The 72,089-nt window shown below is 34.8% G+C and overlaps 1 protein-coding gene and 1 pseudogene across 3 annotated transcripts; one reads left to right on the top strand and one right to left on the bottom strand.

The window, feature by feature from the left end:
• The first annotated feature begins 30,088 nt into the window (after positions 1-30,088).
• On the top strand, positions 30,089-64,102 carry LOC18422962 (Methyltransferase family protein). Of its 3 annotated transcripts, none has more exons than XM_020671141.2 (7): positions 30,089-30,494; positions 30,768-30,877; positions 43,012-43,220; positions 43,346-43,437; positions 61,299-61,401; positions 62,174-62,316; positions 63,065-64,102. In XM_020671141.2, the coding sequence occupies exons 1-7, from the start codon at positions 30,267-30,269 to the stop codon at positions 63,152-63,154; spliced, it is 975 nt and encodes a 324-aa protein (XP_020526800.1). In that variant the 5' UTR covers positions 30,089-30,266; the 3' UTR covers positions 63,155-64,102. The 3 variants fall into 3 exon arrangements, with proteins under 3 accessions (XP_020526800.1, XP_006827518.1, XP_088728835.1); XM_006827455.4 differs by having other exon boundaries at positions 62,616-63,673; XM_088872709.1 differs by lacking the exons at positions 61,299-61,401; positions 62,174-62,316; positions 63,065-64,102 and adding an exon at positions 47,861-47,963.
• On the bottom strand, positions 50,230-55,162 carry LOC148781403 (zinc finger BED domain-containing protein RICESLEEPER 2-like; annotated as a pseudogene).
• Positions 64,103-72,089: the final 7,987 nt, after the last annotated feature.

Below are 72,089 nucleotides of genomic sequence, written 5' to 3'. Positions count from 1 at the left end.
TAAAGTATTTTCCACATAAATGATGATGTTTGACCATTTATAAGGCCTTCTGTCCATTAAGCCTATGCGTATTCTAATGATTGTTCGATCGGATCTCAAAGCTAATCTCATCCCTTCATTTTATGCATTCCATCTTGATTCAGAATGTCCAAAAATCACCCCTAATGGATAAACTCTTGCACCACTGAAGTAATTGTAGGTATTCATTTTCCATTCGAGAATGTTGTTTGTTGTTGGTGAGCCTAAGACCTTTGCCAAGATCTTTTATAAACTACGTAGCTTATTGAACCATGCAATTATTAATTCGACTCTCTCCTTGTTAGGCCCCAAAGAAATGAGAGGCATTCAGCTATGTTGATCCTTCCCCCATTCATGGAACTCTTCAAACATTATGTCTCTAATTCATTTAGCTCCTAGAATTTTTGAAAAAATGCAAAAAGATAAGTCATGAGGTCTAAAAGCCTTTTCTACCCCTACATTCACTGACACTTACTTGATTTCCTCCTAGTGAAATGGCCTCTCTAGCTAAGTTGCTCATATTGAAGGGAGCTTGAAGAAGGAACATGCTTAACATTTGCTTTCATGTAGAGTTTTGCATAGAAGGCCAATATAAAGTGCTTAACTATAGCCTCCGCTATTGCCATAGAGTAATTTTAAGGCCATAGACATTGTTTGATCGCCTTTCTAAATGTTGTTTATGAAATGAAAAATTTTAGAATATCCTCCTTTATCTATATCCCCTTCTTTCCACCACCTTAGTTAGACTACTACAACCAAAACATTTCCTCTAAGCTAAGGCTATCTTGAATTGATGCCTCAGCTCATCTCTTCTGTTTTCTTCTTCATACTATTTATATGTTATTCAGATTATACAAATCATTTGATAGTTTCACAATCCTCTTTGGCAATAGAACAAAGCTTTCATTCTTCCAACATTTTAATTTACTTTGAATAACCTATTGGTCCTTACAAAGTTGAAGCCTTGCCAACCCTCTACTTGTTTGGGTCCACCTACTCTTAATGAGGCCTCTAATGCTTTTGTATAGAAGCACATGATTTTCAATTATATGTTGTAGGACCAAAAAGGGGGGACTTTGTGTTTAATAACAATGGCACATGGTCTAAAGACCAATCAGGGAGATCGTATTTGCTCCATCAAATTGATTCTCCAACTCGGGATCAAAATCTTTGTAATTTTGACATAATGGGTCTCAAAGAACTGTGGTTGGGCCAAATAAGCATGGTCTCACCCATCAAAACTTCTAAGTGTTCATTTTGAGTAAGGAAGGTTTCAGAGGTCCTCATAGATGTTGTTCTCTCACCTCTTGTATCTTGTAACATTGAAGCCTCCCACTGTGTACTAAGGTAGAGTAGTTCTTTAGACACCTTTTTTTTTTTTTTTTTCTTTTTTATTGTTTTATGTTAATGGTGGGAATAGAAGATCAGACATCATGTTGAGGCATCGACTCCTTAATAGCTATTCCAACCCCATTCCCACTTTCCCTACACACCATTTGCAATTCATCCCAAAATAGATTATGCTCTGACACTATGTAGAACATAATAAAATGTAATATGTGGCTCCATAAAATTACGGAAAGAGAATAATCTTTTTTTTATCAAAAACCGAACACCATGTAACTCAAGTTCATCATGAGGTCCCAACCAAGTCTAAGCCCCTCCATTATGCTTCAATTTTACCAGGATAGGACTGGTGACCGAGCCTTTGAAGGCACCGACTTAGTTGGACTGGTCAAATCATATCGGTTCATCAGTTGGATCAGTTTAAGAAATTAAATAATTAATAAAATGGTAAACTAATAAAAATATTTAATTTTTTTTAAAAAAAATGGAAAATAGTAAATATCTAAAATATATATATGTATATATATATTAGAAAACAAAATTCAAAAAATATCACAAAAATTCAAAAATAACTCATCAAAGTTCCAGACATAAAAAGATAAAGTGAAAAATAGAAAATTCAACAAAAAGGAACAACAGAAAAATTCAAAACAAAAATTCTTTTTATTTTTTTTCTTTTTTATTTTATTTTTCTTGTTATTTAGATTTTCTCCATACCAAAAATGGAAAAAATAAAAGTATAAAAACAAAAAAAATGGCCCAAACATATTCTATTATTTTTTTGCTTTTTTTTTTTGGGTTTGAATTTCAATGAAACTAAAAGGAAGGCTTTCTATACTTCTGATACTTATAGAAGTTATATATTTTCACTATTCAGCCATGAATGGATGGCTGAGATATACCCAATCACAACGTCATGCCTTTACATTGTCTTATTTTTAATTTTTTTATAGAATATTTTGATACCAAATTTTAGGCGTACACTCCTCTATTAAACTCGCACCTACAAACAATATAAAAAATATTTTTAATAAAATAAAATAACCAAAATACACCTAAAAGTTTTAGGGGTATTATAGTTAGTTTGTTTTCAAGGGTATTTTGATCATTCTATTTTATGAAAAATATTTTTTTAATATTTTTTAGGTGTACCCCATTGAGATGATGACACATACCAAATTTATATTCATATTATTTGTAGAAAAAAAAGAAAAATAAAATACTTTGACATATCGGATCTAGATCAAATGGTCAATAGCTCACTTGATCTAAATTGGATGGCTGAATTTTTATGCAGTAAGAGAAATATAGAAACTTTCTCTAAACTAAGAGCTCTTGCAACTTGCAAGTTGAGCACCACTTTATTTATTTATTTTTTTTTTAATTTAGGATTCACCTTTAAGGGATTTTATAACTTTTAATTGCAAAATCCCCTACAAATTATGACATTAGAAGGTAAAACTATTTACGTAAAACACAAAAAAACCAAAAATATTACAGTTTTCCTTTTTTATATAGTTTTGGGTAATATTTTGAGGGCTTTTATAATTTTGAGGGGATTTTACAAATTTTAAAAGCCCTTCAAATAAACTTTAAACTGAAAAAATAAATAAAAAATACAATACATAATTATAACACCCTAATTATTAATTTTCTAAGGACCTAAACCAAACATGGAAACATAATTTTTCATTGTTATCATATTTTAATAAACTCTAAAGTAAGAAATATTAAATATTACTAAAAATTAAAATAGTAAATATTACAACATATATAAACTAACCTGATTATTGAAGCTGACCGAAATCCCCCTGTCACTTGGCTGGAAATCTCATTGCTCATAGAGGTCTGCTGCTTGAGGTTTGAGGTTTGAGCAAGAGAGGGGAAAAAATGTATCAAATGATATAAACCTCCTCTTTCTTTCTCTTAATTTCTTTTTTATAGAAAACTTCTAATTTTACTTTTTTTTCTTTACATATATTTAATAGGGAAAAAATACCCTCTTAAGCCCTTTTTTTCTTTATTCGAAACTAACCTCATAATTAACCAAAGGCAATTTTTTTTTTTTTTTTATTATTGGAAGCTAACCTCACATTCATTCTGTAGGGTATCAACTGGTTGGTTCTAGAGAAATTGGCTGTAGGTGATTCAATACTAGTTTGATTGGAAATTTATTTACAAATTTGAATTATGATTTAAATACTCCATTGGGACCTAAACTTGTTTGATTAAGCCAAATGATCATTTGGATTCCAAGCCATGCAAAATTTAATGGCATACAGGCCTTCAAGGCCCACATTAAACCAGTTAGAGAGCATCATTTCTGTGGGCTTCCTGGGGAGGGGCTCACATTCTAACCTACTTGTCTTTGCATTATAAGCAGTAGTCAAGTTTTTCAACTCATGATATCACCGATCCTTGACTTTACTACCTTTTTGTACTAATCCATCACCATGACTAGTACTATTTCCATCTTTTCATACATTTTTGCAGAACAACTTCAAGAACATGTTGGAGACTCCTCACATGTAGGACTGGCAATGGGCTGAGTGGCTGGTCCAACAATAAAAAAGGTAGGGTCTCGGCCACAAACTGTGGTCTGAGGGCCGGGCTAGGGCCAACGCTGACCCATTTCAGCCTGACCCAACCTCTTTTGTTGTTGTTTTTTCTTCATTTATTTTTGGCCCGGCCCTATGGAGACAAGGGCAGGGCTAGGGCCAAGGCAGGCCTGACCAATTGCCACCCTCCCCCCAACTGCCCCCACCAACCCAAAAAAAAACAAAAAAACTGCTTCGTAGTGCACCTTGTAGATGCAAACTTTATTGGAAGCCAACCTCACATTCATATCTATAGACATCAAATGGTTCTAGACAAGTAGAAGGCAAGTGATTCAATTTGATTTGAATGCTAATTTCAAATTTTAAATTGCCAATGGCAACTGATGCTTAAAGCCTCTGCATTTGAGTTGAAAACGAAGAGAATGGAACTATTTGGTAGCCCTTTGGTCCTCCAAGTTGTTGAGGCCCAATCTTGGGTCTCTTGGAGGGGAGAAAAAACCAATCAGGAATGTTGAGGGGCTCAGTCCTTTCCCTATAAATGCCCTGACCCAACATGAAAATAATATGGTCTTAGCCAAATCTAAGATTTAAAGAACTCTAAATGCGATTTTCTATAAATAATCTTCTGGTGATTCTTAAGTGGATCACAGAGTTTTAGATAAGAAATCTTCCTAAATGGTTTCTTCATCAAAAGGAGTAAATGAACAACATGCTCTCATGAAAGCATAATGTGCATACTGATCTTCTCTAATGCCCATCTCTAATCCCGTTAATTTATTACCATTTTTCTCTCTAAGTTTCAAAGCAGAAAAATGATGATTAACACAATAAGCTGTCAATTGTCCACCTGATTTCACAAGTTCATGTCTCTTTCTACTTCAGCAAAAGTATTACATGAATCAGGGAACGCAGTTTAACACGTCAAATATCCATCTTTAAGATCGATTTGAAAAAATGGTCGCAACATCAAAAATCAAAATGAACAGTGTAAAACAGAATAATATTCATGTTCACCACGGCTGAGATTCTTAATTTATCTTTCGATCCTTTGTCAATAGTCGTCTATCGACAAATGGGAGACATGAACGTTTGGTCCACTTTTGATGAGCCACTTTCCATCAGCCAATTCACATCAACCTTACTGGTGATGCTCATGACTTATAAGGAAAGCATATTGCAGACTTTATATGACCATGGAAAAGCTATGCTCATAGCATCTGTAGATGTCAAAAATTGCATTGATGGATTACCACAAAAGGGAGCAGGATCTATCACATTTGCACATCAGTTTTTGTCAGGGTCCATTCTCTCACCAGCATCAACCTTCCATTGATTAGACAATGATGAAAATTGTGGCCATAAATTTTCTTTCATCATATAGTCGATATGATAATTTCCCATAGTCATCATTCTAAAGATATAATAATGGGTTTCTTCTTAAATGCACTATTCTAATGTGAAATAATAAGACTTTATTTCAAAGCTTTCTATCGTAAATACCCTTGAGTTATTTTTGTTGTTATATATAAGGAAAAGGAGTTGAATGTAATTCTAGATACTCTCAAATGAGTTTTAAGTTTCAAATGATACTCCCTATCCCATATTACCTCCTACCAGTCAAATCGACTCGATGCTTGATAAACTCAGACTCAACACCTTGTCGAGCCTAGCAGTAATGTGCAAACTTGAAAATTAAATAAAAAGAATAAATTTTATATTTATTGAGTTAATCATTGTATAAACATGTTCTTAAATAATTTTGATGATAATTTATATTTATTGAGTTAATCATTTTATAAACATGTTCTTATATAATTTTGATGATTTTAATGATAATTTATCAATTGTTTTTATCATTTGCTCTATTTTTATATTTCCCCTTTTCTGGATGTTTTTTGTATTATTTCCAGCCATAATATTTTCTACCCAATTCCATCTTTTCAAGTCTTCTAGTGCTCTTTAGCTATTTTTATATTTAACAAAATTTGTGGTTTTTTTTTTTTAATTATATTAGTAACTCTGATCATGCTAGGGCGAATCCAAGGCACGAGCTTCTAAACATTGCCTACTATTATTACCTCTGATATCCTCCATTAAATTTCTAACCAATACAACATTGGGGTAGCTTTTAGTCAAATTTTGTAAGTAAGGTTATCTAATTTCACACCATTTGAATGGTGTAGTGCAGTAAAAGGCAGTGGTAAAAAGGGTGTAGGCTGTAATACATGCTTCAATTATGCATAAATATAAAGCAGTGTGAACTTTTCTTGAGTCAACAAACGACGGCTTGGGCGCTTCATAACTCCCTTCAAAGTCCATCAGATATTTTTTTATACAGAGAAAATCACAAGCAAGCAATCCAATGCTGACATTGGATGATTTGGGGTGCTGTTTATATCAATGTTGGACATTATGGGTGCAATGGGGCAGTCTTGGGCTGGGCCGCCCAAGCCTTGCCTGGCCTGGCCCTGATTAGGTGAAAAGGGCCATGGCTATGGCCCTAGCCATGAGATCAGGGCAAGGTCGGACCTGGTGAAATTATAAAAAAAACAAGGAGGGTCGTGGCTTGGCCAAAATAGGCCGGCCTTGGCCCAGGCTTAGCCCTACCCTCCAGCCGTGGTTGACAAACCCTGACGGCTCAGCCCTTGGGCTACATTTCTTGGCCCAAGCCCTAATTTTTTTCTTGCTAAGCTAGCCGGGCCGGGCAACCCAGCCCATTACCACCCATACAGGACATAAACAAGAACTGCTATATATTTCTCATAGTCAATTAATAATAATCACCATTGTCATTGTTACTACAACTATTAATTAGTAGTGCGGTTGTTTTTTTTTAAGTGACTTCTTCAGATGATTTATTATAATCTGACTAATCGTCTTACAACAAGCATAGATTACTCTATGTTTTTGTATGGGAGAGAGATTTAAAATGGTTTGGAAAAGCTTGTAAAATTTAATTATAGTATTTTCATGGATAAGATCTCACAAGATTCATATCCGACAAACAGATGGATCCCACTCATATAACAAACAGAATGCAACTAACGCGCATCGAAGTTAAATCAGGGTGTCGTTTCTTGCAACCTTAAACAATCCAATCAAGGCGTACCTCCAAATTTTATTACAACATGTAATTTTTGTGTAAAAAAATCTTAGGATTAACTGAAAATCTATTTTTATATCTAATTATAAAAGTTTAAACTTCAAAAATGGTAGATCTATAAACATTTGAAAATCTCAAAAATGGACGGTCTGGATAATGTGATGCAAGATGCACTATTTATGGGACTCAAAATCTTTTTTTTTGTTTCATATTCATGCATCTCGATGTCGAGATGATCAATTAGAGGTTTTTCAACATTATAACAACATTTTCTGATGAATTTTTTAGGTGCATCTTTAATTCTATATTTTAATGTTGCAATCTTATATAAACTTTTTCCTAAATCTAATGGCAACCCCAAAAGCTAAGGGCTTTCCCTTAATTAAAATCCATGTGGGTTTTATAAAAGGAAAAAGTTTATCAACCTTGTACTGTACGAGTGAGGTGCATCTAAAATGCCCACTGGAGAAGGTTGTTCCTATGCTGGAAAACCCTCAAATCAATTGTCTCAATCTTGAGATTCATAGACATGAAAAAATGCAATTTTAAGTCTTAAAAATACTTCATCTTCTAACACATTATCTGGACTGTCAATTTTCAAGATTTTCAAATATTTTTAGATCTGCTCGATCGTCACCATTTCTAGAATTTTAAATTTCATAATTGGGGGCAACAATAAATTTTTCATATGGTTGCAAAGCTTTGGGATACTGCATTTTCAACATACTTCTTAGGTGCTCTTTACTTCAATAGTATAAAGTTGACTCCTTATACAAACATCACCCTAAATAACATTAAAAACATATAGTATTAATTAGGAATAACTATATACAATATAGCAATCATGAGGAAGGCAGAGATCAGAGATTCTTTGGATCAAGTTGTGCTTTTACCACCATAAATAATTACAACTTGAGCAAGTTGGCAGTCTTTCATACTCAAAACCCAATAAAATCAAATGTTCATCCATAACTTCGTTTTATATATGCAAAATTTCAAAGATTCTCATTAAATAATTGCCATTGGAAAAATCATCAGTGCTATATTTAGCAATGTTCTTTGATCATCGAAAACAGTTGTAACAGCCCTGCATTGATAGGATTATGGTTGATAGTGCAGTATTTAGTCTTTATTTCCAATCATGTGTTTTTTTGTCAATCAACGGCTTAACATTAAAAAAAGGCTTTTCTTTACTCTCTCTCTCCCTCTCTTATGCACTAAAAAATTCATGCATATGTTTTGTTCAATCAAGGTCTCTCTCTTCAATAAGGATCTCTCTCTCCCCATTATATGCTCTCAAAGTTGCCATGCATATGTTTTAGTCAAGGGAAAAGCTTATATAGAGCCGAGGATTTAAACAATCAAACAATTTGAGCCTACCTCAAAAGTTTCACTAGAAGCCGTGGTTTTCAAAAATTTCATTAGAAGCAATTGTTTTGGTATTAAAATATCTTCAAATTAATCATCTCGACATCAAGATGCATGGACATGAGAAAAAAATAGATTTAAAGCCTTGAAAATAGTGCATTTTATAAATCATTTTTGGATCATCAATTTTCAAGTTTTCATAGATCTATCAATCTACAATATTTTTAAAGCTTTAAACTTTATAAATAAAGATAAAAATATATTTTAAAGCTATCACAATATTTTCAGTATTAAAACCATATTTCTCGATACTATTTGAAGGTAGGCTCTAATTTGATTGTTTAGAGCCTAGGCTCTATAAAAACCGCACCCTTTAGTCAATCAATTGCCCTTTTCTCTTTCTTCTCTCTCTCCAGGCCCACTCTCTCTCTGTCTTTCATTTGAATCCTTCTTTTTGATTGACAGATGGGTTTTCATGCCTTCCACTTATGGCAAGGTTTTGAAAATTGAATAACTATAAATAAAGCTTTGTGCTTCCAAGTGTGCAAGAACATTTTTAAACTATAGGCAAATTGGTTTGATACCATTTATAAACTATTAGCATTGCCGGAATATTAAATGTAAAGTAATAAGCACATATACTATGCTCCCGTGTGTACTTACTTCCTCAGGCAGAAGACTGGGCAATTTTTTTATCTAAAAATCCTGAAAACGACCTAAAAATCACTAGATGATTATATCCAAAAGAGAAACTTTTAATTTAGTGTTTCAAACACTTAGATCTTTCCTTTCAAAAAATGCATGGTTTCTATTCAATCTTAATATATTAGGAAAAATATCAATGAAAGGGTTGAAATCCCTCAAAATACCATTAAAGGGATCGAAAATCACAAATTGCACTTGAGCATATGCTTTTAAATTTTTATATGTATCATATACTTCCTCAAAAAATATTGCATTTTTTCAAAATTGCCCCTATTTGATGTTGAAAAGCCAGAACAATTAGAGGTACTTTGGTAATTTACTCCCAAAGCGATACTTCTGTCAAGCATACCCATAAATGTAATTTGTAATATTTTGACTCTTTTAATGATATTAGACTCTGTTTTGCAAGAGGGAGTAAATCAATAGTATGTTCCCTCGAGAGCATGAAATCTTGGGCTGCACAAATATTATCGCGCACATTCCCATTTTAATTGAGCTATTCTATTCAATGAATCTTGTGATAGTTATATTTCGAAAATTACTTTGGCCATGTTTTCAAACTTTGATGAATTTTGGCAGAAAATACATAATTAATCACTTTAATTAAGGATAAGGTTTGTATAATGTCCCCAACTTATACTATGCAAGTAAGTGGCACCTTTAACTTTTGCCGAAAGATGTAGTTATGATGTTAGAGACCTTATGATGACTTAATAATCTCATGTTTAACCATAGTTATGAAATTTCAAATTCCTAAAATAATGCAAATCGAGCATATTTGTAAACACTTACAAATACAAGATGTATTATTTTTAGGATTTAAGATGTATATATATATATATATATATATATATATATATATATATATATATATATATATATATATATATATATATATATATATATATGATACCATATAGTTGACTTTTATGAAAATTTAGTATTAGACGCTAAACCACTATATGATAGACTCAAAAAGAATCCTCCCAAATGGACAAATGAACATACCCAAGCTGTACCGAAAATTAAACTCAAAACAAAGGAGTTACCTTGCTTAACTTTAGCCCAACCTAATACTTTCAAAATAATCGAATGTGATGCTTCTGAATTAGGATTAGGAGGAATATTAAAACATTAGTGGTTTAGCGTCTAATGCTAAATTTTCATAAAAGTCAACTATATAATTTAAACAACCTAAGAATCTTTGTAATTCACTTTTATCTAATATAATATCTGGAAACTTATCAGCAAATTGAATAGATCGTTCTATTGGGATAATTGTTCCATGATGAATATGATGTCCTAAGAATCTAATCTTAGTTTGGCATATATTAATTTTTTTAGCAGAGACTACTAGTCCTGCATGTTTAATTGCATTAATAAAAACATTAATATGTTTAAAATGTTGATCTATATTTTCAGAGAATATTAAAACATCATCAATATATACAATCATGAATTTGTAGTATGGATTAAATACTTCATTCATAATTTTCTGAAATTCAGATGGAGTGTTTTTTAGGCCAAATGGCATTACATTCCATTCGTATTGTCCGAATGGCACATTGAATGCATTTTTATATTTGTCTTCCTCTTTTATTTGTATTTGCCAATAACCTGATTTTAAATCAAATTTAGAGAAGATTGTAGCCTTGGCTAATCTGTCTAATATATCGATAGTGCTTATTAGGGAAATCAGAGGATTGTAATTTTCTGAAGCGTGAAGGGTCTAAGCCCCATTCACTGAAATTCAAGATTTTCCGTATCTGCATTTTTTAATATGATATAATCTTTGAATTCTTTTTCAATAGTCATAATAATCTTACTATTTTTATACTTAGGTTATGTCAGATTAGTTTATTCTAGTCTTACTATTCTATGATTATTAGTTTAATAGATATAAGTCTCAATTTAGGTTCAGAGTAGATCTTGGCGTGTAATGGTATCAAAGCCAACTCTGTAGATACTCTGTAGACAAAAGCAACATAAATCTTTGTTTCTTATTTAAAGAGCATTACAAGTAAGTGTTAGTATATTATAAGGTAGAAACACTACTGATATTTACCATTAGAGAAAGTTGGTCCTAGAGTTGAGGCTTAAGAGCACCCAGTCGAGAGACCGTTAAGGCAAGGAGAGCCGCTGAGGTCAAAAAGACGCAAGAGGTAGCCAGAAAAAGCACTCATTCGCAACCTAATAGTGGCAAATTTCATTAGGAATCTATCAAGTAATGCACTACCACAAGCTAGTAATACTCTAAGGATAAAAAATAAAGAAGAAGTTGTAATAGACAATATTGAAAAACAAATCACAAATTGGAATATACCTAAAGTACCTATTTCAAATATATACAATAAAGGAACTTTTAAATTAAAAGTAGGTTATGCAATAAAAACTGTAGAACAAACAATATCAGTAACTAGTAATCAAGAAAACTTTCAATTATTATCAGATAAAATAATACAGGTACATAAAACTAAAAACTATAATTATTTATATATAGGATTAATCCAAGTAGCAGTTAAACCTTTAACAACGTTAGGATTAAATAATTTCATCTTAGTATGTTTAAGAGACAATAGACACAATAGGTTTTCTGATTCTCTATTAGGAATGATAGAATCAAGTCTATGTAGTGGACCAGTATATTTTAATTGTTTTCCAGATTATTCAATATCCCTAACTGATCCTAATATCTTAAAAGTATTATCATTAAATCTTAAAACCCAAGGTTTTGATATGTTACCAGGATCTCAGCATATCGTTATTGTATATAGAATATATTACAAAGTAATGAATACATTATGCCCAAATGCTGTCCAAATGGATACCAAAGGAAAAACTACTTTATTCCAAATAAATACAATCATGAATTTATAGTATGGATTAAATACTTCATTAATAATTTTCTGAAATTCAGATGGAGCGTTTTTTAGGCCAAATGGTATTACATTCCATTCGTATTGTCCGAATAGCACATTGAATGCAGTTTTATATTTGTATTCCTCTTTTGTTTGTATTTACCAATAACCTGATTTTAAATCAAATTTAGAGAAGATTGTAGCCTTGGCTAATCTGTCTAATAAATCTTTTTTATTTGGAATTAGATATCGTATCCATTGAAGAACTTTATTTAATGGTTTATAATTAATAACTAATCTTGGTACACCTCTTTCTTTTTCAGCATTTTTATTGACATAAAATGCAGCACAGCTCCAAGGAGATGTACTTGGTCTAATTAAATTTTTGGCTAATAATTCTTTTATTTCATTTTGACATGTTTCTAATAAAGTAGAATTCATTTGGACCGGTCTTGCTTTGGTTGGTATTTTTTATTCTTCAAATCCAATTTCATATGGCAATCCTACAATATGTTTTTTCCTATTCCAAAAAGCATTTGGAATTTCACTACAAATTTCTTATTCAATCTTTATTTGATTTGTTTAATTTGGTTTTGTATTTCTTCTTTTTGTAATGCTTCTTCAGTATTTCTATAAAGAATTTCTTCTTTTAATGAGTACAAAAATGATTCTTTATTTTGAATAATTGTTTTAACATTATTAATTTTTTTGTGTTTGGGTTTATCTATAAATTCAAATATGATTTTATTTCTAGCTATGAAAGTTTCTATTCATGTATGAGTGATTAGTATTGGATATAGTAAAGTAAGAAATGGAACTCCTAGTATTATTGATTGACTCAGTCCCTTAACCATAATGAAAGGTGTAGGCAAACAATGTTCTTTATTACATACTACAGCATTGGATAATTTATATTTAATAAATAGTCTGCTACCATAAGCTGTATTTAATATTTCCATTAATTTTATCAACATATTGTGTAGGTACTAATCTTTCATTAATACAGTTTAAATCAGCTCCGGAATTTATGAGAGCTATTGAATGAAACTCATATTCTTGATTAATAATAATTTTAACTATAACAAACTATTTTTGAGTTATTATTTTATTGAGTATATTTACAGATGTATTAGTATATATTTCTTCTATTTTTGTTCCTGCTATTTATATCTACTAATTGGGTGAACTCAACTTCATCTGAATCAATTATTTCTTCATTAACCTCATTCTGTAATTCCAATATTTTAATTCTATTTTTGAGATGATTTATTTCTATTTTTACTTCTTTGACCTCTTGTTTTAGTTCAGCTATAGTAGGTTCTTTTTGTATATTTTCTTTTTGACTAATTCTTTTCATTATATCAGCAAAATTATACTCATCTGGGGGTTTTATTAAAGGAGTAGTTTTAGGTTTATAGATTTTGCAAGATTAATAAACTAAGTTAGGATTTCTCTTTTCTCATCAGGGTTATTTATCTTATCTACGATATTTAAGATTAATGAATCTTTTTTTGATAACATATTACAGGATGGCATACTACAATAACATTCCATATCAGAAGAGCTTGAAATTATAATATTTTCATCTTCTATTTGTCCTATTAGAGAAATATCACTACTACTATCCTTGTCTGAACTTGAGGTAGATTCTTCTTTATTTAATTGGATAATGTCATATATTTGATATCTTATGCTTTCATCTAATATAATTGCATTTAGTTTTTTTTTAACTTTACAAGTATTTTTATAATGACCTACTTTGCCGCATTTATAACAAATAGGTATTTTCGTTTTGCCTTTCTATATTGATCTTTGGGCAAAAAAAAATTTTTTTTTTTCTTTCTTTCTTATCTGGTCTATATTTTTTATGTCTATGGTTATGAGTTTTGTCCTTACTTTGATCTATATGGTAACCAAATTGTTGACAAAAATCTCCTAATTCTTTTTTACCGGTCATATTCTGTTTATCTAATTGTTTCTTTGATTTCATATCTGTGCAAAGGGCTAACCCTTCAACACATATTTCTGCTGACAATTCTCCTATAATATAGACAGAATATTGTATAGTTCCACCATGTTTATTTTTAAATCTGATTCTGACTTTTCGGCAAACAAATGTGGTAAACCAGCAACAAATTTTTCTTTCTAGTGGTCAAGATGATTATCCTCTCGGGTTAAGAGTCTAGAAAAGAAAACATCCCTGTACCATTTATAATGTGATAAATGCTGGACATCTCAAATTAGAAAGTAAGTGTTCAGATCGGGCTTCCATTAATGCAGTACTCCCCACAAAGTGAAGTGTTATAGTATAAATGAGTGTATTAACAACATCACTTTCAGAATAAAGGATATCTTGATTGTTTTCATTTTTAACAGTCCATTGACGAGTATTGGTTAATATTTGATTTTTTAATATTTCAGGGAGGTGAAAATCCCACCATCCTATTAACCAGCCAGTAAATCCGCAGACTATGGCTTTAGCAACTTCTTGATCTTGATTGTCAACCATTTTGCAAGCTGAAGCATACATTGTCATATGTTTCATAGTATCTAATATTTGGGTTTCAGTCATACCATCAATGTTCCAATTAACTATTAATCTTCTAGAATAGGAAGTTGTATGTGATTTTAAATCTTCTTCAAATTGAATATCAACTGGTGTGGGTCTAAGGTGGTAAGGTCTAGCAGTAGCAGGTTTCCATCCTTTACCATATGCTATTCTGTGAATATATGGATTAGTTGGTTCTGTAAAGGCTAGTGTCTGGTGTTCGATTGTATCGTCTATTACTGGTATTTCTTCCTGAAGAGTTAAGGTAGAAGATTCTGATATTGATTTAGATTTTCCTTTTATGTCTTTTATATCAAGATCAGCTAATTTTGGTATAAGTTGATCTATTAAAGTTTTATTATTTTCAATCATACGGAATTTATTTAATTCAGGATGACGTTTAAATAATAAAGTCTTTTTAGGTTTTGGAATTGGATTTGGTTTAATCATATTTTCTATTCTCATAGTTTGTCTCCCTATGGATTGCATATATAAATTAGTATAATTATTTTGTTCAATAATATGCGGGATTAATTCTGTTTGATGAACAATGTCTCCAGTTGTCATTTTATAAGGAGTAGCTTTTGTTTCAGAAACAAGTGAACTCTCTCCTTCTTTATTATTAGATCCTTTTATAATAATTCTTTTTTCTGGAGGATGTACACTAGTTATATGTATACTTTCTATTGTTTGATATGTGGTATATTGATTTTCTATTGTACTTATTTTATTCTTCTCAAAATCAAGAATTTCAACTTTTCTTTCTATTAATGTTCTTAGTAACCATGTAAAGAATCATATATTACATGTTTTTGTTTTATATAACTTATTATACCTTTTATGGAATAATTATATTAACCTGGGTTGAAATCTTTTTAAATACCATTTGCGTATATCTTTATTTTATTTAGAAAGATAATCTTGTTCTATCCATTGTTTAGATAATGGTTTAGTGAGAGTCAAAATATGAAAATCCATTTCTGTATCAGACAGATCTGGTTCAGTTTTTAATGTAGGTTGATATTGTGGAATCACTATATTATCTTTTGTTCTTAGTAAACTTTGTATTTTTGGATTCATTCTACTTGAAGTAGAATGTCTAGATAATTCACTAATGTTTTTTGATAATATAGATTGACGAAGTATGCTTGTATCATCTTTTATTAGTTGATTGGGGAATTGGATTTCTATTTTCCCATCCTGGTGTTCTATTATTTTATCAGGAATATTCCTATTAGGTGCTTTTAAATGATGATTTTCATTTTCTATGTTCCAAGCTTCTAGTAATTTAATATCTGAATATTGTATACAATGGTCAGATATTAAATTACCAAAAGATTGGAGCATAAAAAATGAAAATCATCATGTAAAAGCACCTAATAGGAATATTCCTAATAGAATAATAGAACACCAGGATGGGAAAATAGAAATCGAATTCCCCAATCAACTAATAAAAGGCTAGTGTCTGGTGTTCAATAGTATCTTCTATTACTGGTATTTCTTCTTGAAGAGTTAAGGTAGAAGATTCTGGTATTGATTTAGATTTTCCTTTTATGTCTTTTATATCAAGATCAGCTAATTTTGATATAAGTTGATCCATTAAAGTTTTGTTATTTTCAATCGTACGGAATTTATTTAATTTAGGAGATGGTTTAAATAATAAAGTCTTTTTAGGTTCTGGAATTGGATTTGGTTTAATCATATTTTCTATTATCATAGTTTATCTCCCTATGGATTGCATATATAAATTAGTATAATTAGTATAAAGCTGCTATGACAAGACCAAAGATGCACTAAAGTGACTCAATAATACCGTTGAAGTGACTTAATATTCTTGCCGACATACCCTCTTCATCATTCACCATATATGACAAAATTTCCCTTACCTTTCGACGACCATCCGTTCAGCCACCTGTCAAATCAACCTGCAATGTAAAGAAAAAAGCCAAATGTTTCCTTCTCCATCTGCTAAGCGAAATCTTATCGTACTTGCCACGTAAGAAGAGCATTCACCCACTTCTCTCTCCATCGATTGAAACGAATCTTGCCATCCATTCAAAATAATTGAAGAATGAAATATGATTCAGGAAAACTTGAAGTCCGAAGCTTATATATATGAGACCTCTCCTCATTCACAGAATATCGAAAGATTTCAGGAGTTAACAAGCTCAGAAGAATACTCTTCTCCTATCTTCTTTTTCTTCTCTCCTCTTCTCTTGTAAAATATTAAGTCGAATTTTAGAGTTTGATGTGTGATTGTCATTTCAAGGATCTACTAAGATTTTGTCCACCCGACTGGAAGTCGTTTTGCAGTTTCTGCATTTGTACTCTGTAAGTACTGTATGTTGTCACTGTAAAGTATTGTATGTATTGTATGTTGTCACTGTAAGTTTTTTACTTCTGTATACAGTATGTTGTAAGTTTAAAGTTTGTTTTACTCAGTATGTTATAAGTTTGTAACAGTATGTTAAAATTTTGTCTGTAAAGTTTCTATAATATAGTTTGCATGAAATTGTTATATTATGTTAATTCGTATTGTACTAAGTATTAAAATTTATAAGAATACCTATTCTACTTGGCTAATAATAGATATAGCTCCTTTTTCAATAGTCATAATAATCTTACTATTTTTATACTTAGGTTATATCAGATTAGTTTAGTTTGGTCTTACTATTCTATGATTATTAGTTTAAATAATGGTATCCGAGCCAACTCTGTAGATACTCTATAGACAAAAGCAACATAAATCTTTGTTTCTTATTTAAAGAGCATTACAAGTAAGTGTTAATATGTTATAAGGTAGAAACACTACTGATATTTACAATTAGATAAAGTTGGTCCGAGAGTTGAGGTTTAAGAGGACCCAGTCGAGAGACCGTTAAGGTCAGGAGAGCCACTGAGGTCAAAAAGACGTAAGAGGTAGCCAGAAAAAGCACTCATCCGCAACCTAATAATGACAAATTTCATTAGGAATCTATCAAATAATACACTACCACAAGCTAGTAATACTCTAAGGATAAAAAATAAAGAAGAAGTTGTAATAGACAATATTGAAAAACAAATCACAAATTGGAATATACCTAAAGTACCTATTTCAGATATATACAATAAATGAACTTTTAAATTAAAAGTAGGTTATGCAATAAAAACTGTAGAACAAACAGTATCAGTAACTAGTAATCAAGAAAACTTTCAATTATTATCAGATAAAATAATACAGGTACATAAAACTAAAAACTATAATTATTTACATATAGGATTAATCCAAGTAGCAATTAAACCTTTAACAAGGTTGGGATTAAATAATTCCATCTTAGTATGTTTAAGAGACAATAGACACAATAGGTTTTCTGATTCTCTAGTAGGAATGATAGAATCAAGTCTATGTAGTGGACCAGTATATTTTAATTATTTTCCAGATTATTCAATATCCCTAACTGATCCTAATATCTTAAAAGTATTATCATTAAATCTTAAAACCCAAGGTTTTGATATGTTACCAGGATCTCAGAATATCGTTATTGTATATAGAATATATTACAAAGTAATGAATACATTATGCCCAAATGTTGTCCAAATGAATACCAAAGGAAAAACTACTTTCTTCCAAACAAATATTGAAAAATCAAATGTAATAATTCCTAAAACTATACAATGGTCAGATATTAAATTACCAGAAGCTTGGAACATAGAAAATAAAAATCATCATTTAAAAGCACCTAATAAGAATATTCCTGATAGAATAATAGAACATCAGGATGGGAACAAGAAATCCAATTCCCCAATTCTTCTGAAGAAATCTCATACAGCTGTTTCTCAAGTTCGGCTCTGGTAGCTTGAGGATTATGCTTCCTCATTTGTGATATATATTCAAACAGATTATTTGGGTTAAAATAGGAAGAAGGTTTGAAGCTAGTTAGGACTTGTTTCAGTATAATATGTTCTGGGTTTAAATTGTGGTAGACAAAGACGTCCCACCACTTCACAGCAATCTGCTTCCCCAAACATGAGATATATTCATAATTATTTATAGTATTATCGGATATAGCAAATGGCCATTTTAATATCCATGGTATCTGATAAAAAGCAACAAAATATAATGATAATTGATTTTTGGATATTTTCCATTGTATTCAATAAACTTTTCTTGAGAAGCTTGTAGGGTTTCTGGTATTATTTGGGATAAAGATCCCCAAATTGTGAACCAATTTAAGAACCAATTGGGAATAGGTTCGGTTACCACCATTTTGAATTGGAGGAACCATGTGTGTGAATTATATTAGTTTTGGATAGTAAGTATGCGGTGCCAGGCATCAATATAGTCAGAGTATCGATAGTGCTTATTTGGGAAATCAGGGGATTGTAATTTTCTGGAGCGTGAAGGGTCTGAGCCCCATTCAATGAAATACAAGATTTTCCGTGTCTGCATTTTTTAATATGATATAATCTTTGAATTCTTATGATAATAATGAGTAAGGTATATAGAACCTGTCTCAAGTAGAATCATCTCAACCCACTCTCTGGTTTTCATACCATTAGAGGGGTTTAGGTTATTGAATAGGTAATATTTGGCTACCGTATTTGGGTCTTTTGAAGCATGTATGTTTTCAATAATAGCTTCTACAATAAAGGCAATATTTTCATATGGGGATTTGTCTGAGGTTGTAGGTTTTCTAATAGTTGGAGATTGTATGAATAATGGAATTTGAGGAGATAATGGTACTTGACTAGAAAGTTGTGGATAGTTTAATGGACTATTTGGGATACTGGGTGAATATGGAGTCAGGCTTCTGTTAGAAGATTGTATTGGGACAATATCTAGGGATATTTCCATAGGAGCCTTTCCTTTGGATTGTATGGTATTGGTATTCATGATTTGATTCTCAATCACTCTATTTTTATTGAATAATATTAATGGTAAATATAATTCAGGTGGATCAAAGCGATCAATGTAGCCCTCCCCGCAAAAATTCACGTGTGAGAAAATCAGGAAGGTGATTAGTAGAACCTTTGAGATGTTCAATAGCAAAATCGAAGGATGATAAAATTGCTTGCCACCTGGCAAAGATTTGTTTCGAAACCAAGTTTTGCACATCTTTTTCAAGAATATCTTTTGCAGCTTTGCAATCAATGCGAATAAGAAAATGATTATTTAAAATATCACTTTGGAATTTAGTAACACAATGTACAATAGCAAGAAGTTCTTTTTTGACAGTAGAATAATTTTGTTGAGTAGAGTTCTAGGTTTTAGATGTATATCTAACCAATTGTTCAGTGGTGTTTATTCTTTGTTTTAATATTCCTCCTAATCCTAATTCAGAGGCATCACATTCGATTATTTTGAAAGTATTAGGTTGGGCTAAAGTTAAGCAAGGTAACTCCTTTGCTTTGAGTTTAATTTTTTGTACAGCTTGGGTATGTTCATTTGTCCATTTGGGAGGATTCTTTTTTATTCTATCATATAGTGGTTTAGCGTCTAATGCTAAATTTTCATAAAAGTCAACTATATAATTTAAACAACCTAAGAATCTTTGCAATTCAGTTTTATCTAATATAATATCTGGAAACTTATCAGCAAATTGAAAAGATCGTTTTATTAGGATAATTGTTCCATGATGAATATGATGTCCTAAGAATCTAATCTTAGTTTGGCATATATTAATCTTTTTAGCAGAGACTACTAGTCCTGCATGTTTAATTGCATTAATAAAAACATATATATATTTTATTTATTTATTTATTTATTTATTTTTTTCATATATCTCAAGGTCAAGGTGATAAAATTTAGGATACTTTTTTCAACTGGATTTTTTAGGTACACCTTACTTCTATAATATAAGTATAATGTTGCAACTTTATACATTTTTCTTTAACTACTAGTGAGATTTTTAGTCCTTGCTAACTTGGCTAATTTTGGCAGACTTGGATAGAGTTATCCAACCCTTAAATTCTACTATTCATTATCATCATCATCCAAGCCATAATCTAACTTTTTTGGGGTTGACTACACGAATCAAGTTCCAGTTCGGAATTTATAAAAGTTATGGCAAAGTTTTTCATTGGCTGCCCCTACATAACACAATCTTTCTCTTTTATCTGGACTTGGGACCAGCATAACTGGCTTGGACTTGGCTACAACAAAGTTTTACATTAACTGTCCTACCTAAACTTTAACTTTAACATTATCAAAACATACAATTTTGGTCAAAGTCCAACGGAGGCGACTGATTACGACATCAAAAATTAAAATTGCTTGACAACCAACCAAAAGGAAAAAAACCAATGTGAGAAAAGTAATTTTGCATTTAAGGGATAGTCTGGAAAATGGATTGAAGGATAGCTCAATATAGGCCTTAACCTGCCTTCCCTCGCCAAACACACTTAAGGGCCTTTTGGATCTCTAAGATGTATATTTAGAAATAGATTTTTGGGGAAATTTCTCATTTCCGTTTTTTGGACCTAAAATCTAGAACCGAAATATTTTTCTATCAGAAATTCTGTTCTCTATTTCAAGCCCAAAACGGATAGATCGTTTCTCTCTCTGTCTCTTCTTATTCTCCAGTATCTTCCATGTTGCATCCATATATTATCTAAATAACAAAAGTCCATTTTATAGGAAATATATTTCACAAGATAGTTTCTTCCAGACAAATTTATCTAGGGATCGAAATGGGGCATTGAGGGTCAGCTTCTTTTATTTCAATTGGCTTCTCATTAATGGTTTCAATATTGATGCACAAGTATCACTTCCTTTACAAAAATTGTGTCGATATACATTTTTTTTGGGTGATTTAGTGGTTAGAAGGCCCCTATCCTTGGTAAGAATTGAGCCTAGGACGTAGCGTTGTAAATCGTCAAGCACTAACCAATAAACCCGGGCTTTTTTTCCTAAAAAAATGGTATTACAGTGAGGACTCTACCCTTGGTAAGAATTGAGCCTAGGATGTAGCATTGCAAATCCTAAGCACTAACCAATTAATCCAAGGCTTTTTTCCTAAAAAAGTGGTATTACGATGGGGATTTGAGCCCCTACCTTGTGGTAAGAATAGAGTTAGAGACCTCACCATGGGGCTCGACAATACTACCGCGAAGATCCCATGCCATTCTCATGTCTATATACATTGACTCTTAAAAAAAGTAAAAACAATCAAAACCATGTGGCTCTGGTAGGAACACACCTGCATTGACTCCTTTGGATAAAACCCTATCTAGAAGTATTTTAAGACCCTACATTTTAAGGATATAATCTCCTCAACCTAGTGATCAACTGCAAATAAATAAATAAATAAATAAATAAATAAAAATATATATATCCATATGCACCTTCCGAAAGAATATCATTTTAAGACTGAATTGAGACCGTCCAGATCTAAACATTTAGAGACTCCTGGTCCAATTTTTTCTTCAAATGCTTTTTAGTTCATTATCCTAATTTTCAGATCAGGAAAATATGTCTTACTAGGTATTTTGCTAGAGATTGTAAGTCTAATGTGCTTCAACAAGAGTATTATATGTGCCAATTTTGTGATACTGGACACAGAGATTGCTAGCAAATCGGCATTCATGTTTTAATAGAAATAAAATTCGCAATTAAGTAGCTAATATCTTCACCAAGCATTTGCCACCTAATGTTTTCTTCGATATTTGCTTTAAACTCGGGCTTCAAATCCTCCCCAGCCGAGTTTGAGAGGGAATAATAGAAATAAAATTCCAAATCTAGTATACAATATATATATTTTTTACAAATGCCACAGTATACAATATTGTTCTTTCCTTTTTAAAGGAGAATGTAACAAGATCGAAAAATGTATATTGCATGTAACAAGATAGAAAAATGTATATTACACCATTGTATTACTATTATATATACAATGAAAGAACCACCACAATATTTGTATGAGTCAAAAATTATTTTCACAAAGAGTTTCTCTTTCTAAAAATTCTTTATGTTTGTCGCTCTGAATGGTGGACAAACTACCTATTTAGTCTATTGGCTTGTTACCATAGTATGTCAAACACTTCCCGAGTATACCATAGCATGCCACGATCGTGTGACACAGATAAATTCCCCTTCAATTATCAGATTATGCTGATAGAATCCCCAACATGGCCGAATACGCCATGGGAACCGGTGCATAGAACCATGATAAAGTGAGTGGGTGACGGTGGTAACCAGAGATGCAACCGCGGCATAGTCGACACAAGTTTGGGTTTTGTACTCCGTAAATTTTTGTAGTATGTCGATTATTTCTCTGTCCAGATTTGATGTGCGTTTGTCTGTGTGATTTTTAGTATGTGCGTGGTTTTATGTATGTGTTTCCGATTATGCATGAAAGTGAATTTTCGACTGCATGGTTCAACAAAAGTCATGCTCAATCTCTACATAGTTGCATTGAGTTCCTTCACTAACTGAAGTCCCATTTCCTAGAACTCGTATGCATTATTGGATTCGATCCCAATCGGAGACATGAAAGCAGCCACAAAACCTCTATTATGATGCCCGAGATCGAGCCCACTGCATGCCCTGCCTAAGTTTCCAAAGAATGCATCATCAATGCTGATTGTCGACAAGCTAAATGGGAGAGCCTGCTAAACTACACAGGCAAGTTTTTGACCTTTAGAAACCATCGCTCAAGCAAGTTTTTGACCTATAGAAACCATCACTGTAAATTAAGGTCACCATCAGAGCTTTCTCACTAGCTAAATGGTAATGCCCATAGTTCGCAGAAACCATCACTGTAAATTAAGGTTATCCATGAGAGCTTTCTCACTAGCTAAATGGTAATGCCCATAGTTCGCAGAAACCATCACTGTAAATTAAGGTTATCCATGAGAGCTTTCTCACTAGCTAAATGGTAATGCCCATAGTTCACAAGTTGGAGGAATAGTAACATATTGTCAAATCAAAATATTGGTAATAAATCAGTTTTGTTCCAAAAAGTAAAAATAAAAAATTTTAAGGGACAAAATTTGGATTATCAGAACGGTTAAGTGAAAGCATCACGAATATTTCGGATTTGGCTAAAAAACAAATAAATAGGATGTGTAGAGATGACATAAGACTGAATTACAATATGCTACTACTATGTGGATAGATTTAAACCATTGAACAATAATTTTGTCATTACTGTGTATCATTTAGGGTCCCTGGTGACAAGTTTTCTTGTCTAAATTTTGAAACTTGTCTAAATTTTCATTGAATATAATAGCAATGCTTCTTTTGTTGTCACAGCACAAAATATACAATGATTCTATTGGAGGGTATCATCAACAATACTAAACACAATAATTACATTAACAAATAGCAAGAGCTGCAACACAATGTATAAGATTACTATTAAATACTCAGGTTTGGGTTTGCAGTCAACAAAAAAATAAAAACCTAAAAAATTGTGAAACATTGATCCATCCAAATTATTGTGCTGTATGTACCAAATAAAGTGAAATTCGTCAAACTTACGCAAACCAAGAGAAAACAAAAAAAGATTTGTACTATGTGTAAGCAAAACCTCAACCTTAATTCCCACCTGCCTAACTATGCAGTTGTGATTCAATCTACCTCTGTTGCTCTTTGCGATGCTTTTGGTTTGGAGAAAAGAAGATTTTTCATTGGCTTATCTTCCTCCAACCCTACAATTTTTTTTTTTGAGAAATATGATTATTTTGTGTTGGTTTTCCTAGAAATAAGTTGGTAACATTCTAATACAATTTCTTCAAGGAAATATGTTTTTCTAGGAAACGTATTGGTGAGATTTTCTATGATTTTTTTTGTTAAATTAAAATGTTTTAAAAAAAATTTGTTAAATTGAGATTTTAAATTTAATTCCTCTTTTAATATGTTTATCTTAAAACTGAAATTATAAGATTATTAAAAATCTTTTATGGGTATATATATTGACTACATAAAAAATGTGATTTGCATAAGGTGATTTATCAATAACTTTCCCTAATTTTTATAAAATACCATGGTGAAATGAAACATAAAACGTGACCATACCACGAAACAGTTTATCTTTATTACAAGGGGATCACAATTGCTACTATCCATTATATGTTAAATTGGATGGCTTGGGGGTATGTTGCAAAATTTGATATATTTTTTTTTTCTTTTGAACTTTAAGCCTAGTTAATGATACACTCACAACCATCAGATTTGAAATCTGACAGATAATAGTGATTGTAACCTCCTTGTATTAAAAGTGATAGTCTTTTTGTATACTTTTCTTCTTTAAATTAAATTTTTTTTTTACAAGGTTGCAACCTTGAACTGTAGAATTAAGGTGTACCTCAAAAATCAATTGGAAGAGGTCGTTTTGATGTTGAAAAATGTCTAATTCATCATCTCGACATCAAGATGTATGGAAATAAAAAAAAAAAAAAGATTTCGAGTCCCAAAATAGTGTATCTTGCAACATATTATTTAGACTGCCTATTTTCAAGATTTTCATATATTATAGACCTACTTTATTTGAACCATTTTATATATATATATATATATATATATATATATATATATATATGGAAGATGCTAGGGTGAGCCCACTAACTCACAGGAAAAAATGAGCCCAATGGCCTAGATTGAATCTGGGCCGATCTAACGATCACAGATGTCCGGTAGTGTTTGAATTTTAATTTTTTTCTACAAATCCAAATCACTTGAAATTTTGAGCCTGTATACATCAAAAATAGGTAAATCTTCAAAAAATATCAAAAAAATATTTTACATGAAATAAATTGACCAAAATACCTCCAAAATGTTTTGGGGGTATTTTGGTCAATTTTATTTTCATGAATTATTTTTTTTATATTTTTATTAGGTGCGTCTTGATGAGAAAAACACATGTCTAAAATTTTAAGTGATTTGGATTTATAGAAAACATTAAAATTCAAACACTATAAGACATCTGTATTCATTAGATCGGCCCATATTTAATCTGAGCCGTTGGGCTTATACTATTCCATGAGCTAGTGGGCTCACCTATGCGTTTTCCATATATATATATATATATATATATATATATATATATATATATATATATATATATATATATATATATATATATATATATATATATATATATATATATATATAAGATGATAAGGTGAGCCCACTAGCTCACAGGACAAAATGAGCTCAACGACTCAGATTGAATCTAGGCCGATCTGAGGATCACAGATGTCCGGTCGTGTTTGAATTTTTTTTTTTTCTACAAATTTAAATCACTTGAAATTTGGAGTGTGCATACATAAAAAATAGATGAATCTTTGAAAAATATCAAAAAGATATTTTACATGAATGATCAAAGTACCTCTGAAAAGTTCGGGGGTATTTTGATCAATGATTTTTCACGAATTATTTTTTTCATATTTTTATTATGTGTGGCTTTATGAGAAAAACACACCCCTAAAATTTTAAGTAATTTGGATTTGTAGAAAAAAATTAAAATTCAAACACTGTCGAACATCCGTGATGGTCAGATCGGCCCAGATTCAATCTGGACCGTTGAGCTTATTTTTTCCTGTGAGCTAGTGGGCTCATTCAAGCTTTTTCCTATATATATATATATATATATATGGGAGTGGATTCTGTTAGCCCACGGGCTGACAGCTACATTATCAACCAATAGCCCAGATTCAATCTGGCATGATCTGACGGTTATAATCTCATTTGGTATTTGAAATTTCATTGCTTTTCTACAAATCCAAATTGCTTGAAAATTTAGACGTTCATTTTTCTCATCAAGGCGCACCTAATAAAAATATAAAAAATAATAATTCATAAAATATTAAATTGACCAAAATACCCCGAAAATGTCGGAGGTATTTTGGTCAATTTATATTATGCGAATTATTTTTTATATATTTTTATTAGATTATTCTATTTTTTAGAAGTAGACGCTCCAAATTTCAAGTGATTTTAAGTTTTATTGTTTTTATACAAACACGAAATAAGATCGTGACCGTCAAATCGACCCAAATTCAATCTGGGCCATTGGCAGACACTGTAGCTATTAGTTTCCCAATATATATATATATATATATATATATATATATATATATGTCTTTCTATGGTTTTCTTATTTCTCTGTGTTAGCCATTAATAATGTTGTCTGTATTAGCCATTGAAAATAGTTTTTGAGTTGAGGTCTTTATGGTTTAGAGTGTTTGTGGATATAATTTTTTCAAGGAATTGTGGGACAGTATATTGGCCCTCAACACTAGAACTCTTTTTGTTCGAAACTCCCCTTTAGTTCCCAACCATAAAATTTGTGTTGCTCCCCATGTCTCCCTGCCTGCTGCATTTCTGGTCCCCCTTCCTCTCTCTAAGGCTGAAGTAGCTCTTGAGTCTGAACTCTGTGTGTACATGTATGGGTGTACGCAAAACCCACAAATTAGAAATTTTTAATCCGATTGGATTACACCAAGATAGTGCGATGTTCTAATGTTAAGCTAACTTTGATCAAATGAATCAATTTATAGTCCACAAACGGATCAATTTACTGTCCATGAACAGAGTTTACTTGGTCCTGTAATATGGCAAAATAAAATACACAACCTCTCAAATACTAGACACGAATTAGAGCAAAATAATGCATAATTTTAACCAAAACTCTATAAGAAATGTGAAATTCTAGAGTTCAGCTACCATGGGTTTTTTGGTGCTAACGATTCTCTTAGCTTTTGAAATCCTCAATTTTTTTATTCAAAAGCTTTTGGTCTCAAGAAGGGTTGTCTCTCCCAATCCTTGCAAAACTTTTGGTTTCATGGGGTTAGGGTAGAGTCTTTGAGGGAGAGGGAGAGGGAGAGGGAGAGAGAGGTAGTGGCAAGAGAGAGATGAACTATGAACAAACTAAAGAGAGAGAGGAGAGAGGTGAGACTGAGAGGGGAGAGAGGCTGTGAGGAAGAGGGAGAGAGAGAGGTGAAATGGAGCAGCAAATTAGGTAGGTTTTTGTTTTGCACAAGCCATCTTGAGAGAGAGAGAGAGATATAGGATAATGATAGGTAGAGTACGACGTGTATCATGGTCTTAATAGGGAGAGAGAAAGAGATGTGAAAAGCCATTTTTACTCGAGATTAAAATCCTAGGATCGATCGTGATCTATAGGGATCTTACACCACTATTTGTGGCAGGGTCCCCTATAGACCCCTATGGTCTCCTATAGTGGTGTAAGGCCCCTATAGATCACAGTCGATCCTAGGGTTCTAATCTCGAGAGAAAATGGCTTTTCACCTCTATTTATCTCTCCCCATTAAGACCCTCATACATGTCGTACTCTACCCATCATTATCCCTCTTTCTTTCTCTCTCTTTCTCAAGATGGCCTGTAAAAAACAAAAACCTCCCTAATTTGCTGTTCTTTTTTACCCCTCTCTCCTCTATTTGGTTTGTTCATTTGTTCATTTCTCTCTCTTGCCACTACCTCTCTCTCCCTCATTTGTCCTAACCCCATAAAACCAAAAGTTTTGCAAGGGTTGGGAGAGAACCAAAAGCTTTCGAACAAGAAAATTGAGGACTTCAAAAGCTGTGAGAATTGGTAGCACCAAAAAACCTATGGTAGCTGAATTCTAGAATTTTTTACGTTTTTTGCATAGTTTTGGTTAAACTTGTGCATTATTTTGCTCTAATTCGTGTCCTGTATTTGAGAGCCAGTGTATTTTAGTTTGCCATATTATAGGCTAAAGTAAACTTTGTTCATGGACAGGAAATTGATCCGTTCATGGACTATAAATTGATCGATTTTATCAAAGTTAGCTCATCATTAGAACATCGCACTAAGTTCTCGGTGTAATCCAATCAGATTCAAATTTTTCAATTTGCGGGTTTTGCGCGCGCCCATACATGCACACATAGTTTAGATTCATGAGGCACTTCAGCCTTAGAGAGAGGAAGGGAGGCCAGAAATGTAGCATGCAGGGAGACAAGGGGAGCAACTCAAATTTTATGGTTAGGAATATAAGGGGAGTTTCGAACAAAAAAGAGGTCTAATGTTGCAATTGACAGGGCCAATACGCTGTCCCACAATTCCTTGCAAAAATTGTATTCCATTCTTCTCCTCTCCTTGTAACCAATGCTTGGGCCATGGATATCCACAAACACTCTAAACCATAAAGACCTCAACTCATAAACCATTTTCAATGGCTAATACAAGCACCATTATCAATGGCTAACACAGAGAAATAAGAAACCATAGAATGAGATTAATGAAGTAGCAAGATGAGAAAGCAACGGGATCTTGCCATATATTCAATCTAAGCTTTTGAACTCTTGGGATTCACTAAATGAGTATCAAATGAGTATGACTATTTTAGGAAAAATATCTAGCCAAAACAGGTAGTATAGCTCCAAATTAGGCTGTTATATTGAGAGGGAGAGAGAGGAGAGAGGCAGCGAGGGAGAGGGAGAGAGAGGTGGTGGAGAGAGAGAGATGAGCCACGAACAAAAAAAAAAGAGAGAGGCCCTGAGGGAGGGAGAGAGAGGCTGTGGAGAGAGATAGTTACAAGGGTGCAGCAAGCCAGGGAGGTTTTTAATTTGGGTTTGCAAAGGCTACCTTGAGAGAGAGAGAGATATGGCTAGGGATAGGTTGTGTACGGGTGTGTTAGGGTCTTTATGGGGAGAGAAAAAGAGGTGAAAAACGATTTTCACTCGAGATTAGAACAATGGGATTGATGGCGACGCATAGGGTCTCACATTACTATTTGTAGCAAGGTCCCATAGAATCACTACTCTCTCCCTCTCTATATATATATATACTAAAAGTTTTAAAAATAATTTTAAAAATCTGAAAATATTAAATTTTCAAAAATTGAGAAATGGAAATATAAATTTCAAATCTTAAAAATCTTAAAAGGGAATTCAATCATTTTTTAAAATATGGAGATAATATTGCAATAAAGGATAAAAAGTAGGTAGAGTGGTGAGGGAAAATTTTAAGTGATATTGTTAAACATAACAAAATATATATATATATATATATAAACTAGTAGCCCATTAGTTTATATGAACATATAAGCTCATTAACTTATAAAAACATATGAGCTCAATATTTTTGGACTTCGAAAATGCTAAATTTGTTTGAAAATAAAATTAACAGCTTTTGAAATTTCAAAAATTGCATTGAAGGTCCAACTTTTGTTTGCTTTTAGCTTGGACCCTGCATATCCAATATAAAGGTAAATGGTCACATTGTATACATTCCCTTTCTAGGGGCTCAAGTGGGGTTAATTATAATAAGATAGTACGTAATAACAGATAAAAATCAGTTTGTGTAGAGCCTGGGCTCTAAACAATCAAATTAGAGCCTACCTTCAAATAGTATCGAGAAATGTGGTTTCAATATTGAAAATCATTTTTGATAGCTTTAAAATATATTTTTATATTTATTTATAAATTTTAAAGTTTAAAAAATAAGGTACATCGAGAGCTCTATAAAAACTTGAAAATCTTTAAAATTGACAGTAAAAAAATATGTTGTAAAATACACTATTTTCAAAACTTGAAATCTATTTGTTTCTTATATCCAAACATCTTGATAACACCAATTATAGGATATTGGGGCACCAAAACAACATCTTCTAGTGAAATTTTTGAGGTAGACTTGATAATTTAGACCCACGGCTCTATATAAACTTTTTTCGATGTGATAAAATTTTATAATTATAAATAAAAATAATTTATCAGGCCAATCTGAAAAATATTTTTCACCAGAATCCCGTGATAAATTTTGGAGGCGCGCGTAGAGTAGAGAAGTTGCTGAGGAGAAAATGGAGAGGAGAGAAAAAGTTGGGGAAGAGATTGAGGTGGTTGGAGCTCGATATTATTCAAAAGACTTTGAATGGGAAAATCTTCGACATGAAGTTGAGAACAGTCCTTCACTTCGTCACCATTGTCAACCCCACATTGTCATTTCTTCTTCTTCTTCATCAAGCGGTGAAGATGCAGAGGCCTGGAAAAGCTTCCACAATCGTCACAGTAGGGGAAGGTTTTTCAAGGTTCCCATTAATTGAAAACTTGTTCCATTTTGCATAGTTTGGGTTCCTATTTTCCTTTTTCCGAGTTCTTGTTTGAATGATTTGGTTCAGAGAGAGAAAGGGGGCTGTGGTTATTTTCACTAGAGCATTTGCGCAATTAGGGCTTTTTCTGTACCCTTGGAGCTTGGGAGGAAGGGGTATTGCTGCCAAAATTTTTTGTGTTGGGTAATATGGTTAAAATGAATTGGTTTTGTATTATTTTTCATGCTGCTGCTTCTTTTTCTTCTTCTTCAGGAAAGGAGATATTTGTTGAAAGAATTTCCGGAATTACTTGATGCCCATGGCTGGTATACCATTTTGGAAGTGGGATGTGGAAATGGAAGCTCTGTGCTTCCTATATTGCGGTAACCGAACTCCCCATCTTTATTTTTACTCAAAGAGTGATAGTATTATTTATGCATATAATATCATATGGTGGTTATAGTTGTTCTTAAGTTTTTTTTCCCCCTCATCTTGGTTTTATTGAGTAGCAATTTTTGCATTCTTATCATCTTTGGCCCAATGTTTTAGGACTCGCCTCTGCCCAGAACTCAGCCTTCATTGTGATTATCAACTTTTGATTTTTTTTTTCTTTTAGCCAATGTTTTAGGACTCTCCACGGTCCTAGGCTGAGGCAAGTTATTTGGGTGACTCATCTGTCTCCAATGTGAGTCCCATGTGGACTTGAGAAAATTGAAAAACATTTGGGCAAAATCCTAAAAAAATAAAAAGTTGTATTTTTTGGAATTTTTGAATTAAAATGTCCAATTTCTATTTAACATAGAGAATTGAGCAAAGAAATGCTACACAATGCCTCCAAAATAGATGCTGTGAAATGCATGCTCATAGAGTATACGACGTGTCCGAAATGCAATTTCATTTCAATATATCAGTCAAATACAGAAAAATACAAATAGGTAATAGGAGCATCAATGATGTTTAGGGTATTCCTTGGTCCTGCTATCAATGTTGGGGCTCTGCCAAAAATCTTTGAGAATGAGGGAGCAGTCCATGTCCCAGCTGTGCCCCTTGCAAGGTGGGATTGTTAGTCAAATTGGTCCCTAAGCCATAGTCACCAAGATTCGTTTGACCTTCTTTCTCCCCCCAACCTTGGCCATGGCTCCTCCCTTATTTGTGTCGCTATGCTCCTCAGTACCCTGGCTGGATAGCTGGCAATGTCGTTGGCTGCTACGCTGGCTCAGTCATTGGCTCATCAGATGGGCTACGATATTAGTAGTTATGCAGCTTTCTCTTGTACTGTAGCCGACCACCGCAGTCCTCCTCCTCAGGGACTTCCCGCTGCTAGTGGCCCCCTCCACCTGTCTCTCTTGCATGTCGTCTTGCATGCCCTCCTAGTTGGTCCCTTCCGCTACCATATCATCATGTTCATTTGCAACCTCTTATTCTAGGGCCCTCTTCAGTATTTGTTCATCCCACTCCACCAGTCATTCCTCTGCAAGGTCCTCTCGGAATATGTAGTCGAAATTGATCTGGTTATACTTAGTGGCCTCCCTCCTTAGCTGTCTCTTCCTCAAGTTAAGATTATAGTGGACATACACTAGATTGTGCAGCCTCTCTGTCTTCAACCTATTCCTCCTTGGAGTATGAATCCATTGGAATATACTCCAATTTCTCACACACCCTGTGGTGTAGCAAGTTTGTCTTAAGACCTTGATTGCAATCTTTGTAATTGCGTTCGAAGTCCATATAACTCCTACCATGGACAACAAGTATGACTGAAGATTAATCAGTTGATTAAAAGCTAGAACTGCAACCTGATGGAGATCAGAGCACAAGTAGCCACGAGTATCTTCTTTGGGAGCGACAGATTCCTCTTAATTTTCGTTCATATTTGGATGATGAAAACCCTAAGAGGTCTTCCAAGTTGAACAAGGAGAGCAATAAATAGTTTGGGTGTTTCTTAGTTTTTTTTAGTCTATTTCAGATGTTTTTATTTATTTATTTCATTGTTGCACTAGTTAGGGACTTTTTAGATATTTTAATTAAAGTTATGGAGTTTAGTTTTAAGTTATACTTAAGTTAAGATCTTTTGGTCAAAAGTTAATTGTATGGACAAATATTGTCCAAAACAATAATTTTTCAATATAAATAAAAACATGGATGGGCTGGAGAGTCATTCATGTATTCCTCTTTAAGAAAAGAAAGACTTTGTCTTGTAAAAAATCCCAAGGTTTGAACCCTAGGTGGGAGAAAGCTTTAGGGTTTCTCCGAAATTGTGTGCTTCGTGCTGATTTTCTCTGTTTCTTCAAGTTCTTCCTACATCAAATTGGTATTAGAGCTAATTTTTCAATATAAATAAAAACATGGATGGGCTGGAGAGTCATTCATGTATTCTTTTTTAAGAAAAGAAAAACTTTGTCTTGTAAAAACTCCAAGGTTTGAACCCTAGGTGGGAGAAAGCTTTAGGGTTTCTCCGAAATTGTGTCCTTCGTGCTGATTTTCTCTGTTTCTTCAAGTTCTTCTTACATCAAATTGGTATTAGAGCCCCCAATCAATATGAAAGTACTGTAACACTGTACAAAGTTACTGTAGTACTTCACAGAATTACTGTAGCACTTTACGGAATTACTGTAGCACCATTTTTTATTGTGACATAGGCGTCATTCCATCCCATTCGACTGTCGCTCATTTGGTGATGGCCTCTAACGGCTACTCTCTCATAGCGAGCCTCGCCCCTATCTGCGATTCAACTACTTCACTGGTCAAACCCTGCAAACCACTCGAAGGCAATAAGCAACCAAAAACTAGGGCCATTCCCTTCCCTTGCAACGAAAAGGGAAGGATGAGTCGTCTTTCTCGACGGCTACACCCTTTCTTCTAACCATTTTCGCCGTTAGGCAACGGAAATCCCCTGCTTAGAGACACCCTACGATAACATCCTTCAATATGGAGCAAATGAGGCACACCGAAGGCTGCTATCCCAATAGGCCAGCGGGCGGAGCGAGGAGAGGGCCAGACAATCATACCACCGCGGTCGAAAAAGTGTGTTATCTTCGCCCTTCAGATAACACGCACCCTAGGCCATCCTCGACCTTCTTCGTTTTCGATAAAAAACTTATCTGGATCTCCGAAAGCTTTTTCCTTCCCCCGCCGCATCTCCCTCCCTTCATCGAGCCTTTCCTTTAGTGGCTGGGGGAAGCGTTCCCTTATCTGAACCTGGCGGGCATTCTTTCGCTATGGGGTGGGTTTGGTTTGAACATAGCATAGAATAAAGCAGGCCTCGGGGAAGCAGCAAGGATGACAAAAAGAGGGCACTTCCCTGTGTAGCACTGAATAAAAGGAGGACCAAGGAGCAAAGCCCCAAGCGAGAAGAGTTATGGCATCAAATCGCTCAGGGCTTTGCTCCTTGCTCGTGTAGCTTTACGACTGAATTCGTTGCTTGCCATCCTATTTGGGCTCGTTGTGCTAACGACAGGGGTACGGCTCCATTAAGGGTTTTGCTTTCAAGTTTGGTTTATTGGTTCTGCGTGGTTTGTTTGGCTACAGGGATTGTCACCTTTAGGAACAACAACTACCTAGCTCAAGAGTAGCTGTTTCGAACGCTCTGACTTGGGCGATTCTCCTTCATCACCCTTTGTTTTTCTCCGACAGACTTGAGATTAACGCTTTCTAGGAACCCTACTTAACAATGACTACCGCTGCAAGCTTCTTTCCTTCGCATTCAATTCCCCCATCCACTTTCTTCGGAGCGCAGGAGCTTGTTTCTGAAGAAAATCCATGTTTGTTGGTTCGTTCGTTCCTTGACTGTTGAGGGAGGTGATGATGACACTACTCGACTCTCAGTTGATGTTTGATTCGTATCACCTGGGAAATGGGAGGATTTTTCTCCATATCTATCATACGATGTGGAGGAAGAAGCTTTTCTTGATCAGGAGAAGCCAATCCACAACCACCTATTTCTGCTTGCCCGCCCAATAGATTCCAAGAGACAGGTGCTTGTGTGCCTAGTTCGGCCCGCTCCACCAATTGATTTATGAATTCAAAATTTGTAGGGCATTCGAGCAGAGTGACAAGGACAACCTCGGCTGCCTACTCGCGACATAAAATCTCATGATCGGGGCTCCAGGCGGCTTCTTTCACGGTCTTTTAGTTGGTTGGGGACCATCCTGGACAGACTCTCAAATCCCCGGCCCGATTGGGAATCAGAGGATCCGTAGTATCTGCCTACCTCATCGAGGGATCTCGGCTTCCGTATCTTGCCCCACCGATTCTCAGAAGTTCACGTAAATTGCTTATGTTGTACTTATCGCAGCTAGCAGCGACACGCAAAGCAGTTCGACGCATTAACAATGATCGACAAGACACAGGAGAGAAATCTATTGAGCCCCATCGAACATAGAAACGCTTAGCGAATTCGAAAGCTCCAGACCTCAAAATTAAGGATTTTTAAGTGCTAATAGAAACCCCTAAATCCGAAAGGATCTTAGTGTATTCATGGGGGACCCGAGAGTCGTCAATAACAACATTGTCGCCGAGTATTGCATAACGTTGGAAACGACGCCTAGGATATACTTGCTCTGCTGCTTTTAGTAGCCCAAACCAAAGCAAGACAGGTCTTCTCTAATGGTGAATATCTTGACTCGTAGTCGGTCAATTTTTTGCTCAAATAGTATATGGCCTGTTTTCTTTTGCCTGTGTCGTCAATTTGACCGAGCACACATCCCATGGACGTCTCTGTGGTGGATAAGTAGAGCAGTAAGGGTCTTCTCGGAACTAGAGGATTCGTCAAATCTTTTTTTCTTTCGATCAAAAGCGCGTTGGCAATCCTCATTCCACTGCTTAGGGGAGTCCTTTTTACCGCTTCCCTCGTATCGCAGAAACACGTGGGACCAAACAGTTCCACCGAAAATGCATGCTTCGCTGTATTAAGAGGCAGAAAGCCGCAAACGTGCCTTGCCTGGCTAGCAAGGAGCAAAGCCAGTGGTAGCAAGGTCAAACTATTGGCTGAGAGTGGATGGTTTGCTTTTAGAAAAAGCTATTGTTGAAGAAACGAAGAAAACTACACCAAGCAACCAAGCAACGGAAGAGCGCGGTAGCGCGAAAGCCATCAGTAGTGCTTGGTCTTGGGCTCGCTCGACGGATCTCGACGCGGGTCCTTCCTTTTGCTTTAAGCGCTTGCCCTTGGCATAGTCAAGACCTCCCTTAGATACTTGAAGTCAAATTCCTAGCCGTGAGCGCCGTGCCCAAGTCCTGAACGTTCTGACGTCTGAGCGGAAGCCTGAGCCCAGGGTTGAAGCCAGCGAGCGAAGTGCGTAAGTACTGAGCGAGCCAAGCCATCTAATCTATTTCGAAAGACTAAAAAATGCTCCTCTCGGGTCTGCTTAAGTCCCATTAAAGCATGGTGAGCCAGACGTACATCAACGCATATTAGCAGCGCTCAATATGATATGCAGTTTGATCACGGGGCAGGAAGAGTTGATAACTAAAGGTCTGATATTGATATGAAGAGTTGGTTGCTTTATTTATGTCTTGTGCGTGGTTCTACACGACGTACGCTCGTCAACTATAAAGCGGGGCAGTTATATTGGGGGTTTAAGGTTTGCTGATTTTGGCTAAGGTTTTTCCAAAACAACGTAGATCTGGCTGATTTTTGCAGTTTTTTGTTGATTATTTGCCTAGGGTTTGTGATTTCGGTGAACCCATAGAAGCGAGGAGGGGCTGTATAAGGGGGATTTTCTTATTCAAGATGGATTTCTCATCAAAGGCAACCATCTTTGTATTCCTGCAGGTTCCCTTAGAGAAACACTAATAGCAGACCTTCATGGGGGGGGAGGGGTCTTGGTGGACATTTTGGTTGAGACAAAACCATAGTATTGGTAGAGTCTAAGTACTACTGGCCAAAATTGAAGAGAGACGTTGTGCAGTTTGTTAAGAGGTGTCGTGCGTGTCAACTGGCTAAGGGGCAACGACAGAATATCGAGCTTTTCCACTTCCTATTCCTAATGCACTTTGGGAGGATGTTAGCATGGATTTTGTTCTGGGACTTCTATGGACTCAAAGAGGTATGAATTCTATATTTGTGTGGTGGATAGACTCTCAAAGATGGCTCATTTTATACCTTGCAAGAAGACTTTGGATGCCACACATGTTGCTAACTTGTACTTCAAAGAGGTTGTGAGGTTGCATGATGTTGCACAGACGATAACTTCACATTGGGATACTAAGTTTCTCATTCATTTTTGGGGAACTTTGTGGAAGAAATTGGGCACTCAGTTACAATTTAGAAGTGCTTATCATCCATAGACAGATGGCCAGATTGAAGTGGTAAATCGTACTCTTGGCAATCTTTTGAGAAGTATTGTGAGGGAAAAGAAGAAACGGTGGGACCTAGCATTGCCTCAAGTCGAGTTTTCTTATAATAATGTTTGCAATAGATCTACTAGTAAGAGCCCTTTCAAGGTGGTATATGGGAAAAACCCTACTCATCTGCTTGACTTGGTTCCTATCCAGGCCAATGGGGAGGGTCATGCTACTGTAGAGGACTTGGTTGAACAAATGAAAGAAGTGCTTCAACAAGTGTGTGCCAGTCTAGAAGTTAATACAGCCAAATACAAGGAAGTAGCGGACAAGCATCGCCGTTTCAAGGAGTTTAATGTGGGAAATTGTGTAACGATGTATCTCAAGAAGGAATGGCATCCAGTGGGAAAATACACCAAGCTGAATGATCGCAAGGCTAGACCATTCAAGATTTTGAAGAAGATGGGCAACAATGCTTACAAGGTCGCTTTTCCTTCACACATGGAGACTTTAGACATCTTTAACATTGCTAATATGTTAGAGTATCGTGGTTTGGAGGTGCATGAAGATGAAGATGTGAACGCGAGGGTGAGTTCTCCTCAACTTGGGGAGAATGATGGAGATTAGAGCACAAGTAGCCACGAGTATCTTGTTTGGGAGCGAAGAATTCTTCCTAATTTTCGCTCATATTTGGAGGATGAAACCCTAGGAGGGCTTCCAAGAAGAACAAGAAATAGTTTGGGTGTTTTTAGTATTTTTAGGCTATTCAGATATTTTTATTTATTTATTTCATTGCTGGACCAGTTAAGGACTTTTTAGATATTTTAATTAAAGTTAGGGAGTTTAGTTTTAAGTTATACTTAAGTTTGGACATTTTGGTCAAAAGTTAATTGTATGGACAAATATTGTCCAAAACAATAATTTTTCAATATAAATTAGGGCATGGATGGGCTGGAGACTCAGTCATGTATTCCCATTTAAGAAAAGAAAGACTTTGTCTTGTAAAAGAAGCCTAAGGTTTGAGCCCTAGGTGGGAGAAAGCCTTAGGGTTTCTCCAAAATTGTGTGCTTCTTGCTGATTTTCTCTGTTTCTTGAAGTTCTGCCTACATCACAACCACACATATTAGTCATGTTTGGAAATACTAAGTCATAAAGTTTGTTAGCTAACTTGGCTCTGATTCCTCGTATCTCTTCGGCCATGTTCCTTCCAAAATCACCTCGTTCATCCATGTAGATGGATAGCTAAAAAACGCAAATTTTGACATAGTTAATCATACTATTTCAAAGTAAACAGAAATACTGTTTGACTACTAAAATATATTGATAAAATCACCTCTTCATTAGGCTCTAGTCTCTCAATGAAGTACCTCACTCCTTTCATGGTCTCTGACTCGGTTGAAATAATATTCTAGGTTAAGGAAGGAGCCTAAATACAATGTTGATATAAACATAAATATGTCAACAAAAATAAGAAATTAACATTAAAACATAAATGGAACGTTAAATTCATAATTACTTGCCGCATGGATATGGCGATGTAGCTAGTTAGCCCATTTTGCATCGATAATCTCCTAGATTCTTTTTGCATTTGCAGTTTTCCCTGATGGCATGTTTCGACTGGTTCGATTCATAAAGGAATCCCATGGATGGCTTAAAATCGGTCAATACCTACACAAATGGTGTCTTTGCCCAAACAACCTCCTTGCATTTAACCCAAAATCTTCGATTGCCAGTAATGTCGTGAACTTCCCTCCCAACCGGACTCATCGCGAGATCTGAGGTGAGCCACTCTTTTGATGCGACCATTGGCCTCAATCCTGAATTCGCGATTGATGCTCCAGGATATACTCTATAGTCAAATATGAAATAGGAAGTGACAAATCTCATGATAGCAGGCCTGATGAGCTCTCCATCATAATGCTTAATCTAAGGATGTGTGAGTGGTTGTATATAAATTTGGAGATATTTTTCGCCTTCTTAATTCGACTAGTCACCTCCTTCAACTTCCAGACAACCTTCAACGTGAGATCTATACATTGGCAATGTATTCGGTCTAAACTAAGTGCTGTCTTTTCTCCAAAAGCAGTCTCCCTGCCTTCACATAAGTTTTGTGGTTATCTTTGATCAATTTGACTACTTTTTCTTCCCCAGTAACATTAAGCTTCTTAAAGAAGAGCCTTCCTGTGCTCTTCTTATGTGTTAGATCTACACTTGAGTGAAGAATTGTTCCGTTAGGGCAATAGATTAGGATATTCACTATGTGCTTCCCTTGCTTATCCTGCCAATGATTTGACATAATTGTGACCTAGTTGTACCCCATGACTGCTTAAAATCCTAAGGAATAAATCTACTTCCACTACCTTATCATCTAGGTTCTTCCTTATAGGCCAAGCTGAAGTTGGGCCCTTGACTCTCGGCCTGACTTCAGTTATAGCAGTAATCATATGTTGGTAATATTTAGAATTAGCTCGTGAAATGGGGTGGCAATTTCATAAGACCACCTAGCAACTAACCTCTCATCCTATCCTTGAAGCTCTCCTCCTATGAGAGTGTAAGAATCATTTGGTGATATTGGAGCCTATGGACCTCAAGTCTAGAGGTCTGGGGTCAGGTTCGAGTCGGGGTTGGTTATGTTGGGGTTGTGGTCTTTCAAGTTCGAGTCAGGGTTGGTTATGTTGGGATTGTGGTCTTTCAAGGCCTTGACACCAAGATTGCCCATGGTTCCCAATTGTAGTTGAGTGAGTGAGAACTTGTAACTTGCCGGATCTGTGCAACAAGAGATATGGAGGTGGTGTTGATAGTCACAAAATTTGGATCATGAGGAGATTTAGTGGCTATAAACCTTGACGGTTGTTCCTAGTCAGTGTCGGTGTGAGAACACCTCATTATCGTTTCAACCAGGGTATGAGCAATTTCTTTTCTTATATGAGAATGTTTGTCTATGGATTTGAGCTCTTTCTATAATCGATTACTTATGAGTACAAATGCAACACTGTGTTAGGAGGATTAGCTCTAAGAGGGCATGAGCCAAATCCCTAACCACAAACCTCACAACATGTACATGAATAATCGCAAGTGGGAAGCCGCTTTTTCTCACTTGATACGTTGAGACATGCACATGTGCTTGAGAGAGTATCCTGCATCCACGAGAGTGCATGCCCTTAGGGTCCACCTGCAATCCACTATATTTTCGAGACTCGGCCATCTATCGAATAGACTTTGATAAGCCAAGCATGGGCCGTTGCTACAGATTGTGGCCCATGGGTCTCGTTGGGTAAGTTCCGAGAGAATGACGTGCGGTCTCCCTCATCTACTCTTCATATCTACTATTAAATTTATTGGGTTTATCCTTAGTCAAGTATTTCAGTTTCCCCTTGCACGAAGGGATACTTTAACAGATTGAGCCCATACAAAATAATTGGACTTATTTAATTTTACCGAGGTGATTTGTATTCCCACAGTTTTAGGAAGATTAAGGATTCTGTTTTTAATTTCCTTATCCATGAGTATATAAAATAAAAGGAAAATAGGACACCAGGATCATCAAATTTCAGTTACTCACACAAGCCTTGTACAATATTAGAAACCACTTAAAGAGGAGAGTGATACTTATCATTTAAATCTTATCATGTTCTCACACTTGAACAAATTAGGGCAACACCACATTAAACAGATCTGAGCATCACCATGCTGCCATTATTAAAACTAGGTCATGACCTCTTTGTAGATCTTGTTCTCGAAAGAGGAAAAACACAGACAACATAGACTGGCAAAAACTTGAAGCTAGGTCATGATCTTTCTGTAGATTTCGATCTCCAAAGAGAATTCACACACAAAACAGCATCTCCATACTACCAGTAGATCAAATTGTCATAGAGTACCCTATGACAAAATCAGCATCAACAAGGTTAGGGTTTCCTGCTCTTCTTCTTGTTCTTTTCTTTTTTCTTTTTCTTTTTTTTGGAGAAAAGGAAAGGGATGGAAGTAAAGGGGAAGATGAAAGGAAAGGGGAAGATGAAAGGAAAGAGGAAGACCAAAATGAAAGGGGAAGATGTAAGGAAAGCGAAAGACGAAAGGAAAGAGGAAGATGAAAGGCAAGGGGATGATGAAAGAAAAGTTCAGATCTGCTTTGATAACATGTCAGGATTTCTAGAGAGAGAAGAGAAAATAAAAAAAGAAGAGAGAGGAGAGAGATATATGGGAGAGGTGAGAGAGAGAGGAGAGAGATATATGAGAGAGGTGAGAGAGAGAGGAGAGTGAGAGACATGAGAGACGCGTGAGAGAGAAGAGAGTGGATGTGAGGTTCAAACAAACCCCACACATCTCTTAACTTACATATTATTTTAAAGAAAGTCTTATTGGACAAAACTGCCAATGCAAATATGTTGTGGACAAAATTGCCCATACAAATGGACTTAGGACACTTAGATCCTAGGACTTAGATAACAAAGTATTCTTATCATACTTGAACATATTTTAATAATATATACAAGTTTGTGGGGCATGGGTGGTCCATTAGATACAATCATGACCCCTCTCTCATTCTCTCCTTCCCTTTTTTCACTCAACCTGACTGTCTCTTCCTATCTCTAAAACTTTCTCAATTTTTAGACTCAATCTCCTTCACTTTTCTTTCACTTAGTTTCTTGGTTTCTGTATTTTTAATTGAGACAACCAAATCCAACAATGTTTTGCTAGTATTCCATTTTATGATGTGTAGCAAGTAATAGTCAATTATACTTTTATTGGTTGATTCCGTTGACAGTTTCAAAGTTCATATGCTCACTTAATGCATAAAAGAAGATCAAACCTCAAAATGGATGTAATCACTGATTAATAACCAAGAAAAAGAAGTTCGAAGAATTTGTGTCCATATGTGTATTGATGCATGTCCAATATGGGTAAAGCACCTAAACAGAAGAATCCATGTGACATAGCCAGCAGTAGTAGGAGCTGCATGTGGCAAACACCTCCAATACTGCTACTGGCCTAGAGAATTAGGAGTTGGTATTGCAAATCGTCCCATTGAATTGCCATATTGTCAAAGGTGTTGAGTCCCAACTGATTGAATGGCCAAAATATCTTGTAGCATCCTCAGAGCCAAGCTTTTGGTGTGCCCCACTGCTGCCACAGCATGCTCACTGGAAGTGGCAGAGCAGTAAGCTGGGAGGAAGAGAGGTAGAATCATCACATTTTCTCATCATATTGTCATGCTCGTGCTGCCATGGTGCAAATTGGGGGAAACCCCCCCTGGTAGAATCTCTTTCATCCACATATGATACAGACTTTTCTTGTTTTATGGGAGATTTAGGTGAATTTGAACCCACAGATATTTGGGTTATCTTTGGGCATCCATCAAAGCTCGAAGACAATCTCTCGACTTCTAGAGCCGAAAACAATGTCCACAATGCAACACCGAACTTTGATGGATGCCCAAAGACTAGCCCGTAAACATCCCTGGTGGGCCTTGAAGGTCCAACCTGACATTTGCCCATTTGGATTCCCTCATGAGGCCCATCTGGCCTGGCCAGTCCTGAATTAAGGAATGCTATCTTAATGGGCTGGGATTGCGCCATAGTATTTATGCCTGAGACCCTTATTTTCGGACTTTTTAATTTAATAAGGTGCATATGGACCATTAAAAAAAAAATAAAAAATAGGGTGCATATGGGCTTGGCTAGGTCTGGGGACCTTCATAGGGCCCGTTGGACTGGGTCTGAATTTAAGGTCTTTTAGCTTGATGGGCCATGCCTGAATTTAAGGTCTTTTAGCTTAACAGCTTAGGTCTGCGTCTGCCTAGACCCAATGTAGGTCTAGCCCGCGTGCATTCCTAGTCCCACATTCACGAACTAATCAGCCCAACAGAGTCACTGCGATTGTCATGTACCACCACCTGAGCACGCTATAGCTGACTTCAAGGAAACAGGTTCAGTGAAGATTCCTTGTTAGAATCGCCGAATGGGGACTCTGAAGTGGAATCACGACCTGGGCAGAGAGATTCCTGTAACTATAGGTCAAATCCATCATTCTCCACTGAAACAGAGGACTGGTTCAACTCAATTGTCTGTTGTTGGGTACAGATGGTTGAAATTGCATGTTGTGTACTGTTTGTGTATTGCATGTAGGATGGTGTACTTTCCCCATTGGCTACATAGTACGTGGATTTTATATGCGTGATCTTCTGCAGCCCCCTTATCCTTACTTGTTATTTGCCTTTCTGACTCATCTGTTATTTGTGCAGTGCAAAAGATACGATTGTTGTCTATGCTTGTGACTGTAGCATGGTAGCACTAGAAAGGGCAAAGGAGGCTGTTGATGCTGCAGAAATTTCACAGAAACTTCGATTTCATCCATTTTATTGTGACTTCTCTATTGATGGGTTTCCAAGTTGGATATTCTGCAATGCATGTCGAGAAAAGTTTCATGTGGAAGCGCAAAATAATCTTTCAGGTTTTCAGCCATCGTTTCTGATTTTATTGGACCTTTATGATTTTATTGGCCCCTAATGCATCTACCTTCAGTAAATTTTTTAGGGAAAGGCTTGACCATATTTATGTGTGGTTTCTTTGTCCTAGATGTGGTAGCTAACGAGGAAGCAAATGCAATGCGGATAGCTGGCACGAGAGATGTGCAATGTTGCATTGGTGGGGTGGACTTTGTTACACTGGTAAAGTATTTATTAATGCTACAATGAGCATTAATATACTTTTAGCGTTAGTCCCAACGAGTTCTATGCCTTGATAAACATGTGACAAGGCCTAGTGGAATATGCACCTCGTCAAATGTGGAATGCAGTTTTTATTTTTTTATTTTTTTAAATTAAATCAACTTACCTTTTGGAATTATCTATTTCACAACCTCATATCTACTTGACATATTTCTCTTTTACTTACTACTTCTTCAATGGAACTTTGTTAAGTATCAAAAAAAAAAAAAAAAAATTCTAATATTTAAAACCCAATGAAATGTTTGATTCATCACGATCCTTCAATCTTTCTTAAAACCTTTGAGTTTCCTTGTAAAACTTGTAGAGAGCCATGCACCTTCCCCTATTATGTTTATAATTAGATTTCTATGTTGCTTAAATCATCAGATATCCTTGTTCTCTTTAATAAAGTTATAGGTCAGAAGAAAAGAAAGGAAAATAAATTATTGCTTTCTTAATGCTATTGAAATTTGTCTTAATTTTCTCTTTAACTTCTTTATCCTGTGTTTCTGAGACATGGATACAGATTTCGGTATCTTTGTCCTATTTCACATCTATGGTGTTCACGTCTTTTCTGACATGTTGTGGGAAATCTGACTGTTGAATTGAATTCTTTTAAACGTAATCAATTTAATCTCAACTATGATGTGAACCCTGTTTATGATACAACAACCTTAATCATTCTTTAGATTATGTTCCTCTTTGTGCTTTAAAGAGTGATCATATTAATGCTGGACATAATATCCATCCAATTGGTACTGTTTGCATGTCATTTATGATACTTTTTATGTCAAACTAATGACTTCAGGTTAATTGACATATTATATCTGAAAGTAGGCAATGTATTTGCCACTTGAAAGGGGCTTCACTTCAAGGATTACTTCCATGTAACTTGTTTAGCTAAATATGATGACATCGTGATATGTCTACAATAGTATCAATTTCTCCTCAGATTGGCAATGTGGGATAGTGGGATCTGGCACAAATAGTTTCCAGCAAGATTTGATTTTTGATCTATGCCTCCAAATTTTTGTTTGATAATTACATCTGCAATTTCATTGCAACATTTTGTACATGCGGGTTCGAGGAAATCTCATGGATGCTGTAAGAGAAGCTCCTCATATAGTTGTTTCTTTGATCACTTGATAACATTGAGTTGCCTGCCACCACTAGCAAACTTGAAAGACTGAAAACATGAGTTGAGTCTTGTCACGATAAAATTTGCTTCATCAATCCCCCTAAGGGCCTTGGATTGCCAAAGAAATTACCTCTGAAATTAAACTTAATGGTGTCTTTTGGGTGAGGATCCGTGTAGTATTAGGCTCGGATGATAAAAAATCATTGCTGAAAACTGTCATTCAAATATTAACCAATCCAATGCTGTTAAACCTTGGAATTCCTGTCGAACAAGGGTTCGATAGATGATAACATTTCAGATCTTCTCACTAAATGCCCCAAGACTAGTTTGAACCTCCCTCAAAATCTTATTTCATTTATTCTAATTGCTCATAAATACAGCAGTGGAGCCCATAATCCAAAGAATATTAACTTTTTATGTAAAGGGAATGGTGATCTTCTTCATATGAGCATGGCTACTGGATATGCGATGACTTTAAGGAAAAAAAATTAATGGAAGAATCTCTACATGATTCTGAAGAAGGGGTGAGTAGAAGATGATTCCATAACTCCTTTGCTGTCACATGATGCACGTGTACAAAAAGAACAAAAGACTAATATATTTGATTCAAATGGTCACTTGTGAGTGCCATAGCATTCCAAAGAAAGCACCCATGGTGGAACACAGTACCCTAAGCAAGTTGGGATCCCACTTTTTGATCTGTACAAGGTGCCATAAAAGGACCTAATTAGAAAAAGATTTGACACCTGTGATGCTCAGCTAGTCAATATGGGTGCTGTACCCATCTGATACTTCAATAACTTATGTAAAATTGCGAAAAAAATGATGTTTTACCTGTACCGATAGCTGTATTTGTGCATTGTAAATTGACTATTTTCTTATGCTATACCAACTCATCAACTCCTCAAATGAGACATGAGACACACATTGACTCTAAGCTAATGCAACTACTGATTAGTGCTGCTCCCCAGACCTGGCAGATCACGTCTGGGTCTGAGGCATTTGGATCCCCAGACCTGGGAGATCATGTCTGGGTCTGGATCTAGCTTTGGATCCCCCTGGGTTGGAGTGGGTTTGAGTCAGGGTTAAATCCTGCTGTTTTCTTTGCGAGTTAAAATCATCTTAAGAATAGAGACTCACACACTACCATTGGGCCCCTCAAATGCTTTCATGTCACAACACACACACACACAGGCCAAAGTCAAACTCAAGAGAGAGAAACCTGTATCTTAACTTTCACTTCCAAATTGACCAATATATCGATGCATATTTCAATATCCTCCATATTCAAAGAGAAACCATTATCAATAACCTCTAGAATTGAGAATTGACCTGATCCGGATCCAAAACTTGGATTTCGGATCCGGTTTTGGATCTGAAATTCGGATCCGGATCCTAAAGTCAGATCCGAATGGAAATCTTGATCGAATCCGGGTACAGGTGGATCCGATCTGGATTCGACCCAATTTTTAAAAACAATATAATTTAAATTATGGATGTAAGTTATAATTTTTATATATAGTATGATATGACATATATAATAATTTAAGAACTTAGAAGACTTAATCCCCACCGTATATTAATTGAGGATGAACGGTGGGGTTTGATCCAATCCCTTCTCTCTCTCTAAACAAAAGACTTAGGTTTAGGGACTTAGGGTTTCTATAGTTAACAGTTTCCATCGCCAAGCAAGCCCAAGCTACTGGTTTGAGGTTTCCATCGCTAAGCCAAGCCCCGCACCTTGCTTCTCTCTCTAAACCAAACACACAAAGAGGGACTATTGACCAAGCTATTGTGTTTCCCCACCTTGCCAAGCCACCATCGGCTCTCTCTCTCTCTCTCTCTAAAAACACAGATAAAATGTTAGATGTGACGAAGCTACTGTGTTTCAAACTCGGTGGAACTCCACATATAAAATGTTAGATGTGGCCCTAGCATTAAAGGAGGCATGTCATCATTTTTCTCAAGATGAATTTTCGCCCAATTTGGGTACCATGTGATAGTGAATGGGAGACTGCAAAAGAAATATATGATTGTTAGAAACCTTTTTTTGATGTCGCATGTAGATTTTCAGGGTTTAAATATCCAACTGTTAATCTATATTTTGTTTCGGTATGTGGGATTCACGTGGCTTTGACGTAATGGAGCATGAGCTCTAAGGAACATATAAGTTTTATGGCAATTCAAGTGAAAGATAACTTTGATTAAGTGTTGGAAGATTCGTTCTTTGATTTTGGCTGTAGCAAGTTGTGGTTGATCGTCGATATAAATTGCAGGTTGTGCAATACTACTACTCAAAAATCTATGGAAATGATGTAGAGCACCAAGTAAGTATAGTTCGGGATGGGATTTATGATCTTTATAAGAACTATGAAAGTGATAAAGCATTAGTAGGTAGCTTTGGGAGTTCTTTGGATAGTGGAGTGAGCGAGAGAAATTGGACACTATTGGTAAGTTGACAGGGGACTTTGTAACTTTCATTAGTGAGAACTCAATCAATTTATCTAGAAAGTCTGAGTTAGACCTGTACTTAGAGAAACCTGTCTTCCCATTTGATGAAAACTTCAATATGCTAAAGTGGTGGCAACTCAATGCACCTAAGTTTCCCAACCTTTCCAAGATGCTCAAGATGTTTTGGTTATTCCTGTTTCTACAGTTGCATGGGAGTCCTTATTTTGCACAGTGGGGCGCGTTCTTGATGATTATCGTAGCTCATTGAAATCAAAGACAGTACAAGCATTGATGTGTGCACAAGATTGGCTTCATAATGATGTTGAAGTATAAAATGAGTTTCTTTCCATATTTAAATTGTTAGGTCATGTTATTTTTAATTGTAGTTGCTTTTACAAGTTAATTGTTACTGTTTTGTTTGCCTTTTAGATTTAGTTGGTGGGGGTGCATCATCTGGTAATTTTGCTGTTTCTACACTTTGCGATGATGATGAAGATTGTGATTGATCATTGGGCAGGAAAGTTGTGTTTCTTATTGTGTGGTTCAATCATCAATGAATCGTTTTATTTCAGCATTATATTTATTCAATGGTCATGGATACATCTCATTTTTCTTTTATTCTTTATTACATTGTTGCTTATTTATTGTTATGGATTTTACATGGAGAGAAAGATGCTGATTTTTTATCTTAAAGTTATCTCAATGATTGGTTGTGATCTGCTCTCAATAGTTCAATTGATCTTCTCTCAATAGTTCAAGTTATCTCAATGATTGCTTGTGATCTTCTCTCAATAGGTGTTCAACGTAAGTGATGCTAAGTGGAGGAATTGAAATTGAAAGTGGAAGTGCTTGAACCTTGATGGACCTTATTTTTAGTGGGGTTTCTTGTAATGAAATTGATATAACGATATGAGGTTTCTTTTGTTTGAGAGGATGAAATTTTATGAATGTTTATTTGGGTTTCTTTTGTTTGAAAGGATGAAATTTTATGGATGTTTATTTTTAATTTAGAGGTAAGGATATGGGTTTTTTTTATTTGAGAATGATGAAATTCTATGGATGTTTATTTTTAATTTGATGGATGTAAGGATATGGGGTTTCTTTTATTGGAGAATGATGTATGAATTCTATGGATGCTTATTTTTAATTAAAATAGATGTCAGAATATGGGGTTTCTTTTATTTGAGAATGATTTTATTTGACAATTGTGTATAAATGTTCATTTGAAATTCCATAGATGTTTATTTTTCTTTTGATGCAATGTTATAAGGTCTCAACTTTTTAAGATTTATATAAATAAGGGCTTCCTTTTTTTAAATCAAATCATATATTCATATGAGCATTTTTTTTGTTGATCATTTTTTTTACCATAAATAGATAATATTATTGTTTATTTCCCTTTAAAATCCCTGATTTTGATTGTCGTCGTTCTCCGAAAAATCAATATTACTTGCTCAAAACAAAGAAAAACTAAAATTGAAATTAACAAAGTTTAACACTAAAAATAAGAGGAATCCATATGTTGATTATGGTAGTCTTGCATGACCACCAAATGTTTTGCTGTTTACGTAAAATTACAAACTGGAACTCAAATGGAAATAAGTCCGGATCCGAATTCAGATTCGGATTTGGATCTTATATAAAATTTTGAATTCGTATCCCTATCCTGATCCGAATAGTATACTTCGGATCCAGATCGAGATCTAGATCTAGATCTGGGTGGATCCGGACCCGATTTAGAAAATTCTCACCCCTACATATAGAGATCCCAACTTGTTTGTTTTTGACTTTATTCACGGGGGATATTAGAGGTGAGAATTTTCGGGTCCTGATCCACCCAGATCCGGATCCTAAATATTCAGATCTGGATTCGAATCCAAAATTTTATATAAGATCCGAGTCGGGATCTGGATAAGGATTTATTTCCATTTGAATTCCATTTTTTTATTTTTCACGTCCTTTTTTAAACAGCAAAACATTTGGTGGTCACACAATAGTACCATAATCAACATATGGATGCCCTTTGTTCTCAATGTTAAACCTCGTTAATTTCAATTTCAGTGTTGCTTTTTCTGAGCTAGTAATATTGATTTTTCGGAGACTCGTGGCAATCAAAATCAAGGATTTTAGGGGGAAATAAATAAGAATACTATCTATTTTGTGGTAGAAAAAAGTGATCAATAAAAAAAATGCTCATATGAATATATGATTTGAATAAAAAAAGGAAGCCCTTATTACATAAATCTTAAAATGTTGAAACCCTGCAACATTACATCAAAATAAAAATAAACATCTATAGAATTTCAAATAAACATTTATGCCTCATTCTCAAGTAAAAGAAACCCCATATCTTGACATCTATTTTAATTAAAAATAAACATCCATAGAATTCATACATCATTCTCAAATAAAAGAAACCCCATGTCCTTACATCCGTCAAATTAAAAATAAACATCCATAAATTTCATCATTCTCAAATTAAAAAAAACCATATCTTTACCTCCATCAAATTAAAAATAAACATCCATAAAATTTCATCCTCTCAAACAAAAAAAAACCCATATCGTTACATCAATTTCATTACAAGAAACCCCATTAAAAATAAGGTCCGTCAAGGTTCAAGTACTTCCACTTTCACTTTCAATTCCTCCACTTAGCATCACTTACGTTGATTACCTATGGAGAGAAGATCATAAGCAATCATTGAGATAACTTGGAACTATTGAGATCACAAGAAATCCTTGAAATAACTTGAACTAGTAAGAGAAGATCACAAGCAGTCGTTGAGATAACTTTAAGATAAAATATTAGCATCTTTCTCTCAATGTAAAATCCATAACAATAAATCAGATGTATAAGCAACAATGTAATAAAGAATAAAAGAAAATGAGATGTATCCATATGACCATTGAATAAATATAATTATTGAAATAAGACGATTCATTGATAATTGAACCACACAAAAAGAAACACAACTTACCTGCCCAATGGTCAATCACAATCTTCATCATCTTCGCAAAGTGTAGTGTAGAAACAACAGAATTACCAGATGATGCACCCTCACCATCTAAATCTAAAAGGCAAACAAAACAGTAATAATTAACTTGTAAGAGCATTTAAAATTAAAAATCACATGAAGTAATAATTTAAATATGGAAAGAAACTCATTTTCTATCTTCAACATCATTATGAAGCCAATCTTGTGCACACATCAATGCTTGTACTGTCTCTGGTTTCAATGAGCTACGATGCTCATCAAGAATTCGTCCCACTGTGCTAAATGAGGACTCCAATGCAACTGTAGAAACAAGAATAACCAAAACATCTCGAGCCATCTTGGAAAGGTTGGGAAACTTAGGTGCATTGAGTTCCCACCACTTTAGGATATTGAAGTTTTCATCAAATGGAAAGGCCGGTTCCTCTAAGTGCAGGGTCTAACTCAGACTTTCTAGATAAGTTGTTTGAGTTCTCACTAATGAAAGTTAGAAAGTCCCCTGTCAACTTAGCAATAGTGTCCAATTTCTCTCTCTCACTCCACTATCCAAAGTACTCCCAGAGCTACCAGTTAATGCTTTATCACTTTCATAGTCCTTATAAAGATCATAAATCCCATCCCGAACTATACTTGGTGCTCTGCATATCGTCCATTGATTTTTGAGTAGTAGTATTGCACAACCTGGAGTTTATATCGAGGATCAACCACAATTGCTACAGCCAAAATTAAAGAACAAATCTTCCAATACTTATCAAATTTATCTTTCATTTGGATTGCCATAAAACTTATATGTTCCTTAGAGCTCATCATCCCACATACTGAAACTTAATATAGATCAGCGTGTTGGATATTTAGACCCTAAAAATCTACATGTGACATAAAAAAAAACTTTCAGACAATCATATATTTCTTTTGTAGTCTCCCATTCACTATCACATGATACCAAATTGGACGAAAATTCATCTTGAGCAAAACGATGAAATGCTTCCTTTAATGCTAGGGCCACATCTAACATTTTATATGTGGAGTTCCACCGAGTTGGAACATCAAAGGCCAATGATTCAAAAAGCGGACCCCTCAGTGCCTAGGCGTTCTCCTAGGCCGTTTAGAAGGCCTGAGTGCATCACCCAAGCCTTAGCGGCCAAACTAGGCTGGCGGTCCTTGGGCGGGCGCCCAGCCTTGGCCCAGGGTTTGCTCCTCGCCCAAGGGTGGAAATGAGTTTTTTTTAGGGTTATTTTGGGTTTTTTTGAGAAAAAATGCTTTTAAAGGTGGGTTTTAGGTTCATTTGAAACCTAAACCCACAAGAACCTATTTTAGAGAGAGAAATATCAAAAAAACTAGATTTTGTGATTTTCATTGGATCGAAGTGTTTTTCAAAATTATGGGAAATAGATCCAAACATCATCCATGAAGTTTAGATTTAGTTTTGGAGTTTTTTAAGTCCTATTAGAGGGTGTTTTTGAATATTTTAGTGCCAGAAAACATCTCAGATGTGGAAGTTTGGAGTATAGTTGTTGAAAAGCTTTGTGATTCCGAATCGTTTTAGGTATCGGAATCGCAGAGTCGTATGTATCATATGTTTCCTAATCTTAGAATCGTTGTCCATACGATTCGGAATTACAAATCTTGTTTCGCACTATATTGGAATCGCGATCTAATAAAATAAGAATCGTGTTTCATATTTGTAAGAATCGATGTCCCTTCATGTCGAATCGAGTTTCATACCTATATGGAATCGCATTTGACCCCATATAGTTCAGTGGATTCTGGAAACACGATCCAATGAGATTGGAATCGTGATTCTTAAAAATATAGAACTGTGATTCCTAAACTTCTGGAATCGTTGTCCCCATCAACTTGGAATCAAGATTCTCACCATTCAGGAATCAAGATTCTCCTTTTACTGGAATTGTACACCAATCCCCTCCGGTATATGAGAGAAGTATTCAGAAAATATTTAAATTTTATCTTTTTTTGAGAAAAATATTTAAATTTTATCATTATTAAAATATTGAATTTTGGCCATATATATTTAGTTCAATTACCAATGTCAACCTTTATGATATCTTTGTCAACAATTGCATACAATGGATTCGGTCTACCGACAACCCTTCTCCTACAAGGCTTGGAGCTAGTCTACGACATACAACTAGTGAGAACAAGGGTGAGCTCCCTCTATCTCCTTTCCTTCAATAAAATAAGTAGATGACAATGTAGTTTTGACTCGTGAAGATTGAGTTATTCAATTTCAAGTCATTTTATGATATTTAATGATTAATTTAACTTAAAACGCTAGGGCACTTCGCACGTATTCTTATGTGCTTATTCTACTTGAAGAAAAGTTGTGGTACATATCTTGGTACCCATCATATATTAAACAATATCACATTAGTACGCATATCATTTACTAAAAATTATTAAATTTGAAGTAACAATTTTTTTTAGAAATATTTGTTCTTGGTAAGAGTTGTTTAAATACAACGATAGAAATTTGAAAACAAGAAAATAAAAAATTTCACATATTCCCCATATTTAAAACTTTTGGAATCAACGTTCCGTACATATAGAATTGCATTGTTGTGTAGCTGAGAATCACGATGTCTGTGATATAGAATCTTGATTCCAAACAACATAGATTCGCAATTCTTAAAAATTTGGAATCAATGTTTTGCACAAGCAGAATCGCATTGTTATGTAGCTAAGAATCACAAAGACTGTGATATGAAACCTTGATTCCAAAGCTACTAGGAACCAAGATTCATAAACTAAATTGAATCATGTTTCGAGAAATTTGGAAACGTGATTCCTTTCGTTCAAAATCGAGTTTTGTTATGGGAAACGTGGAATCGAGATTCTGAAACGGAATCACTGCCCCAGTGGGCAATTCGTTTAACTATAGTTTGGAGTTCGAACAATCAAAGTAAGTGCAAAACTTTATTTTTTAGATTGCTTGAAACGCAGAATCGAAATTCTAAAACGAAATCACTACCCCAGTGGGCAATTCATGTTACTATAGTTTGGAATTCGAGCAATCAAAGTAAGTGCAAAACTTTATTTGTTAGATTGCTTATTTTATTTTGAGATGCCTTCTTCAAGATCTAATCGAAGTGGAGATCCGGTTGGAAATATGGATATAACCAGAATCTGAATGACAAAAATTGCATAAGATGCAATTATTGTGAAAAAGATAGAACAATTATTGTGAAAAAGATAGAAAATGGGGCATAAACCGATTTAAGAAACATCTTACCGGTATTAAGGGGAATGTTGCCACTTGTAAAAATGTTCCTGAAGCTATCAGAGAGGAGATTAACCTATATATGAGTTCAGTAAACACAAACAGGAACAAAATTCTTGTCATTTGAATAGATCTATTTTTGGTTCTACTAGAAGAAGTGATTCGGGTTGGAAGTATGGTCATAACCCGAAACCAAACAATAAAAATTGTATAAGGTGTAAATTTTTTGAAAAAGATACCAATAGGGGTATTAACCGATTTAAGAAACACCTTGCCAATATTAAAGGGAATGTTGATTCTTGTAAAAGGTTTTTGATGCTATTCGGGATGAGATTAGACAATATCCTAATTTAGTAGAACCAAAAAAGGATGAAAATGAGCCTTATTCTATAGAAATATCTTCTCCAGGTTCTTCTAGAAGTGGTGATCTGAGTTGGAAGTATGATCATAACCTGAATCCGAATGACAAAAATCGTATTAAATGTAATTATTATGGAAATGATACTAATGGAGGTATTTATCGGTTAAAAAAACACCTTGATGGTGCTAAGGGGGATGTTGCCTCGTGTAAACATGATCTTGAGGGTACCAGGGAGGAGATTATATAATATTTGAGTTTTGGGAAGCACAGAAAGATAGAAAAGGGTAGAGCAGCCAAGACTCCTAGGGCCTCATCTGCACAAAGTAAGAGGAAGGTAGAAGAAGAGGAGGAAGAGGCAGATTCAAGAGAAACAGAGGAGGACGAGCGTTATGTTGAAGAGGGAGATGACTTTGAGTCTGATGATAATGACCTTGAATCTGATGCATATAATGAGGCTTACCCTACTCCTGATGATGACTGAAGAATGAAGAGTTGAAGACTCTTGATTCTTGGTGTTGAGTGTTGACTATTGAGTCCTAGGCTGTATAGTTTTTTAATTTCTGTATATTTTCTTTTTCTTATTTTTAGTTTTTAGTTTCTACTATCTAACTTTTGCGTGTATCAGTGTATGCTTGTATGGTTTTAGCATTGTATGAAAATATGGATTATGGACTATCAAAATTCTCCTCATTCATAGAAATATCAAATATGGATTATGGATAGAACATTAAAATTCTAATATTTGTGGTTAGAATATCAAATTTCTCTCCATTTATGGTTAGAACATCAAAATTCTAACTTTCTTCTTTCTACTGGGCCACCCAGGTTCTAGGCGCCCGCCTAGGCGCTGAGCAGCTTGGACCCCCACAACCGTCTAGGTGCCGCCTAGCACTTTTTGAAATACTTATCAAGGGCGCCCGCCTAGGCACTGGGTAGCCTGAACCCCCATGACCATCTAGGTGCCGCTTAGCGCTTTTTGAACACTTATCAAGCCATATATTTTTTTTACTTTCTATTTGGAGTAGGCTAATTGTTCCATTAAATCTTTCCTGCCTAGCTTGTGAGGCTTTGATAAACTTGATGCCCTCTCTAATTTTTTGAACCACAACACCTATCGTTTTATATGCACAACATCGCACATGAAACATCTTACCCTCGAGGACAAGTGATGAGTTTCGGGACAATTGTCTCTTGAGGGATGATGTTGTAACATCATTATATGCTGCATTATGAAGAGTAACTGTAACCAACTTTTTTTCAAGCTTCCAATGCATTAAAAGATCCAAAGGCACTATAGCAATGACATCTCCTGTGTGAGGAGATGGTACATATAAGAAACTAAGGATTCGTTTCTTTAATTTCCATGATTCATCTATATAATGTGCGATACAAATACCCTTGATTCCTACATGAAGACCACATATCAGTGGTGAGGCTCACACGACTTGGAATTTTCTCTAACTCCATATGCAATCTCTTTTTCTCACTCTTGTAAATTTCCATAATATCTGATATCTGATATCTGATCTTACTGTGAAGCGAGAAACCATCTTAAACAATGGTTGAAGATTTTTCACAAAATTTCTAAATCTTGTGTGTTGCACAATTGTGAATGGGTAGTTATGTAAAGTTACATGCATTCTCCTTGTACATCTTTGTAAATGGTTTTGTAAATGACTCGTCCCACTTGAACTAGCTCTTGTTAGGTGAGCATTACAATACTTACACCTAGCTTTTAGAAAACCATTGTCTTTAGTGATTTTCTCAAATTCTTCTTAAACAGTAGAAACATTTTTACGTTTGGAGGTTCCAGACAAAATCTCTTCTACAATGGTATTTTGCTCAGAATTTTCTCCAACATTAGACATTTTGCATAAAAGAGAAATACATTGATACCTTAGCATCTAAGAGCGCACTCAAATAAACTCAAATGGCTAATTTTTTAGTAGATTCAAATACCTAATAGCACAAAGCTCAGTGCCAAAATAAATCAGAAAAAAAAAGTTCGATTCAAAAATTTTCAGAAAAGATATCAAAATCACTCACCACGTACCACCTAACTGCAATGCATTATAAGAAATCAAGAATGGTTCAAGCCATCTAATGATACTCAATAATGGTTCCAGCCATCTAATGATACTCAATAATGGTCTCCACATTTTGCAAAAACTGTCCAACATCGAACAACAAAGCTCTCATATGGGATGAACAAAATACTGATAGCAGTAATAAAGAAATCACAATCTAGAGAAATATTAAAAAATAGAAATAAAAGAAATCGAGTTAGGGTTTTTGTAGGGGATTCGAAGATTTTCAACATAAATAAAAAATAAAACATAAAACTAAGAAATGAAAGAGATATCTCAAAGTTGGCGGATTTTACAGGTTCTTCAGAGGTCCCTTTGTTAAGAATGAAAATGCTCGGATTTGAGCAAAAAAACTAAAGATAAATTTAGGGCTTCTTTAGGGGATTCGAAGAGCTTCAAGAAGAATAAAAAATCATAAAAAATAACTGAGAGATGAGAGAGAAATCTAAGCTTTTGCGATGGAAACACAGTAGGGCTGGGGGCTTGCGCATACCTTTTGAGCGACTATGTTTCAATGGTCTCTCTTTGTTTTTAGAGAGAGAGCTGATGGTGGCTTGGCAAGGTGGGGAAAAGCTTGGCCGATGGTCCCTTTTCGTGTGTTTGGTTTAGAGAGAGAAGCATGGTGGGGTGCTTGGCTTGGCGATGGAAAGCTCAAACCAGTAGCTTGGGCTTGCTTGGCGATGGAAATAGGGCTTGGCGATGGTGACAGATGGCGATGGCGATGGCGATGGTGATGGAAACACAATAGGGTTGGAGCTTGGCGATGGAAAGGGCTAGAGCTTGGCGATGGAAAGGGCTAGGGCTTGGCTATGGAAAGGGCTAGGGCTTGGCGATGGAAACTGTTAATTGTAGAAACCCTAAGTCCCTAAACCTGAGTCTTTTTTTAATAGAGAGAGAAAGGATTGGATCAATCCCCACCATTCATCCTCAATTAATATATGGTGGGGATTAAAGTCTTCTAAGTTCTTACCATTTATCTTTGATATAGGTATGTCACAATTACGTACAACCATCTGATGTGAAATCTAATAGCTTAAGTGTGTCACAAAGTTCGAGAAAATTTTTTTTGAACTTTGAGCTTAGTGAATGAAATAAATGTAGCCACCCAGTTTCACATCCAATGGTTAAGATTAATTGTGATCACATAGTACCAAAGATAAATGGTCTCATTATATACTTTCCCATGTATATATATGAGTAATGATCCTATGAGACCCTCCCACACTCATATGAGTAGGACCCCAAATGATCACCATCAAATATGGCGCAGATCTCTAGAAAAGTCAAGTCACACCCATGTGATAACTTTTCTAAAAATCTGTGCCAAATTTAATGGTGATCCTTTGGGGGTCCTACTCACATGGGTGTGGGAGGGTCTCCTAATGTCATTTCTCATATCTATATCTATATATATATATATATATATATATATATATATATATATATATATATATATATATGTAGGGAGTTACTGCTGCACGCCCATATGCGAATGGCCCATATTGAATCTGAGCCATTATGTGGCCGATCTGACGTTCACGGATGTCCGATAGTGTTTGAATTTTAATTTTTTTAGACAAATCCAAATCACTTGAAATTTTAGGTGTGTGTTCTTCTCATCAAGGCGCACCTAATAAAAATATAAAAAAAAATAATTCACAAAAAAATTGATAAAAATAGCCCCCGGAACTTTTCAGGAGTATTTTGGTCAATTTATTTCATGTAAAATTGTTTTTTGATATTTTTGGTAGATTCGCCTATTTTTGAAGAACATACACCTAAAATTTCAAGTAATTTAGATTTGTAGAAAAAAAATTAAAATTCAAACACTATCGGACATCGGTGATCGTTAGATCGGCCTAGATTCATTCTGAGCTGTGGGCGTTTACTGTAGCAGTATGCAACTGGGTGCACAACATCTTATATATATACATATATATATATATATGTATATATATATATATATGTATATATATATATATATGTATATATATATATACATATATATATGTATGTACATATATATATACATATATATACATATATATATATATACATACATATATATATATATTGTTTTTAAAAACCAGATCCAATCTATATTTCAATTCAGACGTGACTTTAGGATCCGGATTCGAATTTCGAACCCATACCCGGATCCAAATAGGATCCGAAATCCAGGTTTCGGATCAGGATCGGGTCAATTCTCAGCCCTATCTTGTGGCAGTGCATATATCGATATCCTCCATATGCAAAGTAAAGAAACAACCCAAGATCGCTAGGTATCGAAACGTATATAGACTATAGATCATTGCATATATTCATTGTACAACTATTAGTGCGTTATATCTCAGAGCATCTATACACTGATATGTTCTATATATCAGTGCGTATATGCTACATATTAGTGAATATATACAATGATATGCTCTATTATCAATGTATGAATGCACTGATATATATCCACACTCATGTTGCATGATGTATCCTTCGTATATATTCAATTCATAAACATATGAGAGATTAAAAAAAAACAGAATAAGACGGAAGACACATAGCTGAACATTTGGCTTTGCTATAATTGGTAACTGGAAAGACAGAATCAACTACTCCAATAACAAACACCATCATGAATTCCTACAGATGCTATGTTGACTTCTAATTCATACCGAAGCCATTCTTGTGCACACATCAATACATGTACTGTCTCTAGACGCAAAGAGGTATATTCAGCAACTTGTAGTCGCCCGCCTTGTGCTAAATGTTGACTTTGATGCAATAGTGGAAACATGAGCGCCAAGATATCATGAATTCCTACAGATGCTATGTTGACTTCTAATTCATACCGAAGCCATTCTTGTGCACACATCAATACATGTACTGTCTCTAGACGCAAAGAGGTATATTCAGCAACTTGTAGTCGCCCGCCTTGTGCTAAATGTTGACTTTGATGCAATAGTGGAAACATGAGTGCCAAGATATCCTGAGCCATCTTTGAGAGATTAGGAAACTTTGGCACATTGAGTTCGCACTAGTTTAAGATGTTGAAATCTGGATCTAGTGGGAAGACGGTTTCCTCCAAAAATAAGTCCAATTCAGACGTTGTAAGTATGTTACAAGAACTCTTATATGAAACCCCTCACTCTCAATTCCAAAACCACCACTAGAAGATGTACCACGACCCAAACTGCTTACAATCCTGGAAGCTGATGATTCCTTCATTAAAATTCTTCTCAGCTCACTATAGAGATCATAAGCTCCTTGATGAACCATCTTAATTTATTGCTTTACTTCACTACCATAGATTTGATAGTAGTGATATGTCACCAACTTTAGTTTGAAAGAAGGATCAATCACAACTGCAATAGCCAAAACCAAACTGCATATCTTCGAATATTCTATCCAATTTTTGTTTGTTTGGAACTAACATGCTCGTACTGACTTGTGCTCCATTTCATTAAGAAGCAAATGAGTCTCAAGGAAATAAAGATATGCATTTGGATACTTAATTCCTGAAATTATATGTGTAAGATCACAGAACAATTTCAAACAATCATATATTTCTTTTGCTCTTTCTTAATTACCCTCAGATATTACCAAGTTGGAAATTGATTCACATTAGGCAAAGCAATAAAATGCTTCCTTTAATTTTAAGGCAAAATATCTTGTTATGTCGGGGTTCACCTAGTTGGAACAACAAGAATTTTTTTTATTTATTTAAACTTTGAATTCTAAATTGGTTGATTGCCTCGTAAACTGTTCTTTCTTCACTTGTGATGCTTTAACGTACTCGATCCTCATGAATTTTTCGAACGACCTAATGTATTATCACTCATCCATCTTGCGAAATAAGTTTCACAATATGTGCACTCCAATGCTCATGAGACATGTTTCCTTTAAGTGCAAGTGATAAATTTCGAGATAATTGACGTTTGAGGTACGGTGCAATTGCATTGTCTAAAGTTATAGTTAACAATTGTTTATCAATATTTCTATGGTCAACAACATATCCAAGATAACTGTAGCAGTGACACCTCTTGTGTGAGGATATGGTATAAATAAAACTAAAGATCTGCTTTATGATTGCCATGTTTCATCAATGTAACGTCCAATCAAGCATAAATGGCATTGATAATGACACATGCCATATTTTAGTGGAGAGGCTCATCTGGCTAGAAATTCTAACTCATGTAATTTCTTTTCCTCAAAAATTTCTATAATGTCAGGTTTTGTTGTTGGGAAACCATCATAAATAATGCTTGAAGATTTCTTACAACAATTCTAAAACCCGTGTACTCTACTATCGTTATAGGGTACTCATGTACGATGTTCATTTTTGCAAATCATTTCTACTTTGTTCTTGATCAAATTCAATTTATTAAACCCCCTTCTCGTTTCTTTATAGCTGCTACTAATAGTTTTTGGCCTAAACTCTTGCGCTGGCTTTGGACATCTTTCTGAATGTTTCTCTAAATGACTTACCCTGTGTGGAATAGCCCCCAGTATGTGTTTGTTACAATGCTTCCAAGTTGCTTTTATGGTGCCATCTTCTTCTTTAACCTTTTCAAATTCATGCCACAGAGACGAAGTTGTTTTCCGTTTAGAGGGATAAGATATGACATCTCTACAGTTGTAGCAGCTGCAGTATTTGCTCATCATTATCTCCAGCAACAAGCATTTTCCTGACTGATAAAATAAAGAAATAGTTCAACGAAAAGGAAGATTTCTCTCATGCCATCTATTTCTTTAAAATTTAGCTAAACCATGATCTTCCTGGTCTTTTGAGAGATTCTATGATGCATCGATACTTCTACTTGTTGAACGTGCTGTTGTCCTCACCAATACCGATACCGGATACTGCTAGGATACATCTATGTATAAAATGACAAAATTGTAAAAAAACATATAATATTAATAAAATATAATATATTGCATCATGATATGCCTATATGTGTCAATGTGTTTGATGCATATAATTGTATTATACATGCTATAATATGCATTTATGAATGTGTTGTATAGAATTTTCATATCTAAGTGCATAACCTGGGTTTGGGTTTCAAGAAATGCTGTCTCATTCCATTATCCATATTCATCGCCGAATCCATTCCTGTATTTGGGCATCTTATGCTTGATTATTTGGCATTCAGCATGCGCAGCTGCCCTGCATGTTACATGCAAAGTGAGAAGCCTGCAAACTCATGGCATTAGAAAGCAACTCTGAAGAGACATGAGGGTGTTCAGTGTGACTCTGAGGAGTTGAAAATTTTATTCGAGTCTTGGCTAACTTGGGTTATGTTGGAGAAACTACATATGTTGAGAAAGTTTATGCAATGTAGAATGTTTTTTATTGTATTTTCTCTAATATTCTTCGTCTGTTGCCAATTTTGTTCTTTGGAAATCCTCTATGGATTTGATATGATGAAAATTTCTGTGTTCAGATGTATTTGCTTTGTGCTCGTGTTTCACAAATTCTAATTTACTTTTGAGTGTCCAACACACAGGCTATTTTTAAATTATTGTTAGTTAACTTAGTCTATTATTCTTTTCAGATATTCACTTTATCATCCGTGCCATTTCGAAGCATGCCGTTCGTAATTGCTAACTGTTATTCTGTTTTAAAACCTGGAAGCCTGCTCCTTTTCAGGGATTATGGTAGGTACATGAACTCTTGTTAATATTTTTGTTTTTGACTAGCAAATAGCAATACAGGTATGCTTTGTTAATTTTGTGAACAGAAAAACAAGTTTGGTGTGTGATGTTTGACATATCAATTTCAGAAACCAATTTAGTGCAATCTATCCTTCAGTGCAACAATAAATTAGTTGCACAGGTGGTGTAAAACGAGAGCCTCCTGCTGTTTTCTAATCATTAATGCCTATTTCATTTCTTGTTTCCCAAATCTTCAATCCTGCTAGGAGCTTTCAAAGAGCATAGAAGAGAATCTTCTACTCTTTCTCTCTCTCTTTCACACACATACACACGCATGCACACACATGCACAGATACACACACACACAACCTTGGTTGTACTTCCTCTGTACTTTAGCTCTGCACAGATTCTAGTAGGGTTGTTTGTTGCTTTTTTTCATTTAAAAACGAAATTGAGATTTTCGTCCTTGCCATCTTATCCTACTAAGTACACTAGCTCACATGGATAGATTGTGTTTATTTTTGGGGTTGATATTAAGCCGAAAATGGGTATTATAAATAACTCAGCCAAAGTTAAAATATTTGAAGTGGGGTTTGGACTGGCTGGGTGAAGGTTGACGCCTGTGTGTTTATATGGTTTTCTTATGTTCTTATGATGATGCCATTTATGCTCATCTATAAACTAGACGTTTGTTGCTACTTTGTTTTTATTTATTTTTTCACTTTTTAACCTTTGTAACATGCTCAACCATATCATGTGCTGAATTGACTCGCAGGCCTCTATGACATGACTATGCTTCGTTTTCTACCAACGCAAAGAGTTGGTAACCGAGAATATAAGCGAGCTGATGGCACCCGTTCTTATTTCTTTTCGCTCGATACAGTGAGGGACCTCTTTCTAAATGCTGGTTTTATTGAGGTACCATCCTTACCAAGCTTCATAAATTGCATGGCAAAAAATTTGTCCTTCACTGGGCTTTCTAACTAGACCTCTTGCTTTGTATCCCTTGGCCACATGGTAGAATATGCTACCTATTTGTCATGATGCTGAGATCTGTCTAGGTTCCTTTTCTAGTATATCTTATAGTTGGTTTTTTAGTTTATTTTCATTTTTCTCTTTTAACCATGTTTTACCTGGTTGCTTTCATAAATGCTCTAGGAAAAGTATGTATTTCTAAATTAGAGCACTACTAATGTAGCATACACATGCTAGTGCAGCTAGAGCTTGAATATTGCTGCATCAACTTGTTGAACCATCATAATGGTAAGAACATGCGAAGAGTTTGGGTTCATGGGAAGTTTCAAAGGCCTATTTGAAGACCTGACACATCACTCCGTTTTTTACTTTTTCTCTTTTTCATGCCATTGCGGCTTATTTTGAAAGGTTTTCATTGATAAAACCCTTTTGAGTCCTTGCTCATGTCAGTGATGCTCATGATTATCAGAATCCATGTTGGGCTTTCATCATCTATCTGGCCTTGAGTTGGATTTTACATGCGTTGATGAAACATCAATATAATTAACCAGCAGGGCCATGGCTTCTCCGGCTGGGTGTCTTTTTTCATGGTTCCATAATATTTATTTACTTATTAATTTGTCTCATCAGTTCAGGTTATTTCACATTCTGTAAATGCGAAAACCAACTTCTAAGACTTTTAATTTAGCAGCCTTTTCAATATGGGAGCCCCCTTCGGCATGCAAGGACTGTTGTTCTAAAATATGGAAGTGGCTCCATATGGATATTTGAGAAGCATTGAATTACAAGGGAAAATATCCCATGTTGTCATTTTTGGTTCCTACAATTTTCTAGCATTCCATGCTAGTCAGATGTCTGCAAGGATTGGTCGTCGGGTGCCTTTTTTTTTTTGTAACTGTTAACTTTGTTGGGTGCTCCTTTTTTCAAAGCCATCTGAAAAATTTGAAGAATTGAGTGACATCCCCCATGGGAGTGGCTAGCTTGCTTCAACCAAAGTAGAAACGAGGTGACGGCCTTCAGCTATTGGTGCCCCAAATCACGATGGAGAAGCTTTTCCACTGTTGACCTTGGACAGTTGAGGCAGCTGCCATGAAATTAGGAATTCCAAAATGATAAGTTTACCAACCCTGTAAAATGCTTGAATCTTGGTCACTTCACTTTAAGTTTGAGGATTCCTTTGGTTTCCATCAAAGCACCAGACCTACTTTTGGGGGGTGGGAGAACTGCATTGCAGGCACTTCTCCATTAGGGCCTCTATCTGACATTGTAAGTCTTTCAAATAAAAAACATTTCATGGAAAGGAGGTGCGTATGCTGTTTGGTGCTCAAACTGGTGGAGAAACCGTGAAAAAAAAATATTGCTGTCGACCCCATTTTGTCCTTATTTTTGGGAAATTTTTCTTTGCTTTTTTAAGACCCCTTTCTCTTTCTTTTTTCTATTTATTTTTCCAATGGGAAAAGATACTTCACGTTCATCAAACTGACAAAATGGTGAAAGAGAGATGAAACTCTCCTCTGTCCCATCTCCTATTTGGAGGTGTAATTTGGGGGTTTCCCCCAATATTAGATTCTTTCTTTGATTTCATTCTATATGCGAAACTGTAGGGTCTTCAGAACTTGATGGGAAGTAGTTTACAATGTTTTAAATTTACAGAAATGTACCAAAATTGAGTTACTAGATATGTGTGATTTTTTGGCTGCAACTTTAATGAAAATTGGTTTTTGGTGAATTCCCTATTGAATGTTTGATTTTTGTTGAAAAGCTTTAGGTTAAGACTGGACTAGAATATCTTCTTGCTTGTAAAGATGTGAGTGCTTTGAAATTGGCCATAGTTAATATTCTCCTCTACAAACTAACGGCCGGCCAATCGCTGTGTTGTTTAATCATCTGATCTGTAATTTGATTTGAACATTGAACAGTTGTATGGATATCTCAACGATAGCTTGAGCTGGAATTTATTACTGTGTTTTTTATTTTTTTGAGTAATTCAGTGGGGAAGACAGCTCCTACCTATTTTTTCAAGTAGATTGGAAGTTAGTTTTTTGAAGGTGTTGGTGGGGTGGTGTTAGTGGTGAAAATGGAAACCACAATGTCGTGATTAAGGTGTGGGGGTACTACGATCATGACCTCATCCCCTTCCCAGCAAATTATTGTGCTAGCTTCTCTATATGTCCTATGAAGGGATTCTCATGTTATGGTACCATTTGGCGCTTTTTATTGCCTAGCATATGTGCCCTGGCGCCAGTGGGCAATACTTGGATGCCACGTTCAGCCTTTCTTAGTTATTGCCCATATTTGGGCGCATTTGAATCTTCCAAAAAGTCATTTGCAGGATTTAAATCATTTCCAAAAAATCTTATTGCAAGGAGACAAACAAGCCCTTTGAGTGCCAAGGGAAGCCCCGATGTCGTGGGTGCTGTAGTTTATGTCCAGCAAACCATACCCACTCAATTTAACAGGGTTATATTCTCAAAATGTTTCAAATTAGCTTGGGGCAAAAACTCTTCTAATCCCTTCTGTAATTGAGGTTTGCAAATTCTCTTAGAAAATCTCATCGATCTCAATTAAGCATTTTTTGGGCCAAGGATAACAAAATTTTATTAATCAAATGATATTTACAAATACATCACAGAAGCAATTCATTCGCAACAATCAAAGTTAACATTGTCCGCCTAGAGCATTGGCTATATCATTTAGCCTCCCGATAGACACGTTGGAATACCATCGGCATACCACCATACAAATCCATAACCTCAGCCCATAAAGAATGCAATGATCAAGACGGTTTGCTCACCTGATTGCACCAATTGATCACATTTAAGGAATCACACTCTACAACCCATCAACAAGTATTCACCTCTTTAAGCAATTTTAAGCTTTAAAGCAAAGCACAAAATTCAGTCTTAGGCGTCGTTTGGGTACTTGAAAATATATTACTGGGAAATAGATTACTAGGAAATATGATATTTATACTGTTATGGTACATTTATTAGTAAGAAAAAGCTGTTTGGATACCTGAAAATATATTATCAAGAAATATAACATTTACACTGTTTGAGTACATTTATTAGTAAGAAAATAAAAATAGATTACACAATATTTCTTTAAATATCGTAAAATCTATTACACGCGAGAAGGACTGGGAAATCTTTTACGCGCATGACGGGTAATCTAGTGTATAAAAAACCTTGTTCCCTCACTCCTACGTACATCCTCTTTCTTTCTCTCAAGCTCTCATTTTCCCTCTCAACCTGGTAAGCCTATTACTTACATCCTCTTCCTTCTCTCAAGCTCCTCTTTTCTCTTTCAACCTGGTAAGCCTATTATTTCCTTCAATCTCAAGCTCCCATTTTTCAGATTCAAGGCTATTTTTAAATCATGGTATCAATTTATTTCCTCCCATCATTTTACTCGAATCCACTTTCTCCTCTTCCCTGCTTCCTCAATTTAAAAATTAGATTGAGATATTGGAAGAGGTAAATGTGATAAATTATATTTTTATTTAAATTTATAATTACTTTTTTGGAAAAAAAAAAATATATATTTTTTGGGATTAGGGTTTAGATATGGATAAAGAAGTGATAAATTACTTACACATTGGCCCCTTCCAATATTTCAATCTAATTTTTAAAATACTTTACCATTTCACAATATTTTTTTTTTTAAAATACATCACCATTCACTAATTAAACTACAAATTAATGATATTTAAAGGTTGTGACTAAAATAGTTCACTCAATGTTTATGACCAATATTAATTCACACTATTAAGTTATTATTTTGAGGCATAACAAGCATGGTATAGTCATGCCATCTATACATATGCATTTCAATATTAAATAGGAATGTCTACAAAAAGACCATTGACAATAGAGGTCACAATCATTCTTAAGTATTAGATGTCAAATTGGATGGGTAGAGGTGAGTCATAAAGTGAATTTTTTTTTTAAAATTTTGTATTTTGTTAATGACAGTAGTACAACCACCCATTTTAAAATTTAAAGTACAAGAATGATTGTGCGTACAAAAGATAAAAAGATACATGGTCTCTTTGTAGACAATTCCATATTAAATCGCTATATCTAGTAAAAGCAATGTATTTTCCAGGTTGTATCTAAATACTACCCAAACAGTAACAATCCATGTAATGTAGTACGTCAGTAATATATTTTACAGACAATATATTTTCAGGTATCCAAACGACTTTTTATTTATTGAAGAAATACCACATGGACAACTATAAGAGAATAAGACAGGACCATCTGAATCTCACCAAACCTCCAATACCCACCAGGATTCTCAGAAGAACTGCCATCAAAATTAAATTTGATACTACCCACCACCAGAGGTAAACTCCATCTTTCTTTACACTTCACCTTAGAATAGGATTGATTAACCGAAGAACTTTAAATTCACCTCTATATCCACTAAGAAGTCTTCATATCCCTCCATTGTTGCTGAAAACCAGCTCCAAAGATAATACGGAATTTTATTTTTGACTCTCTCAATATTCGATATAGATCCATCGAATGTCCTTCTATTACATTCCTTCCAAATCTCCCATAGAATAGAGGCTCTCATAATCTTGCAAATAATCTGCCCTATTCAAGGTAATCCCGGCGCATTTCAATTATATTCTTTTAAGTAGTAGTGACTACGAGGCATTTAACATTGACTTTATGGTTATAAAATAACCTTATTTCGATTTTGTGGTATTACCTCCTTAATAGTTAGGGTGCTGTCCAATCTAGTGGTAACTCCCTTGATAATGAAATAATGGAGAGCATCACTAAGTCACATATTATCTCATCAAATGTCATTGCAAACGAATCATACCATGCTAATAGGAGCAACAAGATCAATGAAACCTAAGTTCTCACGTCCTCTTGAGCTTAGCGCTTGTAAACTTGGGCTTGGACAAGGCTCAGCAACCCCTCTCAAATTTTTGCTTGCTTGGTTGTTCCTTGAAATCGAGGAACAGAAACCGAGTCATCATCATCATGGCCTTTTTTCAATTAATTGGAGTCGGCTACACAACTCCAATTAATGATGTGAGAGATCAAATGAATGATATGAGAATGATGTAGGCGCTAATAGTGTTTTAAAACCTGGAATTGGGTTCTGGATCACCTACCCACTATACTAATCTGGACTGACTGAAATGGGGATCCAACAAGAAGACGATGGCGAAAAAAACACAATAAAAAAAAGAAAAAGACCATTGCATAGAGCCATACATTAAAGTTTATACTATTTAAATCATAAGTGAAAATAAATTTTTCATACAAACATGTTTTATAAATCACAAACGAGGTGATGACTGACATATTTTTGGCCTTGTAAAAGGCCTAAACATCAACTTATGAGAGAACAGCAGACTAGCATATCTCTGTCAGTACAGGGAGCATAAAACAACGAGTTATGGATCTTTCTTTGAAGGAAGCAAATGTTGCTTTTAGTTTAATTTTTCTAACTTAATTTCACAACTCACACAGCAAGACTAACTGTTCAGCCTGAGGATTTTTATACTTCCCATCAATATTGGGCAAGGCTGAGTCGTGGGGGTTCTTATTAAACAAGTCGGGTATGTGATTGTATACTGTGTGACTATTTATTTTTGATATAAGGAGATCACATTCATTTTTAGCTATTAGATGTAAAATTGAATTAGATGAAAGTGTGTCACAATATTCGAGAGATTTTATTTTAGACTTTGTGTCCAAGCAATGACATATGCTCAACCACCCGATTTTAAATTTAATAGTTAAGATGATTGTGACCTCCCTATATAAAAAGTAAATAGTATCATTGTACATATTTTTTTCAAAAATATCTTTTCACGGTTACCTTAAATTTGTTTTTCTTTATTATTTTGTTTATTAGTTGTGGCTCATTGGGATATAAATCCTTTTGAGTACCGGCAATCCTTTGATATTGGCTTATAAGTTGATTACTTACACTGAATTCCATAGTTCGTTTTTTTTTAAATAAAAAATTAATCATCTTCCCTATAACCTTATGGAAAAGTATATAAAGAAACCATTACTTTTAATACAATGAGGCCACAATCACTCCCGTACGTTAGATTTCAAATCAGATGATTGTGAGTGTACTTATGATCAGTCAAAGTTAAAAAAAAAATTGTCGAACTTTGTGTCACACTCCAATTGTCGAACTTTGTGTCTCACTCCAAGCCATCCAATTTGACATCTAATGGCTTGAGCAATTGTAACCTCCTTGTAACAAAAATAAATGGTCCCATAGTATACAATCCCTAAATATATATATACAAATAGAAAAGTATAAAAAGAGACCATTTACTTGAAATACAAGGAGGTCAGAATTCCTCTTGTCCATCAGATTTCAAATCATGTGGTTGTAAGTATGTCATTGACTAGACTCAAAGCTCAATAAAAGATTTTTCAAACTTTGATTGACACCCCAAGTCATCTGACATCTAATGACTTATAACAATTGTAACCTTCATGTAACAAAGATAAATGGTCTCGTACTATACAATCCCTACACAAATTCATATACAAACACCAGTTTTCTTTAACCCCAATTTTCTCAAGTTTGACCAACCCCCCACAACCTCCCAAAGAAAAATATGTAATACCAGCTTTCTGTTTTGCATGGGTTTTTTGGCTCTTTATTTTACCAACAGTATGCTCTCTCTTGGTCGCTTTATAAACTGTGTTTGCTGATGACAGCAGTGATATTTAATAAATGGTCGAGAAAAGTCTTTTGTTTATGTGAACTACATATTCCTATTTTCATGGAATGAATAAAAAATGGATATTCGAATAAACACAAAGATTAAGTTGTTTTAACATTCTCAACGGACAATTATAGACCACACAATAAGAGAACTATTTAAATCTCGGTTATGGGGTTTATGCACTGGAAAAATGTTATTCAAACGCCTACAAAATTGAGTTTCTCACTTTGCAATCAATTGACTAAGAATTTGTAGATTCTTGAAGCATGTATAATTTATGATGCTTTATATAATACTATGAGCACTTATCCCATAATGTGACACTTTTAGAGGATTCTAATTATGCTATGTTCCCATTCTCTTTGTCGCATTATATGCATTACAGAATTATACCTTCATGTGCTTGAAAGGAGATTGATGTTGGAGATAGTTTCTTAATGAATTGGCATTGAATTTGAAAGAATATTATATTTTGGATATAAGCATTATGAAATTACTTTTCAAGATATGCAGCAGAAATTGAATAGCAAGAGATGTTGGGCCTCTTTAATAATGATGTTGATGATGATGACAACGATGACGACGACGACAACGACGATGATGATAATAGTAATAGAAATTGATTTGAGTTACATATCTTTTTCTTTTCCCCATGGTTTTTGCTCAATAATCCAAGGTTAACCCTAATGACATTGATTTCTCCAGAAATCACACAGCAAAAACCACTTGAAACAAACTTCTTGTTTCCTATATTAACAAAGATTAGAGGCATAGCTCTAATTGAATTTTGCTGCTAAATCTGATAGGATCACTGCATTATCGCAAAAAATTACAAAGATAAGTGGAATATGTGCATAAACATGGTGTGAAAACATTGAGAAGTAGTCTAAGACGATGATGCCTTTCAAAAAGCTACATGAAACTGATAATTGAAATTTTGGCCGTGATACAGATGAAAAGCGCGTTCAAGCAACGGTCACATTCAAACTGCCGGGAACGGCCCCCACGACATTGCTCGAAACACTTGGATTTAGAATTTTCATCTACCACTTTTACTAGTGGCCACATTAAGAAAATGTATTCTTGAAACTACTCTGGTATTAAGATAATCTCATCTAGTGGATCTTAATGCTTTTTACCAAGTCTAAATAATACTAATATGGTCTCATTTTCAAAGTAAACGTCAAGTTTAAGGCCTCATATGATTGGAACATTTGCCACCACCTTGAAATTTAGTGACACAAAATGTATATAAAATGTGTCTCCATTTCTTAAGAATGAGACACCATACAAAAGTCCAAAGACCAAGTTGGGGAGGATAAGTTTATTTACTGAAATTATTTAGGGTTTAAACAACGTAAAATCATTATATAAAGAGTTCCTTTTTTGGGTAGGTAATATGTAAATAGTTAAAAAATAGTATCTTGTGACAGTTCTAAGAAATTTTGGATCACAAACTTCATAAAGAAGTTGGGGAATATGAAAATGAATCTCTATTTTAAGAAAAATACTTGGATTGAGAAATAGCTAGAGGGATGTTCAATCCCAAAAGTTCCTTTTCTTTATTAATCTATCATGTTGCTAAAACCAATATTATGTGCCACCAAGCACTTAATTTTCAATTCTTATTTCTTTTTGAGCCCAAATTTCAAATCCCATTTGGAGACAAGAGAGAATCTTTTTCCTTGGAAATGGGGCTCTCAAGGCTTCTTCTTTGTTTAACTAATATCAATATTCAATAATTGCTCATTAGTCCTCTTACATTTAAACGAAACTCATTTCTTATGCTATTCCATTTTTTTATTCCCTCACATGAAATTCAAAGCTTCTTCCAATGATTGGGAACGTTTTATTTTGCTCCAATTTATTTTGAAATATTGTTCATGGGCTGCTAAAACTCCAATATAAATTCATGCAGCTCATGCATTAGCATTGGAACTCCCTCTACACACACAGATAAGAGAGAGAGAGAGAGAGAGAGAGAGAGAGAGAGAGAACAATTGCAGGGTCAAAGTAAACTCTAATCAATCAACCAACCCTCTTCCTGTAGATAAGACAGGGTTATGCAAGTGGGGGGAGGAAGGAACACGCCAGGTAATGAAGCATTATTGGAGTCTCTCTCTCTCTCTACCTTTCTCTCTCTAATCCACATTATTTTATGCAAAGCAAGGCCACTGATTCTTACATAAAATAATGGTTATTGAGCAAAGACAAACTAAAACATCCCAATTTTTCAGCATTGTTTACTCAGAAATTGTACAACTCCCAACGAAAGTTTCAAACAAGGCTTGTCCATGGAGAAAGAGACCCCAAAACCCAAACAAATTAGCTGCTAATCACATCAGGACACTTAATTATTTTGTATTATATATAGCTTTTGTATTACTACTATTGTATAATGTAGATTAATTATTATTATAACTATTGTTATTGGTGTTATTATTGCAAAAATGGATAAAAAAAACAAATGGGAGGTCAACTTCTTGCTGATTACTGTAAAACAGTAGCACTGTTACGAAGTGGGACGAAATTTGAAAGTTTCAAAAGGAAATTTGCATCTACCAACCTGAAACTTTGGAAGGAGCTCTACACTCTGGATGTGAATTTCGCTTTCGGCTGAAATTCTTCCTTTCGGCTCAAGAGACTTAAGTTGAAGAAATTAGGCACACTTTTCAAAATGATTATAAAGGAAATTTCAGAAGATTGTTTGAAAATCCTTTCAAAGAGGAAGAGATTTCAGAGGAAAATATGTATCAAATTCGAAAAATGGCACATTTTTAAAATCTCCTCATAGTGCTAACAAAAATTGCCATAGATGGAAGAGAAAATTGAAAGAAAATAGAATTATTTTTTAATAGTGGCGCTAATATAAACTTTTCCACCAAAGAATTATGGAAGAAATGGATAAAATACAAAGGCAAGAAGTTGATACCATAGATGGAGGAGAAAATTGAAAGAAAATAGAATTATATCTTGACATTGCTACTAATATAAA

Source organism: Amborella trichopoda, chromosome 7 (assembly GCF_054954075.1).
Source record: "Amborella trichopoda isolate Santa Cruz 75 chromosome 7, AtrichopodaSantaCruz75HAP2 v2.0, whole genome shotgun sequence".
NCBI classification, from domain to species: domain Eukaryota; kingdom Viridiplantae; phylum Streptophyta; class Magnoliopsida; order Amborellales; family Amborellaceae; genus Amborella; species Amborella trichopoda.
This window is presented reverse-complemented; position numbering and strand designations above follow the sequence as displayed.

Excerpts from the sequence above, each read along its gene's own strand:
- LOC18422962 (XM_006827455.4), top strand. The coding sequence starts at position 30,267 with ATGGAGAGGAGAGAAAAAGTTGGGGAAGAGATTGAGGTGGTTGGAGCT. Across the intron at positions 30,495-30,767 it reads GTAGGGGAAGGTTTTTCAAG|GAAAGGAGATATTTGTTGAA; the intron begins GTTCCCATTAAT and ends CTTCTTCTTCAG. Across the intron at positions 61,402-62,173 it reads GCTCCTTTTCAGGGATTATG|GCCTCTATGACATGACTATG; the intron begins GTAGGTACATGA and ends ATTGACTCGCAG.